This window comes from Thamnophis elegans, chromosome 9 (genome assembly GCF_009769535.1).
Source record: "Thamnophis elegans isolate rThaEle1 chromosome 9, rThaEle1.pri, whole genome shotgun sequence".
Lineage (NCBI taxonomy): Eukaryota > Metazoa > Chordata > Lepidosauria > Squamata > Colubridae > Thamnophis > Thamnophis elegans.
The window spans coordinates 53,332,520-53,397,182 of record NC_045549.1 but is presented as its reverse complement, the minus strand read 5'-3'; the positions used below and the strand labels follow the sequence as shown (position 1 = coordinate 53,397,182).

Below are 64,663 nucleotides of genomic sequence, written 5' to 3'. Positions count from 1 at the left end.
GATGATACTGTAGCTGAAGGCTATCATACATTCCAAATTTTATTTGATCTTTTTGTCAGATGGAAAATGATTTCAATGGAGAATTGCTAGCTTTTGAATCAAGAACATAGTGCTCTGTTGCCTCCCATTATCAGTCAATACAAATGTAAGAATCTCAGCCTACCTATAACTTTAAGAGACCAGAGGTTTGTCCCCTGCCAGCACAGGAGCCTTCCTTCTTTCCTTGTATTAGCATGTGTTGTATGTCTGGGAAGACAACTAAAGGTAATTATTCACCAGTATTTTCAGTGACCAGGTAGTTCCTTATGTTTAGGAATAGACTAAAAGAGACAGCACACTGATGGCAGAAATGTAGTAGAAAAAGAACAGAATACGTCTGTCCTCATAACGTTATAGTATTTGCAAAGATCGGCATAAACGTCTTGTTTTAACCTTGGATGAGCTTTGGATTCAGAAAGATTGGATGATGGAAAGCACCAAGCCCGCTTCATATAACTCTAAATGCATAATTATCTCAATACAACTATATAATATACAATGGCACCCATTTCTTAAGATAGTTATAAAGTGATAATTGATATAAATAATTATCTGACAGTTGCACAAACAAAATATAAACTAATAACAATAATAGAATTGATTCTAGAGTATAGAAGCCAAATGGGAAAACACTTTAAAACTTGCGAGGCAAATTAATATGAGAGAAATAAACTAATTAGCCATGGCTGTATTATTGAACCAAGGAAACGAAACATAATTTACTTTTTTAAGTAACTCAGATAGTGAACACCTGAGATTTAAACTGCTAATATTCCTGAATACCAAACCAATCTGGTGAGCTGTTCAATTGTATTTGCTTCTAGGCAATTCAGTTCTATTCATATTTTTCAATCTAGTATAGCTTCTTTCACTTGTTTTATGTTCTGGCTAGTGTCACCTTTGCTGATGACTAGCTGCTGTGGTTTTTGACAGCCTCATTTCCTTTGCTCTTGACCATTCCAAGCATAAGTGCCTTTTCCAGTGAATTTGATCACATGACATGGCTCAAATAATGTAGAATGTTGTGCTTTTGTCTTCCAGTGATATTCTGGCTTTATGTACTTTAGTGCTTTCTTGTCACCTGCTGTCCAGGAAATGCAGTTTTTCTAACATCACAGCTCCAATTAATCAATTTTCCTTTCTTTCAACTTTTGCAGCTGAGGTTATCTGTGCGTGCACTACATGATAGTGCAGAATGTAGAAATTAATAAAAAAAGAATGGGGATATATTAAAAACAATCTAAGAATACACAAGCTGTACTAGTTTGGACATAAACCTAATGATGAAGTGTACTAAATAAACAATCATGGACTTAAATCTAAATAAAAGCATGTTCACAAATAACTGGAAGGACTAAGAGGACACATTTTCTCTTTAGCAAAAAAAATGTAAAACCTGAGAAAAGGCATGGTGTCTAATGAACCTGGATAAGATAACAAAGTGTCAAATATCACAAATCAGAAGCTCTAAAATCAATAATTGGGGATTTGTTTCAGTCAGCAGCAAATCATTAGCCACAGCCAATTAAGTAAAATTACCCACATGAAACTCTGATTGAAATGGATTAATAAAATCCTGCTTGTGACCTTTTCTGAAAAAAATATATTTTGAGTGCACCATGTTTTATTTTTATATGATAATGCAATATTGTTTGTAAATATTTAAACTGTACATTGGCTAAAAGACAAATAATACCTCAAGAGTTAATAGGTAAGATATCTTACAGATAGATATCTATACATTTTATAAATAGATAATAAATGAATTCCCACTTCAAAATAGCACCTAATATGGTTGAAAATAATTATTCCAGGCACCCAATCTCTATTAGGGGGAAAATAATTTCTACCTATTAGTCTTAACTATTTATAATACCTTTTCCAAACAGAGAACTGAGAACACAGTGAAAGTTAATCTGTAGATTCTGTAATCATAAAATTATGGAAGGTGTCCAGTTTTCATAAATTGAACTTAATCATATCTTAGAGTAATTCACTATGATTTATTAGTTTTTCAGAAAGAGCTATTCTCTTTTGATAAGCCAACTACACCAATATTCAATTTCCAGTATCCTATTAATGCATTTTAGAACCCAGGTCTAAATTGTGTTATATTGGGTAAATAAAGATACAGCTAATGCTGGGGTACTTTGTACTGTTTCATGCCTTTTTTTTTTAATGAGATACATTTTAAAGTTATAGTCCACACAAGAAAAACATTCATATTCACTGAATGTTCAGTAGGGATAAAGTTGTTATTTCCGACTAGAAAAATATTCTTTAATTAAATTCCACTGTTTGTATTACCCAGCATTACAAGTATCAGTGCTGCAAACTTGTATTTGCAACAACACAGAGTAGTGCTAATATATCTTCCAGAGGATCAAACAATACCATTGGATGTTGTTTAATCTCAGTAATGGTCTGGATGACAGATAACAAGCTAAAGCTAAATCCAGGTGCAGCAGAAATATTTTATAGAAGGTAAGTTTCTGCTATGAGGCTTCCTCTGCATGTGCTATACTAATCCAGAAAGAGTACATTACTAGTTTGGGAGAGCTCCTTAATCACTATATACTACTGGATTTGCAAATGGCAGTAAACTAGCCGGATTTAGCAAAGTTATCCACAACTTGGTTACAGCCTGTGTTACATGTGTTAAGCACTGTATCCAATTATACTATCTTCTTTATTATACTTCAATTTTGGATCTCTTAGTTGTTTTGTAGTTCTGAGTCAATTTTCAACAAAGCACTGGAAAACATTGATGCTGGTCTCAAAGTAAATGATACTCAGATGAACAATTTAAGATATGCTGATGATACAGTTCTGCTTGCCAATAAGCATGAAGACCTTCAGCTTCTCATCAAAAGAGTCTCAGAAATATCTGAAAAATACGGCTTGAAGCTTAACACCTCAAAAACCAAGATCATGGCTGTTGTGTATGGCAATTTCCTGGTTCAACTAGGGGGTGCCATACTCGGTTCTGATTGGTTCCTGCTTAACAGCTGGCATATATAAAGAGCTGTCAAGCAGGGTCTCAGTGTTGGCAACCTGTTAGCAATAAACTGTTAGCATTAAGAGATCTGGCTTGCCTCAGTCCTTCCCTCCACCCGAGTTCTCCCAGATAGAACATTGGTGACGAAGGTGGGATCTCGAATTGAGGACAAAGCCCAGAAAAGAGCTGATTAAGTCCCTGCGTCAGAGCACAGTCACTGAGAGCTGATAACTCTCGCTGAGGGAAAATTAGTCACTATGAGCTGATTACCTTCATGAGGGAGACAATTGAAGAAAGGGGGAAATGACTGTGACAGAAGAAGAAAAAGGTTTTGTTTATTTTCTTTTCTTCTTCTCTTCTCCTTAATTATAAAAGGAAGGCTGTTAGATAGGCATGGCTTCTATGAGCACGCTCACTGAATTTAATGCCACCTCAGAAACCTGGGACTCTTATATTAACCGTTTGAGTGTTTTTTAGAGGCAAAGGAGTACACTAATCTGTCAGAAAGTAGGAAAAGGGCATGTTTTTTAAACCTGTGTGGAAGGGAAATGTTTAACATTGTGGGTACTCTAGTGGCACTGCAACCCATTCACACAGTGTCATGGGAGGTTTAGATGACAAAATTAAAACATCATCATGCGCCTACACTGTCCTGTGTGGCCCGCCGTCATGCGTCATGCGTTTCACAGGAAGAACATGTCAATCAATGACTATGTAGCGGCTTTAAGAGCAGCCACCCTATACTGTAATTTCCACAATCTGGATGATGTCATCGTGAATCAACTTATTATAGGTTAAAGACCTCCAAATTCAGCACCGCCTCCTAGCCAAACATGACTTGAATTTACAGACTGCTTTGGATGAGGCTAGAGCAATTGAATTGTCTACCAAATCGGTGGAACAGATGCAGGGAAAGTCCAGTGCTCAACTCGCTGGGAAGTAGTTCGAGGTTCACTACGGGGATGCCAGCCCTGAAGACGCTGTAGGCGACGATGACGATGTCCATCAACTTAAGGCTGGTCCAGCAAGAGGCCAGCAGGGTAATCCCCAGTCAGGACAAGCTAAATGCCCAGGATGTGGGGGGTAAGCATAGCCGAGCTGACTGCTGATTTAAATCCACAGTTTGCCTTAGATGCGGAAAGAGAGGGCATCTGGCTAGGGTTTGCAGGGCTTCCCTGCCTGTTGATAGCTCCCCAGTTATTTCCCCAGTGAGAAGCAATTCTTATGCAAGCAAGCCACCAAAATTCCAGTCTCGGAGGAGGAAAACGTGTTTCTCTGTTCATGACGGTGGTAGGGAAACAAAAGTGATCAAATTGTTCACAAGGCAAATGGAAAGCTGTTTGTCACTATGGCTTAGAGGGATGTCCATGCCTTATGGAAGTTGATACAGGGTCAACTGTCTCCATTGTCTCCTGGAGCACAGCTAAAAGGTGCCTGCCTAAGTTGTCTAAGGCTTAGCTACTGCCTTGTACATTGCGACTCAGTCACAGTGCAATTGAAATTACCTTGATTGTTGGGGAAGATACACCCAGCATTTCAAAGTAGCCTCTTAAAACCTGTGATCGGATCCATTCTGAGACAACTACCCCTGGAGCCCCCGGGCCCTATGGTCATAGGGGGCCAAACCCATTATGAAGTTCAATGAATCCTCAATTCAAGGTGGCACAGGCGACAACTCCAGTACTTAATCAAGTGGAAGGGCTACCCATTATCGGAGGCATCTTGGGTGAAAAGTAGAAATATCCAGGCTGATTGCCTCATAGCAAAATTCCATGCAGAAAATCCAAGCAAGCCTGGGAGAGGGACACATCCCTAAGTTATATACCTGTACTCAAATTGTCTTTGTGTCACACAGGTCGCTTTCGGGAAGTGAGGGGAGCCAGATGTCAACTTCTAAAGCATTGCCAGGACTATTATCAGGCTGGCATGGAAGGGAAAATTGCATGCATGCCTTCGGCCGGAGTCAGATCTCATGTCTATAGCCTAGTTGGAGAATATGAATTATGACGCAGGACAGAAGGGACAGGGGGTAAAGTGCAAACACAATTAAGTGAAAGCAGTTTCGGCTCCACAGGAGTCCACGCCAGAATGTCGATTCTAATAAATGATTGGATTTCTTTTGAACTTTGTCTAGAGGCTCGTAAATTAATTAGGTCGTCTTCTCAGAACTTCACAATGGAAAGATAAGGTGTTGTCCAGGATGTTGGATTGGGTTCAATGAGGGTGGCCAGTGGGGAATTTGGTCTCAGAGTTCCGCCCCTATCTACTCCAAAAAAACAAGTTGTCTTCAAAAAGGGGTGTTTGTTATGGGGTAGCTGGGTGGTGATCCCAGAACCATTGCGGTCCTTGCTACCCTGCACAAGGGGCACCCAGGGGTGGTGCGTATGAAGGCTTTGGCCCGTAGTTACACCTGGTGGTCAAAGATGGACAGCGACATTGCTTGCTGGGTAGCCGTTTGCCAGCCTTGCCAATTATCATGACCCCTCAACCCAAGGGCTCAGGTACAAAGCTGGGAGGTGCCAAGGGCACCATGGTCCAGAATTCACCTAGTTTTTGCTGGCCCTTATAGGGGTCAAACATTCCTAGTGGCAGTTGATGCGTTCTCTAAATGGGTCGAAGTGTCAGTAATGTCATCTACAAATGCGCAGTCTGTCATAGCAGCCCTTAGGCAATTATTCACCACACATGGATACCTGATGTAGTGGTATCTGATAATGGCCCACAGCTAAGGGCTGCACAGTTTGCTGAGTTTCTAGCAGAATTAGGAATCCACCATGCATTTGTAGCCCCATTCAACCCCATGGCTAATGGTGTGGCCAAGTGAGTTGTCCGCACCACTAAAGAGGCCCTGGCTAAGTTGGAAGGGGGAGATTGGCAGGAGAAGATATATAAATATCTCCTCTGGCAGCATGATACCCCATGCCCAACAACAAACCTAAGTCTGGCAGAGTTATTAATGGGCCTGAGGATCAGAATGACCGTGGACCATTTGCATCCCGAGTATGCCCCTGAGAAGCCTCCTGGGTCCTATAGACAGTCTATGGGGGTTGGGTTAGAGGATTGGGTATATGCTAGAAATTATGCTGGCCACCCCTTATGACTACCAGGGAAAGTCATGGGAATCACAGGACTCTGCTCCTATGAGATAATATTAGAGGATGGCAGGGTCTGGAGGAGACATATTAACCAGCTAAGGGCCCGCCACGCCACAACAGATGACAGTACGGAATCATCCAACTGGGAGCCGGAAAGAGTCCAACCACGGGGCACCGAAAACTCCGCTGCAGAAGAGAGTGATAGCCAGGGGACTTACCGGTGATTCCGCAAGTGCCTCCAGTGGCAAGAAGTCCAAGTCTGGGGGGGGGGGCACAAGAGTCAACACAGCTCAGTAATTCTGAAGCTCGGATGACCCTACCTGCATCTTCAATGGCCGCCAGCACACCAAGAAGATCTGGGCGGATCTGGCACCATCCAGCATATTTGGCTGATTACGCATGCGCTGTCTAAGTATGGAGGAGTATTGTGTATGGCAGTTTCCTGGTTCCACTAGGGGGTGCCATACTTGGTTATGATTGGTTTCTGCTTGACAGCCAGCATATATAAAGAGCTGTCAAGCAGGGTCTCAATGTTGCCATTATCAGAGATACGTGCGTAGTGAAATGCCATGTTGGCAACCTGTTAGCAATAAACTGTTAGCATTAAGAGATCTGGCTTGCCTCAGTCCTTCCCTCCACCCGAGTTCTCCCAGATAGAACAGTGGTCATCAGCAAACAACCCATTAATCTTTTACCACTGATAAATTTGGAAGGAATACCGCTAGAAAAAGTTGAAAGGATCACGTACCTCGGTTTCAATTTACATGAAACCTGGGACATGATCAGTGAAGTAAAGACAAGGATAGAGAAAGCTGGAACAGCATTCTTCAAAATGAAAAAGGTCTTCTGCAGTCACGAACATAGGTGATATTCTGCCGGTTCACATCGGTTCAGCCAACTGGCAGTGGTGGTGACGCTGATGTCATCACTGGTTCGGCCGGACCAGTAGTGGCGGCCAAGCTGATGTTATCATGCATGTGAAGAAGGTCCTGCTACCAAAGGTCTTGCTCCTGCTACGGAACTGGTAGCAAAGAAAATAGGATTTCATGCCTGGTTACGACATATGCCTAAGACTGAAAATCAGGCTTGTCAGATATTACATCTTTTCTATCCTGCTCTACAGAATAGACAGTTGGTCTCTGAAAGAAAACCAGATTGAAGAACCAAGAAGCATTTGAAATGTGGATTTACAGACGGCTATTACATATAAGCTGGGTTGACAAAATCACAAATGAGGAGATGCTAAGCTGCCTTAGCAAAAGGAAATCATCACAGCCATTAAAAAGCAAAAGTTAGAATATCTTGTACATGTGATGTGACACCCCCTCAAAATATGGCATGCTTCACCTAATCCTCCAGGAAAAAATTGAAGGCAAACGAGGTCTAGGCAGAAGAACAACATCATGGCTTCAAAAACTAAGGGATTGGTTTGGACTAAACTCAGCTGCACTTTTTCATGCGGCTGTTGACAAAAGTAGGATTTCCAACATGATCGCCAATGTCCGATGACAGATATGGCACAAGAAGTTGTTGTTTCTACAAACATTGAATATTTCAAATATGCTTGAATGTACAGTATCTGTTTCTGTCAGATTCTTTTCCTAACCTTTTGGATGTCCTACACCAGGGATGTCAAACTCAATTTCCTTCAGGGCCGGATCAACATTGTGATTGTCCTCAGGTGGGCTGGTGGGTGAGGGGCATGGCTGGGTGGTTGGGGAAGGAATTCCTCACTTCCAAATAGTTTCATATAATAAGAATTTTACTTCTAGCAGAAATCTGTAGCAAAGCACTGATTCAGCTCACAATTTTGTACAATTTCTTAGTTGCCGCAGCCATTTTATATCTTCATTTGATGCATTTTTCCTTTTGCTATTTCAGTTCTTGAGACCTCTTTGAATTCCAAGCTGGTGCTGGGAGATTTATTTTTGGCACCATGGCTAAATTCACACATTAACGTTAAGATAGATTTTTGATGTACTCTAATCTTACAACATGAAAACTAGATTAATACATCATACAAAGACAGAAAGGGTGGTGCGATGGCTCAGCGGTTCAGATGCTGGGCATGTTGGCTGAAAAGCCAGGAGCCCAGGTTCCAGACCTGAGCACCATGTGATGGGATGAGCTCCCGTCCTCACACCAGTTCCTCCAACCTAGCAGTTTGAAAGCATGCAAATATGAGTAGATAAGTAGGTACACTTTGATGAGATGGCTATGATATCATGCTGGCCACATTACTGAACAAATGTCTTCAGACAGCACTGGCTCAATGATCTTGAAATGGAGATGAGTACCACCCCCTATAATTGCAATGACTAATGGAGTAAAGGGACTCCTTTACCTTTTTTACAAAGACAGTAATAGGTTCTGTTGAGTGGATGCCGGAGCCAAAGACCAGCTGGTGAAGACCAGCCAGATGGCATCCACATGAGCTCCAGAACCTGAAAGAGAGCAGCTGTCCGGTCACATGTGTGCAACAGAACCTGGAAGAGCAGCTGGACGCTGTGCACATGTGCATCAGTCAGCTGCTTTCTTCTGGGTTCTGGCGCTCCAGCGCGCATGCTCATTTTGGCACTTGGTGGCGAAAAGGTTAAACATCACTGCTCTAATCCATGGTTATCCAAACTTTTGGCTGTGCATTGCTGCATTGAATAAGAGGAACTGTCCTGGGCCACATATAAAATATACATTTAATGTATATAAACAATAAACCATTTTTTTATTTTTATTAATTTGTTGGGTCACATTACTAGCTGTCTGGGCCACATGACACCCATGGACCATATGTGGAGACTATGCCCAAACAGTTTCTGATCAGTTAAATAAAATAATCAGAAATCAGGGATTTTACTTAAGCTAGACTCTTAGTTTGGATGCATTCTTGAATTCAGACATGAATATGGATGATGAATTTTCCTGCTGGTTTATAGTATATTACATTCTTGAAGATACCAGTAATTGCTGTCTGAATAAATTACCCTCAAAGCTTAGCAGTTTAGGTGATAGTTTGGCTATCAAGCAGACATTTGCATATTTATGCAGTTCTATAGAAGGAACTCCCTTAATCAGTGGAATAAATATATAAACAATTAGTCTCTCGCCCTTCTACGGCCACTAACGTTTCTCATACTCGACAGCCTTCCTGGAAGACTTCTATGTTGTCTTTTGTTGGATTTTTCAGCCAAGGTGTTAAAATAATAAACATGAAACACAGCAGTATATGTATAATGGAGAAAGAGATAATCTGCAAGTTTTTTAAAGGACTTATTTACAAACAAATGGCACCCTGTATCTCAGCAGCGCCCAATCTTTCTGGCTCTGCAGATTGGCGACTGCAGCGGTGGGTGAGATGGATGGTTTCACATTGTATATGTGTCTGATTCTGATGAGTATTATTGTAATGCATATAGCAATAAAATGCCACTTCTGAATATTAGGCTGAGAGTGATTTTTCCATGGCTGGAAAGTTCTGTGCTGCTGCAATGTCTATAAGAAAAAAATTGGCTACAGAAGTATAGTACCATCATGTACCAATTATCTGGACATACCTTTAACAATCTTTGGACCATTATGTTATTATCCACTTTTAATGTCATTACTTTTTAATTATATTGTAATGTTAGTATTTTTTTAATATAGCGTAAAAACTAATATGTATTGCTGGTCTTTGACCGTAATAAAGATTTTACTTACTTACTTTATGTATTATAAATTAATGTAAATGTGCTCTGTTAAAAACATAATTTTCAAAATATTTTCCAAACTGCTATTGGACCTTATTTCAGAGTTCTTTAGATTTTGTTCAGTATTAATCTGGAATTAATAATGTAAATGTAACAGCCAGTTTGATGTAGTGGTTAATCAGTACATTCTATCAGACTAGAAACTGTGATCAGGAGTAAAAACTAACTTGAAGCCACAAAAATAAGTAAAAATATTTGTAATGTAACATTGTATTCCAAATGATTAAAATTTTGTGTTGAGTTATGAGGAAAACACTCACTCTCACAGAAAAAGCTTTTCTTCGTTTATTTTTCTAGTACAAGTATATTTTGTGACAAATTATGAGTTCTATTTTAATGTAACCAGATAATAAACTTACATTTAGCATAATGATTCAGCAAATATTATTTGGCAGATTCAAACTAAATAACTACAATATCTACTGTTAAATTGTCTGTACAAGGGGGAAAAAGACTTGGAAAAATTAATTACAAAGATAACATTATTTAATTTGAAATGAATGAAATCTTAAATATGCAATCCTGTACTATGAAAATCAGATCCTGAAATTCTGTCACGTTGCTTGGATTAATTTATGAATAACAGATGTTATTTCTCTTAAATCTATAAAAACTCTGAATTGATTAAGTCATCACTTGCTAAGCATCACATTTGTAACTGTACTTTTCACAATTAAAATTATATAATATATTTTACAGCATTTGAAATATTAATTGATGAAAATATAAGTAAATTCTAATATCAAAAATCCTTCACATATTGGCAGAAGTTTTCATATTGAAATGAAGTGTTAACATTACCAAAATATTTCTTGTAACAATTTAGTATTTGTGAGTTTATGGAAGGAAATATTATGAACCATTCCAGGAAAAAATAGTAAAGTTTATTTTTATGGCGTTGTACAATATTCATGAAAAGTAATTCCTTGTTTTGTAATCTTCATAATTTCTCCATTTAATGAATCATCTTCAAGGATTTTTATCAGTCCTTCAGCAATTAGTGATGGGCTACAAATAAATTCATATGACACAAATTAGACAAGGCTGACTATAAATATTAGAAATCACTTCATATTTCCTAAACTATTAAAAGTGAAAAGAAACCAATTCTGTTTTTGCAATGATTAATATACTTGAGGACTAGTCAGTTAAATAACAGTGTAATCTAAGTTATTTCTATTCATTTTCCAATCATAATGATAAAAAGGGTATTTTATATGATAAATAGTACTTTTAATACTGGATAAAATATTCTGATATTTGTCTTTGAGATCTTGCAAGAGTCGAAATAAAAGTCAGTTATTAAGTTTATACATACCTCACTCATTCATCTGAAACAATTACAGGTAGTACTCAACTTACAACCATTTGTTTAGTGACCAAAGTTACAAGAGCACTGAAAAATGTGTATAATGTCCATTTTTCACACTTAACAACCATTGCAGCATCCCATGTTCATGTGATCAAAATTTGCATGTTTGGTAACTGGTTCATATTTATGATGGTTGCATTGTCCTGGGGTCACATGATCACCTTTTGCAACTTTTTGACAAGCAAAGTTAATGGGGAAGCCAGATTCACTTAACAACTGTGGCAACAAAAGTCATAAAATGAGGCAAAACTCACTTAACAAATGTCTTGCTTAGCAACAGAAATTTTGCGCTCAATTTGGGTTGTAAGTCAAGGACCACCTGTATATAACATCCTATTGAAGGTATTGTAGAGACTAGATGATATTGGATATACCAGAAAACTTGTGACTATTTTAAGCTTACACATTTTCCCATCTGAATTTGTATTTACTAGGTGGATAACCATGCTCCGCTATGAAACTATGTGATTAGGCTTGATAAATCAACACTTATAGCTTGAAAATTAATGAGTAGTTATGATCAGCCACTCTTTTTCCCTTCTGTCCCTCAGGCTTGCCACACAGAGGCCTCTCCTCTCCTTGCCTCACATATGCATCTCCTATCTTATCCCCTTCTCTCCCTGAGGCTGGCCCCATTGATCCTCTCCTATCCCCTTTCCTCCCTCAGACGTGCCCCACAGAGGCCTCTCCTATCTTATCCCCTTCTTTCCCTCAGTCTAACTACTTAGCATCAGAACATTTTTCCTAACCGTAACCCTAACCCCCAAGTGGCAATTAGAACAGAGTTCTTTTCATATGGGGAGGGAGAATAGAATGTCTAACTCCTTAGCATCAGAGTGTGATGATGATGGTGATGATGATGATCAATACCTAAAGGGCTTCCTCACAATTTGGAAATTCTAAATTTATCGGACTTGAAGATTCTGACTCTACAAAAAACCACCCTACTTGGAACACCTTATATCCTCCAATGTTACCTTAACAGTTCCTAGGTCCTTGATTAAGACTCGAGCTGTTGAGCTACCAACCAGCCCCAAAGGTTGTGAATCTCACCAAAGATTAACCACAGAATAATAATAATAATAATAATAATAATAATAATAATAATAACAACAACAACAACAACAACAACAACAACAGAGTTAGGAAAATTTTGAAATCTAAATTGAATGGTGGAAATACAATCAAGGCCATAAATACCTGGGCAATACCAGTTATAAGATACACAGCTGGTATAGTTAACTGGACACAAGCTGATTTGGACCTTTTGGACCGAAAAACCAGGAAACTAATGACAATGCACTACAGTTTACATCCACGTGGTGATACTGATAGACTATATCTGCCCCAAAAATCAGGTGGCAGAGGATTATTACAAGTGAAGCAAACAGTTGAAGAAGAAAAACATGCACTGGCTGATTATTTAAAAGAAAGTCAAGAACATCTATTAATCGAAGTAAAGAACAAAAATCTACTGAAGGCCCAACAGACGAAACAAGAATACAGAAAAGATGTGATAAAATCAAGAATGGAGAGTTGGCAGAACAAAGCACTGCATGGCCAATTTCTGGAAAAAATAAAAGATAAAGTGGACAGTGAACAAACTTGGTTATGGTTAACAACAGGTACATTAAAGAAAGAAACAGAGTCACTAATTCTGGCTGCGCAAGAACAAGCTATCTGCACAAATGCCATTAAGGCCAAAATCGAAAAATCCTCTGATGATGCCAAATGCAGACTTTGCAAAGAAGCTGATGAAACTGTTGATCACATACTCAGGTACTGTAAAAAAATCGCGCAGACTGATTATAAATTGCGGCACAATTCAGTAGCACAAATGATCCATTGTAATTTGTGCAAAAATTATAATATTAAAACAGCAACAAACTGGTGGGAACATCAGCCTGAAAAAGTCACCGAAAATCAGATGGTCAAGATCTTGTGGGATTTTCGCATACAAACAGACAAAATACTGGCGCATAATACACCAGACATCACACTGGTTGAGAAAAATAAGGTCACAATCATAGACATTGCAATACCAGGTGATAGCAGGGTAGCTGAGAAGGAACATGAAAAAATTGCAAAATACCAGGACTTAAAAATTGAAATTCAACGACTATGGCACAAACCAGCAGTGGTAATTCCAGTGGTAATTGGCACACTGGGTGCTATTCCAAAAGCACTGGAATTACATTTAAAACAGTTAAAAATTGACAAAATCACCATCAGTCAAATGCAAAAAGCTGCACTGCTTGGATCTGCACGCATATTACGAAAATATGTTACAACATCCTAGGCCCCTGGGTGGGGCCCAACTAGTAACCAATGCCAAATCCGGCGAAACAACTGGCCGCTGTGATACAATTGTATAATAATAATAATAATAATAATAATAATAATAATAATAATAATAATAATAGACTTTGCAAAGAAGCTGATGAAACTGTTGATCACATACTCAGCTGCTGTAAAAAAATTGCGCAGACTGATTATAAATTGTGGCACAATTCAGTAGCACAAATGATCCATTGGAATTTGTGCAAAAATTATAATATTAAAATAGCAACAAACTGGTGGGAACATCAGCCTGAAAAAGTCACCGAAAATCAGATGGTCAAGATCTTGTGGGATTTTCGCATACAAACAGACAAAATACTGGCGCATAATACACCAGACATCACACTGGTTGAGAAAAATAAGGTCACAATCATAGACATCGCAATACCAGGTGATAGCAGGGTTGCTGAGAAGGAACGGGAAAAAATCGCAAAATACCAGGACTTAAAAATCGAAATTCAACGACTATGGCACAAACCAGCAGTGGTAATTCCAGTGGTAATTGGCACACTGGGTGCTATTCCAAAAGCACTGGAATTACATTTAGAACAGTTAAAAATTGACAAAATCACCATCAGTCAAATGCAAAAAGCCGCACTGTTTGGATCTGCACGCATATTACGAAAATAGGTTATGACGTCCTAGGCCCCTGGGTGGGGCCCAACTAGTAACCAATGCCAAATCCGGAGAAAAAACTGGCCGCTGTGATACAATTGTATAATAATAATAAAAGAAAAACTAATGTTCTGGTGGTCATTTTGAAAAATCCTTTCTTAGCGAGCACCTAGAAGCCAAGAGGAATATATGTACCAAATTTCAAATTTGTAGGCTTTATGGTTTTGGACATTTCATGATGCTGCATGGGTGGTATTTCGCTTCAATATATATACAGTAGATTATATGTAGTGAAAGCAATTCATTTTAATAGTGATATGTTTTGTAGATTTCCTAACTTTAGCTAAGCTAGCAAAATACAAGATTGTTATACAAAGTAACCCTATGATAAACAATCTTACATTGCTTAATATGTATTGTTTGCTCCTTGGGCCATTATGGCTATTGGAGTACAGTATTTAAGGGTGAAGCTAATTACACTATTTTTAAGGATTTGTCAAAGATATACCTCCCACCTGTTATATATGAGCATCTGAAGTTGCAATCACTTAATCTAATCTTCAGTTTAAAGATGTATTCCAAGTTTAAGTTCCATATTTCTATTAATTTCCTCTTATTCTTTTAAAGATCATGATACTTTTCAAATGGAGAATTTGAAAAAGTGGAAAACATCATTTGAACCAAGGACATTTCAAGAAAAAGCTAGTGTAGAAAATGCACCACTTGAGTCCACACAAAATACTAAACTAAATAAACAAACAAAATATATACGCTTGGACTATGATTTTATAACTGGCAGATGAATGCAAAGCCCTTTAGTTAAGTTGTGATCTATGCTGTATATTAAACCAGGTGCTGGTTTAGTTGCTTTATAAGAAAACCTGTCATGCATGTAATTACTTTAAGATAGCCAAGCAAAAGTATAAAATAAAAATTCCCTTTCAATCAATGTATCAATTCCCTTTCAACTGCGCATGTGCGGGACCTGGATGACTGCCTGGTTTCTCGCTCGATAGAAGCCAGTGAGGAGAAAGAAGATCTTAGAGGAGCCTCCGGAGTCTATTATAATTCTAACAAAAGGTCCTGAAAGGGCTGAATCTCGCGGATCATGTGAGGATCGGCATTTGAATAACAGCCGCCTCCGGTCGCTTTCCCAGCTGCGGATCTGTGGAGGCCTAGAACTGGAACTGTTTGCACAGCGTGGAGGAGAGATGGCGGTGCCGCGCTGCTGAATGCTGCGTTCTTACCAATTTCTGACACCTGCCTTTTGATTCCATCTGAGTGGCTGCCTCTCCATCTGAAGCCTGCCTTCTGATTCCGTCTGGGCGGTGAGCAGTGAGCTGGAGAGGCCGGGGGACCTGTTCGTTGGTGCCATCTGGAACGGAGTCTTTCGGGATCAGCGGATTCGGCGGCTGGCTGTGTCTGCCGCCGCTGTGGTCGTCCTGGACGCCCCCGCCCCCCGTTGCCCTGCTCGCCTTTTATTGTCTCTCCTCTCGCCCCTGCGCGCCTCTGCGGGTTCCTACGGTCCTGGGTGAAAATCTGCCAGAACTGGCCGCCTAATTGCCTGGTTGCGCTGCTCGGAGCGGAGAAGAAGATGGCGGTGCCATGCTGCTGAGTGCAGCATTAACATCGTTGTTAACATCATCCACTGCTGAGTCTGAGAGAGGCCTGGATGCCCCCCCTTTTTTTCCATCGTACTGGCCTTTTTACCATCGTAGCCTTCTTCTGATATTACTCCTTTGCCCCCCCCCCTCTCCTGCTGCCGCCGAGCCTTACCATCTCCCTACCCAACACTGACTCTCCTCCGCCTTGGCTGGTGACCATCTACTCTGGCCGTAATAACTGTCCTCTCTTTGACCGTCTGCTGCCTGCCATAGCCCCAGATAGTTAGGTAGATTTAGGTAGACATATAGGTATAGGCTTAGGTTTAGATATAGATAGATATAGATAGTGAATTAGATTTATAGTTTAGGTATAGTTTAGGTATAGGTACTGGGGGCAGTGCCAGCTGTGGGTGCTTTCGGCCTTTGGGCAGGGCTGATAGAGACCAGGGTTGGGGTCAGGGCTAGGCTAGGTGGTAGAGTTAGTGTGGGGGTTAGGGCTAGGCAATGCTCGGGTTAGGATTAGGATTGGTGTAGGGTTAGACTGGGTGATGTTAGGTTGGGTTGGTGTTAGATTAGGCCTTAGGTTTAGAATTAGGATTAGAATTAGAATTAGGATTAGAATTAAGATTATAATTAGGATTAGATTAGGACTAAGGCCAGGGTTGGAGCAGGGCTAGGAGTGATAGATGATGGCAGCCGTAGGGGCCAAGACCTGGCTCTGTGGAAATTCGCACCCTTTACCCCGTCTTCTGGAGCAGCTCGGGTCACTCCCAGACATTGGCCCCCCAGACTTTGCCCCTCCCAGATTTTGGACCCTGCTCAATCTTAGGAGAGGGAGAAGAACTACTTTCCGGCACGTGTCCACTAATCTCTTTCTGGACTTGGAGGGCTTAAGACTGGAAAGCTACTGTTTGTCAATACCGGACCCTTATTCCTTGCCCTCTCCGTTTACAGCCACTTTGCACACCATTGACTTTGGTCCTGTGGCCTTGGAAATTTCTCTGGGGCACAGAGGAGGGGAGAAGAGCGGAGCAGCTCACCCTCCATCTGCACATCATTGTCTTACATCGCACTAGCGCAGTGCTCCGTGAATTTTTTTAAGGAATGTAGTGTGAATGGTATGCTTGGCTGATGTTTGTACCCACCTTTTTAACCTCATATTGTTGTATTTTTTGTGTTTAACTAATACTCGTGGGGAATGCATGGGTGAGTGGCTGTGTGTGTATGAGAGGATTGAGAGATTACCTGGACTCCTTTCAGTCGGGTTTCAGGCCTGGCTACAGCACGGAAACTGCTTTGGTTGCGCTGATCGATGATCTCTGGCGGGCCAGGGATAAGGGTCACCCCTCTATCCTTGTGCTCCTTGACCTCTCAGCGGCCTTCGATACCATCGACCATGGTATCCTTCTGCGACGGTTGCGAGAGGTGGGAGTGGGAGGCACCATTCTTCGGTGGTTCTCCTCCTACCTCTCGGACAGGTCGCAGTCAGTGTTGGTCGGAGGGCAGAGATCAACCCCAAGGCCCCTCAACTACGGGGTGATGCAGGGTTCGGTCCTGTCCCCCCTCCTATTTAACATCTACATGAAGCCGCTGGGTGAGATCATACGCCGGCACGGGATTAAGTACCACCAATACGCAGACGATACGCACTTGTATCTGTCTGCCCCGTGCCAACTCAGCAAAGCAGTAGAAGTGATGTGCTAGTGCCTGGAGGCTGTTAGGGTCTGGATGGGAGCAAACAAGTTGGCACTCAATCCAGACAAGACTGAGTGGCTTCTGATGTTCCCTCCCAAAAATTGGCCAATTATTCCATCTCTCAGGCTGGGGGGTGAAATTATACACCCCTCAGAGAGGGTTCGCAATTTGGGAGTCCTCCTGGATCCCCAGCTGACTTTAGAACACCACTTGTCGGCTGTGACCAGGGGGACCTTTGCCCAGGTTCGCCTGGTGCACCAATTGCGACCCTACCTGGATCGGGAGGCCCTTCAGACAGTCACTCACGCCCTTGTGATCTCAAGACTGGATTATTGTAATGCGCTCTACACGGGGCTGTCCTTGAAGAGTGTTTGAAGACTCCAGTTAGTCCAGAACGCAGCCGCACCAGGTACACCCACGTCACACCTATCCTCCGCGAGCTGCACTGGCTACCCATTAGTCTCCGAATCCGCTTTAAGGTGCTGGTTGCTACCTATAAAGCCCTACATGGCATCGGACCTGGGTACCTGAGAGACCGCCTCCTGCTGATTACCTCCCTCAGACCGATTAGATCTCACAGGTTAGGTCTCCTCCGGATTCCATCTGCCAGCCAATGTCGGCTGGCGACCCCCAGGGGGAGAGCCTTCTCTGTTGCAGCTCCAGCCCTCTGGAATGATCTCCCTGTCAAGATCCGGACCCTTACTACCCTCCCAGCCTTCCGCAAAGCCACCAAGTCCTGGCTGCTCCAGCAGGCTGGGGGGCCTGTGAAACATCCAGCTCCACAGAAATTGTGAATGTTGCGGTTTTGTTTTAAAGTGTTGTCTTTGTCTAGTTTTCCCCCTTCCCTTGTCTATTGTGAGCTGCCCGGAGTCCTTCGGGAGTGGGTGGCATACAAGACAAATAAATACAAATACAAATGTAGGTAGCCTGCAACCATATGGACATGTCTACATAGTCTTCTTGGCAGCACTATGGAAGTATATAATTCTCATTGAACTACAGACATGAAGGAAACCTACATAATTTCTACTCACTTCAAAATGCCATAGAATTCCATCTTCTCTTTGATTTCTTCTTTGAATGAATAATATATACCCATATTTTCTTCCTGGAAAGCAGTCTGAAGAATTGGTGTGGCGACAAAACCAGGACAGATAGCATTTATTCGTACACCATAATTTTTTGCTCTAGCAGCCAGCTGCAAAACAGGAAACTATATTATGTACTATTGAGACATGGAAAGAAAACATTCTTTGTATGGAAAAAAAATACCAGGTTCTGTATCTGACATCTTTAATTCAAAGGAACATTAAACTATGCTGTAGTAGGAAATATAAGAATAATAAATAATGTTATATAAAATACAAAACAGTTCCCAAATTTATATTGTCTACTGAATTTACAAATACTGTTTCGTTCAACCAACAATAACATAATATTTTTTATCATTTATATTTTTGTGCTGTTACTGTGTAGTGTTTTAGTCACTCCTGATTCTTTTGAACCAAAGGACTTCATTTCTCCAGGAGTTTCTATTAGTAACGGTTTCTAAGCTCATATTTCTGTCTTCAAAGATTAGTACATAGAACCATATAAACTTCTGTGGCCCTTTCCCAATTTCCCTCAATTTGTACAAGCATAATGTGAATGTAATGCAATTTCCATTGAGCCATGCCTTTACCTTATGCATATAAAATAGGTAAAACGTAGCTTCATTATTCCAGTATGCAGTCTAGTTTTACTTCATCACATACTGAAGATTTTTTTTCTTTGTGATCCAGGATAATACCAAAGATTCAAAGGCATCAGCTTTTCTTTTTTCATTCTGTCTAAGGATCCATCTTTCACAATCACATATTACAACTAGGAAACCATGAGCTTTGTTGTCAGCATGATGTCCTTACACTTTAGTATTTTGTTCAGTACTTTCATTACCTTTCTTCTAAGCAATACACATCTCTTTATTTCATAGCTATTGTACTTGTACTTGTAAATGTTTAGCATAGCAAAATAAACACTGTTTTAATCTTTTTTTTACCTATTTGCAATGGACTATTGCACCAGCACAGACTGTTGACATACTATAAATCCTACATTTGGTGGGATTCTACTGATCCTTATGGTTTTGCACTATTTTTTTTATCTATATGCTGTCTCTCTCACACACACATACAAAACTATCATTTGTGAATTATGTTCCTGCCAAAGGAAAAGCTTTTTTTGACATTGATTTTATTTTAAAGAGAACCTCAGAAAATCTTCAGTTAATCAAATCCGAATTGTGTGTGTGTGCATGTATGTGTGAAGGAAATGGAAATGTGGGGTTTATCAAGAAGAGAACAAGACTTTTTCCCCCACTAGTTATACTCACAGCCACTGAACGTGTAAATCCAATTACTCCATGCTTTGAAGCAGAATACACTGGTTGGTATGCAACCGGCCACAGCCCTTTAATGGTAAAAAGTAAATCAGAAATTTAAAAAGAACTTTAATGTAACTACTTGAAAAAAAATGAAGAAAACTATAAAACTACCGTATATGATTTCTTTATATTATTCCATGAATTGACAATAATTGGGGGTTAAAAGAATAGGATTAAAAATTGTTCATTTTTGTTAAAGCTAGCATTCTTTGGATTAAATCTCAAAAAAAAGTGTTGGAGTGATTGTGACACCTGTTTGTAATATTTTAAAATAGACAGATCTTTTCCAATGCCTTTTGGAAACTAAATCTGAATCTTAAACTCTACAGCCATTTTGCCTACCACTCAAAAGAGCAATTATGAAGAATGTTTCAAAAATATATCATTCATGTAAGAAGTAGAGGAGAAATGTAGCTCTAATGCTATGATTGTACTTTTATTTCACAAGAATTATTTTTCCAAAATCTCATTTATAGATACTTAACACATGACAGTGTTTTCGTCAAATTGTGTAAAGATATCTAACGTTAACTGATTAATTGGTAAAAAAAACAGCCCTAAAAAGTCAATGAGTAGAAGAATAGTATTGCAATATAAAAGTAATCACATTAATATTAACTTTGTAGGATGTGAAATCACAGAAGTAGAAGGAAAAGAAAAGAAAGATAAGGGGAAGTAATGAAAAAGAAAAATACTTTCTCTCTATGTAGATTTTCCCCACTGTAGCGATTAACAATGTATTTGCACAGCTGAGAAGCGTGTTTTGCTGCCTTGATCTAGAAGCATGGACAATTTTAAATCAGTAGCTGTTAGAAAAGAGCTTCCTGCCTTTCCTTGTAAAATATGTCCTGAATTAGTTTGATCCCAGCTACATCTGTACAAAACACATTTTATAAGCTTTGATCCTGATAGATTTTCCACTGTCCATCATTAAATAGAAAATCATTGGTTCATTGAAAATAAAATGAAAACCATTTCAAATTACAATAAGGTAAACTTTTCATTAATTAAACAAAATTAGAGAAACATTTTTATTTTTAATGATGGGTTTGTAATATATGCACTGGTTATAATGAGGAATATTGTCATTTCTCTCTCTGTGTCAGATCTGCCTCTTTGATACATGCAATATAAAAGAGAGCTATTACTTCATATTTTTTTCTAATTGTATCTTGCTCTTCAATATTACACTATGGAAAGCCCTACTCTGAACATTATCTCAAATGGGACTTTGGCCTTGATCGGAAATATGCTTAAGTTAAATTTGCTATGCTATACTATGCCATGCCATGCCATGCCATGCCATGCTAAATTCTATGCTAGCTTTACTATTGTCCATCTTCTCACAATGGCCAAATCAAAAAGGTTTACATAAAGAAAGGAAGGTCTAACAAAAATGTTTAAAAACAATGCTGATCAGATTGTCAAACCATTCAAGTACAGAAAGTATTAACTAGGGAAGAACAAAAATGATGGTATTTGGTAGCAGAAATATTAAACAGAAATAGATTATTCAAGTTTGACTTCCCTGAAGTTTCTAGATTTTACTTTCTGTAAGTCTTTATCCTAGAAGACACACATTTGGAAATGGTTAGTGAACAGTGAATCAACTTAAAAATTATCCTTAAATAAAGGAAAATTGGAAAAAATAATCCCAGTACTTTTTCAGGCGAATATTTATTTTTCTTGTTGATTGTTATTTTCATCTATTATTGCTTGACTAAACCATTTCCTGTTCACTTCTCTGTGGCTAGTATTATTAGTTTTTTTGTATTTATGTACGGTTTTCCTTTCATAGTATAACTTCCCTTGTTTACTTAAACTGGAAATAATAATGTTTAATGGTCCCACATTGTCAAACTTTGAATAATACCTCATTCAAAAGTCAGGAAACATAATAATAAAAAATAAGGTTTTTCAGCCCTCTTTGCACTTCATATCTTAATGTGGAATGTTATTTATGTATACTCAAAATAATACCATTGACCTCAACAGAATTTATTGCAGGTGTATAGGTATTAGTTTGCAGGTGTCTAACTGTATGCCAGGAAGACCAGACAGGAAACATAATTAAGTAAGCTAATTCTACTTTATTGTAAAGCTACTTTACATCAATAGAATCATGCAAATCTGAAAGTACAAGTTTCTCAATGGCTCACTTATAGGAGTTCCTTCGGATCACATTTTCCTGCCCATTTTACAGCTGTGGGTTATTGCTGTTTCTTATCTGGCTGTTCCATATCCAGCATGTCTTACAACCCATCTCCTGAGGGGTTTCACATTACCATGTTCCTCTGTTCCTTTGTTGTAATTTTTTGAGTAAGCTAAACTAGACAGGCCAAGTGAAGCAGTATAATGATGATATGTGCTATTGTCTTAGCTCTCCTCAATTTTAATTCTGAAATGTTGTTGGGCCTCATATTGACCAGGTTTATGGACTACTCTCCAGAATTCCACATTCCTTTTCAGTAGTGATCATGCCCATTGGAGATGGCTGTAGAAATCCCCCAGTCTTATGTTCCTTTGTTATTTTTTCTACACGGGAACATATAGGTCTCATTTTGAAGAAACATCCTGGTAGAGATGTTGGAAGAAATGTCCTTTTGGGTTCTGCTCCAAGTGGGGAAAAAGACACTGGAGACATGGAGGCTGCTTGGAAAGATGGTTTTAATGGTGGATAGGACCACATGGCTTGAGTCCTGAACAGAAAAGGTGATCACATGCTTCAATGTTGGTGGAGAAGAGAAGGAAAGGCAAGGGGAAGCAAGGGAGGAAGAGAAGCCGAGTCCCTGGTTTTATGCCCTTTCTGGCCTTTGATCTTGAGTTTGTAATCTGATTGGTTGTCAGACTCCCATGGGCCCATGCAGGGGCAACTTTCTAGGCTATGTTTTGAATCCAGGTTTGGTTGAGTTCTCAGGTGCCATGTGGCGAGTTGAGTAAAAGGACCAATATTATCATGCTTTAATCCCATCACTCTGGAGCTGAGGGGAGAACTCTTTTTATTAAGTAAAGGGACTAGCTCAGGCTTTAATGGCTCATTGACAAAGGCGGATGGGCAGGAAGCTGCAGGCTGCTATTCTGTCTTTTAAAACATGTTTCTTTTCACATGCCGAGAAATATTCTGCCCTTTCAATATTTCCTAGGATATTTCATTTTTCTGGGAGAGGGCTGGGTGATAACTTCCTACAGAGAGCACAAGGCTTAACTTTCACTGTTTCTGTCCAACCAGGATTCTGACATATATTTCCCACTTTTGCCTGATTTTGTGCTATCATTTCAGTCTATGAATGAAGTTTAGTACAAACGTTGGTGATTGTCACTTTATTATTGTTCCTTTTATTTTATTTTATGTATTTTTATTGCATCTTATGTCTACTTTTTAGTTTGTTAATTATAGGTTTATATCGATATTTTTATTGTAGTGTTTACTGGATTAAATATTATAAAGGTTTTTGATTGGATTTTATTTTAATCATAAACTGGGATATTGCTTTAAAAGCAGTTTCAAAAGAATGCCTCACTTAAAGTCTTATAAACAAATATTGTTTCCTTTGAAACTTTGCATAAACCTTGTATTCAGAAAACTATATTTTCCCACTAAAATCTTTTAATGCTTTGAAATGTTCTACTGTGTCATATCTTTAAGCTCATAATTATTGCTGTAATCTCTTCTTTACAAGCATATTTTCCATAACAATTATCTTTGGATATGTATAAGTAAGCTCTAACAGGAGTCAAAATTCAGAGAAACAAAGAAAGACTAATAAAACAGAAAGAAATGCTTGGGCCAAGAGCAAAAAAAATGTTAATATTAACTGCTGCAGGAGAAGATAAGAGAATAAGATATACGCTATCTGAGAAACCATCTCACTCCGATGGGATTGGTTCACCTTACCATGCTGGCACAAAGGGCATGCTGTGGATGTTGGTCAGGGAATTTTGGTTGATAGGGTCCAAGAGAAAAGCTTTTTCTGCCAAGCCTCCTGCCTTTTGGAACAGTATATATCCGCCCTCCCCCCAAGGTGAGAACTCCCCATCTACTGTAAGGGTCTGAAGACCTGGTTCCACCAGTTGATCTCAGGCCTCAACAGGGATGTAACATTCTGGAAATGCCTATTGGGTTAAGAAAAGACTCCCATCTCTTCCAGTGTACTTGATGCTGTCTTCTCCTCCCCATCTTTCAACTATAAATTATCATTATTATTACTTATTGTTTTATCATTTTAATGCTTATTTTTTAATGCTTGTAAGTTTCCCAGAGCTGCCTATAGCTGAGATCGTTATCGTTTCGTTATCGTTTATTAAACTTGTATGCCGTCCTATTCCCGGAGGGACTCAGGGCGGTTAACAAACCAAAAGGAATGGGGACCATATAAAAAAACCAAACAAGACAAAAAACAAAATACAGAAAATGGATTAAAAACTCAACAGCCACGCAATTCGAGTGGGGCTGGGAACTCATCAGCCCCAGGCCTGCCGGAACAGCCAGGTCTTAACGGCTTTGCGGAAAGCCTGAAGGGTGGTAAGGGTCCGAATCTCCATGGGGAGATCGTTCCAGAGGGCTGGAGCAGCCACAGAGAAGGCCCTCCTCCGGGTGGTCGACAGTCGACATTGACTAGCTGATGGAATCCGGAGGAGGCCTAATCTGTGGGATCTAATTGGTTGTAGGGAGGTAATTGGCAGGAGGCGGTCTCTCAAGTACCCAGGTCCGATACCCTGTAGGGCTTTAAAAGTAATGACTAGCACCTTGAAGCGCATCCGGAGTCCAATAGGCAGCCAGTGCAGCTCATGGAGGATAGGTGTAACGTGGGTGTACCGGGGTGCACCCACAATCTCTCAATCGGCTGCATTCTGGACCAGCTGAAGTCTCCAAATGCTCTTCAAGGGCTGCCCCATGTAGAGCGCATTACAGTAGTCCAGACTTGAGGTCACAAGGGCGTGAGTGACTGTTCTGAGGGCCTCCCGGTTCAGCTAGGGCTGCAATTGGTGCACCAGGCGAACCTGGGCAAATGTCCCCCTAGTCACAGCTGACAAATGGTGTTCTAAAGTCAGCTGTGGATCCAGGAGGACTCCCAGCTTGTGAACCCTGTCTGAGGGGCTTATAATTTCACCCCCCAGCCTGAGAGTTGGAATACAGGGCCAATTATTGGGAGGGAAAAACACAAGCCACTTGGTCTTGTCGGGATTGAGTGCAAGCTTGTTTACACCCATCCAGACCCTAACAGCCTCCAGGCACTGACACATCACGTCAATCACTTCACTGAGTCGGCATGGGGCAGACAGATACAACTGGGTATCGTCCGCATATTGGTGGTATTTTATCCCGTGCCGCCGAATGATCTCACCTAGTGGTTTCATGTAGATGTTAAACAGGAGGGGGACAGGATTGAACCCTGTGGCACCCCATACTTAAGGGGCCTGGGGGTCGACCTCTGCCCTCCAACCAACACTGACTGCGACCTGTCCGAGAGGTAGGAGGAGAACCACCAAAGAATGGTGCCTCCCACCCCCACCTCTTGCAACCATCGCAGAAGGATACCATGGTCGCTGAGAGGTCAAGGAGCACTAGGACGGAGGCATGACCCCCGTCCCTGGCTCTCCAGAGATCATTGATCAGTGCGACCAAAGCAGTTTCCGTGCTGTAGCAGGCCTGAATCCAGACTGAAAGGAGTCTAGATAATCGGTTTCATCCAAGGACTGTCGGAGCTGAGAGGCCACCACTTTCTCAACAACCTTCCCAACGAAGGGGAGGTTGGAGACTGGACGGTAATTACTTAGAATGGCTGGATCCAAAGACGGCTTCTTCAGGAGGGGTCTTACCACTGCTGCCTTTAGAAGGGGCGGGAAGGACCCCTCCCGAAGAGAGGTGGTAACTATCATCTGGATCCAGCCCCGTGTCACCTCCCTGCTGTTCGCGACCAGCCAGGAGGGGCACGAGTCCAGCACACAAGTGGAGGCACTCACCACTCCCATGGCCTTGTCCACTTCCTCAGGTGTAACAAGTTGAAAATCAATCCATAAATTCCGCTCAAGACCCTTCCCCGGTACCTCGGCTGGCTCTGAGCAATTGGAGTCCAGGTCTGTTCGAAGCCAAGCAACTTTATCCGCGAGAAATTGGACAAATTCCTCAGGTCTACCTTGTAAAGGGTTACCCGCAGGGGTGGGTTTCGACTGGTTCGCACCGGTCCCTGCGATCCGGTTGGTCGCCGAACCCAGAAGTAAGTAACTTCCGGGAACGGCGAAGCCCCCCCCGCGCCCGCGCGTGCCCGCACACCCGCACCCGCTCCTTACCCGTTTTTTACGAATTCTGCGCTTCCACGCATGCGCAGAACGCATACAGCGCCTGCGCGATCCTCCAGGAGCAGCTGGAGCATCGCGCAGATGCTAGTACGCATGCGCGCGCTGTGTGCATGCGCGAGGACGCCGCCGGCCTCGTTCCAACCGAACCGGTTGGAACAGGGCGAGAAACCCACCCCTGGTTACCCGCATCCCTTCCTTTCAGGAGGGAGCGGGTTATTCTGAACAAGGCGGCTGGGCGCGACTCAGCGGATGCAATCAGAGCGGCAAAGTATGCATTTTTTGATGTCCGAATTGCCAGGAGATAGGCTCTGATGCAGGCTTTCAACAGTGCTCGGTCTGACTCGGACTTACTGGACCTCCAGCAGTGCTCTAGGCATCTCTTTTGGCGTTTCATCTCCCGGAGTTCCTTGGTGAGCCAAGGAGCCCGCCTGGATCTGCTACCTCGGAGAGGCCATAAAGGCGCAATCCGGTTTAGAGCCTCCTCCGCCACTTAGTTCCAAGCAGCAACCAAGGCCTCCACCAGACTGTGGACAAGAGTATCAGGTATAACACCAAGTGCTGTCTGAAAGCCCAGAGGGTCCATAAGGTGCCTGGGGTGGAACCACCTAATCGGTTCCTCCTCCCTACAGTGGGGGATTGGCCTCCGAAAGTCAAGCCTCAGTAGGCAGTGGTCCGACCATGACAGGGGCAAGATCTCAATACCCCTTAAACCAAGGTCACAACTCCACTGCTCCGAGAGAAATACGAGGTTGAGCGTGTGACCCACTTAGTGAGTTGGGCCCCGAATTACTTGGGTAAAGCCCATGGCTGTCATGGAAGCCATGAACTCCTGCGCTCCATCAGAGTGCTCGTCGAGCGAAGGCAAATTGAAATCCCCCAGCACCATAAGCCTGGGGAACTCAACTGCCAGCTTGGCTACTGACTCGAGGAGCGAGGGTTGTAACGCTGTTGGGAGGCAGGTACTTTAACAACAAGCCCACTTGACCCTCAAGGTCCAACTTCACCAGTAAGGACTCACACCCGACAAGCTCCGGAGCAGGGATCCTACGAGGAACTAGAGACCCTCGGATAACAATGGCCACTCCCCACCCCTTTCCTGGGGTTGCGGCTGAGATGATCAACACACAAATGAAATCAAATCAATAAATGCAAAGTCACACAGTCTGAAATACTGGGCATGTAGACCAAATAATATTGTTTTTCCGTCTTTCATAATTTCACAAATAAAGGCCAGCTATAATGGCTGGTGATGGAACATACCAGCCTGCCTAGACAATATAGAAAAAGCATCAGAAAAGGGGCTGAAATAGAGCTCCCCCATTCCAAATCTTAATTATTGCTGGTTTTAATGCTCCTGTAGATCATGACAATGGTTTGGATGTAGATTGTGTTTAGAAATGAAATGTTATGGAAAAACTCATGTCTTAAAAATGAGGTATAACGTATATTTTACCTGCTATTGAGGCTGTATTAATAATAGCCCCTCCACTTCCACCATTTTCAATTTTCATGTACTCTAGTCCAATGTATGTTCCTCTAATCACTGAAATCTGATATAGAAAATACAAATGAGTTATCAGGTATATTTCATTCTTATAGCTGTTTTTAAAAATAATGTTTCACTGTGCATCTTGAATAATTTTAAGAATGGTTTTCCAATGCTTCTTTTGTCTTTTGTGACATGTTTAACATCATTTTTCATTCTATGGAATCTTTCTTTTGATCTGCTTCCAATCTTGTAATATATTTTTCTTTATATTTATATTTATATATTTATATATTTATATTTATATATATATGTGTGTGTGTGTGTGTGTGTGTGTGTGTGTGTGTGTGTGATTCTGAGTGTTCTTTGATTGATTAATTGATGCCAGAGGCATTTTCTATATCTGCCAGCTAGCTATAGATGAGCTCCACACCTTTCAAAATGCCAAGGCACTTGTAGCTATCATGTAGAAGTTTCAAGCTTTTTATCTGTTTCCCCCATGTCCCCACACTATCTGTTAACCACATGTTGTTCTTTCTTTTAAAGCAATAGTTCCTTGTAATGAGTAACTAAAATAGTCTTGAAGACTATTATCACTTTTAAGCTATAATATTTGTTTCAGTCAAAACTGAATGGTTTTATGATTGGCGAGATCACACAATAAATTTTTTTAACATGGATAGGCAGCTGAAACCAAGCATCTATTGAAGAAGTTATTTTGAAAGTGTCAGTGAGTCAATGTATCACATTTTGTATATTATTCTATTAATTAATTATTTAATTCATCAGACTTTTTATTCCCTCTGCTGATATTCCTGAGCCAGCAGCATAATGACTACTTCTGGGACAGTTTGTTCTTAACAATAGACATGGAAGAACGCTTTGTAGTTAGTCACCAAACAGTATAATACTCTCTCACCAATAATTTTGGATGGATTGGATAATCCTTCTGATGCAAATATAATTTGTCATAACAACAGCAATAACAGGCAAGCAAAAGCAAGTATGTATTGGGAGGAGCACACACATATATGTCAACTGTTAGCACTGTAAATAATTAACCTGAAAATGAATATCTTTTAAAAATTGTCTTCGTGGGACAACAGATTAATAGAGTTGGACGACACCTTGTAGGTCATCTAGTCCAATCCCTGCCCAAGCAGGAGACCCTACACCATTTCTGACAGATGGTAGTCAAGTCTCTTCTTGAAAGCTTCCAGTAATGAAGCTCCCACAACTTCTGAAGGCAACTTCTGTTCCATGGGTTGATTGTTCTCACTGTCAGGAAATTCCTCCTTATTTCCAGGTTGAATCTCACCTTGGTCAGTTTCCATCCATTATTCCCTGTCTTATCTTCAGGTACTGTGGAAAATAGCTTGACCCCCCTTCTCCTCTCTGTGGCAGCCCCTCAAATATCGTGTCTCCCCTGGTCCTTCTCTTCACTAGACTAGCTAGGCCCAGTTCCTTCAACTGTTCATCGTATGTTTTAGCCTCCAGTCCCCTCATCCCTCTCACAGTTACTGCTATTAAGCCTGGTTTCACCCAAACTATATATGTACTTTTGGTTTTTCTTGCACTTAGGCTATATATATAGACACACACACACACACACACACACACACACACACACACATATATATGTACACACACACATACACACACACAAAATCACTTCTACATAATCATAAACCTAAATATGTGTCTGTATATGCATTTTTATAACTATTCAGGAGAGAAATAATAAATAATTAATTATTAATACTAATAATTATTAAGTTTGATTACAGTTTAGTATAATCTCTCTCTCTCTCTGCCCCCCTCCCTCTCTCTCGCCACACACACACATACACATATACACACACTTCATTAAAATTACATTCAGCATAACATGATTCAGAAATATGGATTTAGGACAATTGCAAACTTATCCTGGTCAGGTTCAGAAATGAGAAGAAAAGGTATACTTGGCTTTACTCATTCAGAAATCCAATCTTTTCTAGTTCTAACAAAAAAGGACAAAAGAAAAAAAATAGAAAATACACAGGAGCTAGGTGAGCTTGTTGGTTTAGAGTCAGAAGCCAAGATGACCTGAACATATTTCTTAAATTGTTTTTCCTAGTGAAATAAGGTCAAATTGATTTACCAGCACCTTAATTTAATATTAATAAAAAGTGATCAGATTTGTTAATCCAACTCTAGAATAGTTTTCAATAGGTTTCTACATGAAAACGAAGAGTTTAGGAAGCTTGGATAATATAATCATATTCACCAGTTCTTAAGACATTCAAATTCAAAAGTTGTTTAAGAAACATATGCTTGCAGAAAAATTAATCTAATTATTATTAGTTTTATATATACTTGGAAGTAAAAAAAATTACCCACAAAAATGTAACATTTTCCCCTAGATTTTTAATTACACCTCTTTTTTATTTTAAATATATAGTATGTATTAGACTTACCAAGTTGATTTGAACTGTGTTTTCCCAGTTCATTTCATCATTCACTCCAGCATTATTTACCAGAATATCCAGATTTCCAAAATGTTGAATTGTTTTCTTAAATGCATCTGTAAGGAAATTTGATATTTATTTCCATAGAATAATGATTGATGACAATACCATCAGAACTGTGATTGTGCTTTAACAAAGTGAATCCATAGTGATATAGTTACAAGTATGACTTTTCAAATCATTCATCATATACATTGATTTAACTTTTATCAATGAAATGCAGACCCTATTTATCCATATTGGTGAGAGGACAAAGCAAAAATGGTTTGCAAAGATAGAAAGTTATGAACAAACTGTAGCGAATGATATTTAGATGTAAAGTAAGGAATAGAGTTTATTTTATTTTCTCATATCACTTACTTTTAGTTACCTTAGGGTACTACTTCCCACTCTTTTTCTATAGTTCTGTTGATTAGCCTCAAAAGAAATAGAATGATGGGTATATGTCATGTGTTTGGTGTGTGTGTTTGTATCTCTACATATAAGTCCCAGTTCACACAATTGAGCTAAACTCAAACTACTTCAGTATGGCAAAGATATGTCCTAGATAGCCTATAAGGATTCGAGTGAAAAACGAATACATCCAAAACTAGTGGAAAGTAGAGTATAAAAAATGAAACTTGGAAGAAAGAAGTGAAAGAAGCTGTAGGAACTGAAATGAGGGAATGCTAGCAAGATTTTAGAAATACTAGTTAGATATTTGGTGAATGAAATAGATGTTATAAATATTAGTATTCAAGAAAGATGTCAATGAGAAAGGTGTCATAAATATGAAAATGTTGAAAAATACTAATGCTGCATGTCTAACAATGCAGCTGAAGAAATGCCAAAATGTAGAGGTGGTTTGCTTAAGGAGCAAACTGAAGGTTTGCTTAAGGATCTTAAACTTGTGCAAACTCCTTAAGTGTGAAGATTGCACCTACATCTGATGACAGAAGATTGCTGTATGTTATAGTAGCAAAAGGTAAAATGCAAGAATGAATGCAGGGGTTACAAGGGATTAGTTGAAGAGTGTTTGGAAACTGTGGCAAGATTAAAATGCTATCTATTAGATATTAGGAAGTTTGATCTAATACTTAACACACCATGCTAGAAAGTGAGAGACCGTGAATTCTAGCCTTAGCTACGATCTTGGGCCAATCACTCTCTCAGCCCTACTCACTTCACAGGGTTGTTGTTGGGAAAATAGGTGGAGAAAGATATGCTGGATATGTTCACCATCTTGAGTTATTTGTAAAAATAATAAATGCCAGGTATAAATAAATATTGTACTATTTAATATAATAAATATTAAATATTACCTTGCTGAATTCAGTTGAGACAAAAACTTGTGTCTTTTATAATAGTGGAAGAGAAGTATTTTATTTATGCCCCAGGTTTGGTTTAAAGGTTGAAAAGGAAGAAGTAAAAGAAGTTCCTATATAGATTCAGAAAGGGTATTGAAATAACATTGTAGACTTTCAGGGAGAAAGTCTAATGTTCATGGATTAACTGTTTGTGTCTAACCAGAAGAGGGAGTTGGGACAGTAGTAAAAGCTCAGAGAAAATATTGGTTCATTGTGTAACTACTGGGGAAGACAAATCCCAGAGAGAAAGTCATGAAAAAAAGGTTAACAAATACGACTACCAAAATGTTTTCACACAATGAATATTCTTGGAATATTGCTAGCAATTTTGAGTCTTCTTAAGGTATCGCAGAATGGTTTGAAATAAGTTATAATTCAGTTATAGAAAATATCCACAGGAGTACACTGCTTTTTTTTAAAAAAAAGAAATGTATAAAGATTTAGATATTAGAGGAAGTATGAAAAATGCTTCTGAGTACTTCAACAGCAAAAATGAAAATGAAGAAAACTTGGCTTGATAGATTGACCTAGTTCCTAGTTTGCAATATATTTAAAATTTAGGTGAAAAGGATCAGAAAATGAACCAAAATGATTAAGAATTGAAAGAAACAACATAGTGGATATTTGACTTAGAAAACTGTAAGAGAGATATAGTAAAGCATTATTAAAGTATGGATTGTGTGAGAAAATGAACATCATTTTTTTCTCCATACATCACAAAACTGACATTTGAAGACAAGTGGTAATAAACTCGAGACTTAATTTTAAGGGCTCATTGTCTCTATTGAGAAACCTTTTAAAATGTTTGTCCATTTTCACAAATACTTTTATAAATCAATAAAAATAAACTATTGTCCTCCTACTACAAATTACTACAAAGAGTGTTCCTTGTTTTTTCTCCACAAGATTAACAGTTGTTCTTCTGGAAACTGTTCACAAAAGTGTCTCAGAAAGATAAGAAATACAAATGATTAGAGTTGTAACTTTTGAAAAGAAGATTCTGACTAAATTGTTCAAGGAAAGCTTCTTGGCTAAATGTATTACAACTATTGTCCTATTTTATCTTTGCTTTAAATAGTTTTTCATGAGAATACATTGTTCTTATACATTAGGATATTAAAAAACTCATTGAAGCCAGTGGGCATTCCTAAGTTTAATAGGTTTAAAATCACACCAAGCCACACAGTTGTCAGCAAAGCTGATTCCTCCCCTCCTCTGCAATTTACAGAGCTGCCTAAATTATGCTTTGAACCATTTTTAAAACTTGAAGAAGTTCAAATGTAGTTTGTGAAATATGGACAAAGGAATATGTAAAAGGGAAAATACAATGTTTATGTTATAGCTACCAAATCCTAAAAAAACTTTTTTGAAAGAAATGGTCTCTTCTTTATGAATAAATATAATACATCAATAACATTTAAATGTCAATTATCAGAGTATACTACATTTGGAAAATATTGTATTTGAACAGTTTTAAATATCACATACAAACTTTGATCCAAAATTCAGAAATAACACATATTTGTTATTTAATATGTCAATATTGCTTATATTTCACAATTTGCATTTATAAACCCTGGTTAGATGCAAACTTCTTTTTAGAAACTATAATTGCATATTGACATAGAAGACATAGTTTCAATTTATGATCAGTAAGTAATAAAATATGTCTGTGTTTTAGTGAAGTTTCATATGTTCATGATTAAAAAAAACATACCATTTTATCTCTACTGCCTACTGGTGCAGATATATATCCACATTAGTTTACATATTATTACAAGAACAAAATAGCAATAGCAATAGCAGTTAGACTTATATACCGCTTCATAGGGCATTCAGCCCTCTCTAAGCGGTTTACAGAGTCAGCATATTGCCCCCAACAATCCGGGTCCTCATTTTACCCACCTCGGAAGGATGGAAGGCTGAGTCAACCCTGAGCCGGTGAGATTTGAACAGCCGAACTGCAGAACTGCAGTCAGCTGAAGTAGCCTGCAGTGCTGCATTTAACCACTGCGCCACCTCGGCTTATCACAAAGGCTATTTTCTTTGCTTCACAGGCTTTTATAAAACTTTTACTTCCTGGAAGCCTGACTAACAGGAATAATAGTCATCTCTAAAATTTGAATGGTCCAGTAGATTGATTACCCATTTCAAACTTATCACTTTCACATAGAAGTCCACAACACTGATCCAAATAGTGTGTGCTCCTTTTAATTTTTCATACTTGCAGGACCGACAAGAAACTGATATTGGGGTTAACTGGAAGCGCTAACCTATTCATGAGAAGATTCTGAGTAAGACTGCTGACAGATATCAAATACTTCCAAAAGCCATTTGTAAATTTACCCAGCAATCTGAGGCAGAGTTCTATAGAATGCCTTGTTAGATTCAGAATATAATGTTGACTAGGTTGCTTGATACAGTTGCTCCTGAGCAGTCTTCTCGCATCCGTTGCTTCTGAATAATTCATTACTTCTCTGAGGAATTTTAGGAAATCAAGTGTGTGAAGACATGCAACACTGGAAATCACTTCTATTTATATTTGATTGTCCTTGACCCTTTTAAGGAGGAATGGGCTGGAATAACAATTGAATATAAATTCCAGTTGTCTGTCCAAACATTTCATGAAGAAAATTATTTGCTTTCATTCCAAGATGGAACTAGAGTGGATGGAATTCGTTAAGATGACAGGAGATACATCTTGTAGTCACATCTATAGTAGGAGATTCTTAAGCATGGAGATCCCAATGGGTTGTACAACATTATGAACTTAATTCTGTCACTTGTGCATGGAATCCTGGCCCATCGGCCTAGAAAAAGAGCCAATGAGAGTCCGATGCAATGGATCCATCCTGTACAAAAACTTGCTTGAGAGACAATGAAATGCTAGCATTTCTGCAAATGTCCAGCTATGGAAGTGGAATAACTTTAGTTATATCTATATTCTACTTCTTGGCAAGATTGCTGAGAAAGTGGTAAACTATCTTTCAGAGGGCTTTGGAGATTATAAATGATCTAGATGTAGGACAATCTGGATTCAACTTTAGAATGAAGTTTCAAAATGCACTGGTATCTGTTAGTTGAACTCCAATAGGAATTCGATTGAAGAGGGCACACAACTCTCTTCTTTCTAGATCTCTTAGCAAATTTTGATACTGTTCATTATAGTATCCCTTTGAATGGATTGCAATGATTGAAAGTTGGAAGCATCATTTTAGCACATGTTTCTTCTCTGTCCTAAGTAGGCAGTCCAGTCAGTAGTGATAGTGGGGGGAAGGGGTTGGGCCTTTGGTCTAATTGTTATGGGATTTCATCGAGCTTCATCCTTTTTCTTTTTCATTTGGTAAGGTCATTTATTAGGTTCAGAGTGGTGCATTGTCAGCTTCACTTGGTAAACCAGACTAGGAATCAACCTCAACTTTAAACTATGAACTAGATTTCTTGAGATTGGCTTTAAGACAATCCTGCAAGCCTCATTAGCCTGTACATCCTTCTCTTCCACTTCCTCTAAATACAGACTTCCTTCTGGATTCATGGATCCTGAATAGGTAGGAGCCATGGCCAGGGTCTTTGCTTTAGTGTTTTTGTCTGTTATAGTCAAATCTGGATCAGGAGGCAATTAAAACAAACCTGTCATATTTGCAAAGACTACTGCCATTTGCAGTATAAGGGTTTGCCTTTCAGAATCATCAATAAGCTTTAACTGATCTAAAATCACTGCATTTTTGAATGCAATTCAGATGCAGATCATCATGTTTAAAACTACATGGCTCAATATCTGGCTATATAAAGGACCATCTTTCACAGATAACTCTGTCTAACTAATCAGACCACCAGATCATGGGTAGACCTCCCACCTACCAAATATGTACATGTAAGACTCTGTAACATTTTGTACAACAACATATCCATGGAATGAAGATGACCCCAATTTTTGTAGCCTTCTAGAAAGTTGCAAAGACTTGAGTTTTCCACAGAGACTTTTGGAACCAATTCTAAAGCCATTGATCCTGGAAACAGCTCTACAATACTGTTCTATATTATTTTATACCATTTACTATATTAGTGTATTACTCTTTAGTACATGTACTTTAAATTTACTAAGTTCAATAGATTATAGACAGCATAAAAAAATTCTATCATGAATCTCTGCCTAGGATCAGAAAAAATACTCTTGTATGACTGTGAGTCTCACATCATTTGAATACCGCTATTTCTAATTCATTCTTTAATTACTTTATTCAGTGTGGTAATAGCCACTAAATCATTGATGGCGAACCTTTTGGGCTCAGCGTGTCAAAATTTAAAAAAATGCCTGATTCTGTTGACATGAAAGCAGAAGAAAGCAGCCAAAATAACTTGAATGACTATAGACCCATTGCTCTGATGTCTATAGTGATGAAGTGCTTTCAGAGACTGGTCCTACAACACCTCAGGTCCTGTCTTCCACCAAATTTTGATCAACACCAGTTTGCTTATAGAAGCAACAGGTCAACAGGGGACGCCATCACCACTGCTCTACATATTGCACTGAGCCACCTTGAGAAATCTGGGAATTATGCCAGAATGCTTTTTATAGACTATAACTCGGCCTTTAACACCATCTTATCAGGAATTCTCATTGAAAAGTTGACTGACCTGAATTTGCCTCCCCTCACTTGTGAATGGAAAGACTTCCTGACGGATCGTCCACAAACAATAAAGGTTGGGTCCTTTACATCTTCCATGCTGAAGCTCAGCACAGGCTCCCCTCAGGGTTGTGTGCTCAGCCCATACCTGTACTTGCTGTATACGTATGACTGCATATACTCTGATCCATCCAGCATCATAATAAAGTTTGCAGACGACACAATGGTGCTGGGTCTCATAACTGAGGGGACGAATTAGCATACAGGAAAGAAGTCCAAAAGGTATCTGCATGGTGCTCAAGAAACTACTTACAACTAAATACTAGTAAGACAAAGGAGATGGTGCTAGATTCCCGGAAGCACAGAGAGGAACCTGCCCCACTGTATATCGAGGGGGCTGTGTGGAGAAGGTTTCCTCTTTTAAATTATTGGGAGTGCTTATTAGTCAAGATCTCACCTGGAAAAACAATACACCTCTGGTGATTGGAAAGGCCCAACAGAGACTTCATTTTTTTAGAGTCCTGCGAAAAAATCAGGTGGAACAATGGCTGATGACTTCTTTCTATCGGTCCACCATAGATGTCCATCTTGTATTACAGTATGGTATGCTGGTTTAACAGCTGTGGACAGGAAGGCACTACAGAGAGTGATCAATTTGGTACAAGAAACCATTGGTTGCCCTCTGACACCACTGGATGACATCGCCAGATCTGGCTGCTTTAGCAGAGTAAGGAAGATACTCAGAGATGATTCACACCCTGGTCAGTGTCTCTTTGCACTTCTACCATCAGACAGAAGACATCAAAGTATAGCCAGCCTAATAAACAGGTTTAAAGATAGTTTCTATCCTTGGGCTGTGAGACTTTTAAATACAACTACAATCACTCCATGCACACGCTAGTTTTTTTTTTCCTTTTTTTTTCCTTTTTTCGTTTCTGGTATAATTTTGCACCAGTGAGGTTAAAACCAATTTCGTTATATTTAATTACAATGACAATAAAGATTATACTTTATTACTGTACTGTACTGTACTGTACTATACTATATACTATATACTATACTATACTATACTATACTATACTATACTATACTATACTATACTAGTCACCTTCCCCCCTTTCCCAGACAAAAGCAAAACAATTCATAACAAAGAGTTGCTTTGGATAATGAAATTAAATAAATAAATACATACGTAATTGTAAATATATTTTTTTTTATTTGTCTTCGTCTCTGAGACTAAAATGCATATCCAAGTCAGCTCTGGGTCTCATGAGGCCAGGAACTTTGGAAAATGGTCTTGCTTTTTGGATGCTTCAGAGAGCACAATATAGTGTAGCCTCTGGGGACTCCAAAAATTGTTTGAGAATTTAACATGCTTTTTGGAGCCTGCAGAGCTTTCTCAAGGATGTAATGTGCTCTTTGTGGCCTCCAAAGCCACTGGAAATCACACAAGAAGGCACTGTTCCCACACACCTCTAAAATTTGCACAGCTTCTGGCCATGTCATCAAAAATAACATGGCATGTCACTTGTGATGTGCGTCAAAGATTCATCATGGCTGCACTAGAGTAAAACCAAACCAGTGGAGTTCGCTCCGTTAGTTTGTTCCAGGAAAATTAGTAATTATACCAAAATATTGTACGAGGACAGTACAAATACTACTATCAAACAGTAATTTTAGTCATCCATTTCTTTTTTTTTAATAATTTTTTTTAATTTTTTTGTTACATAAACAACACATGCCCACAACAGTGGGGGGGGGGGGAATCAAAACAAAAAAGAACAAAAAACAAGACAGAGAGAAAGAAAAAAACACACAACAAGTATATGTTATAAAAAAGTATATCAGCTGGTTACAACAAGTTTTTGTGCATCTCTTCCATTAATTCATATTAATTCAAATATCTTAATTCAAATGTTTACCATATTAACGTCATCATACCTCCACTTTTAGTTGACTACAGTTGTTTAAACATCCTTCATCCTTAACTATGCCAAAGATAGTCATCCATTTCAATAACGTAGTACTGGGTTTTGCTTCTTCTGTTTCCTGGCTCATTTTGGTGGTTCTTTTTTAAAAAAATGCATTTACATTTGCACTGGGAATATCCTTAAAATATTGTTTAGAATTTAGATTGCACTCATTATAATAGTTTGAAATTCTAACACCCCAGTCCCAGTCCTTATCTCTTTCTCCTCTCCCCTCGGTTTTTTTTTTTAATAAAATATATCTAAGGCTGCAAATCTATATGATTTTCTTACTGTACAGAATTTTAATGCTGCCATGGGGCAAATTCTGTAACATGGTCTAATGTCACCTCCATGTATACTGGACATAAAACCATACTGCTAAGTATTTCAAAGTCCTAATCTGTTCAATTTGATTATCATCTATCAGCTGTGTAGCAATAGCAATAGCAGTTAGACTTATATACCGCTTCCTAGGGCTTTCAGCCCTCTCTAAGCAGTTTACAGAGTCAGCATATCGCCCTCACAGTCTGGGTCCTCATTTCACCCACCTCGGAAGGATGGAAGGCTGAGTCAACCTTGAGCCAGTGAGATTAGAACCGCTGAACTGCAGATAACAGTCAGCTGAAATGGCCTGCAGTGCTGCACCCCTAGCCACTGCGCCACCTCGGCTCTTTTGTATATAAAGTTTGGTACTTTTAGCAAAAATTATTTATCATAAATAAGTTTTCCATGTATAATAAATGGCAGGAGATTTCAGCATTTTTCCCAGGCTTATTAAGGTAGCAGACTGTACTTGCATACTGAAGTAACAACACATTCTAAATGGAGATATACTTGTTATTATTTCAGCTGCATGACATTTAAAATAGGGCATTTAAAAACTTCTAACCTGGAAAAAATATCAATATAAATTAAATGAAAAGTTACCCATGTGGGCAATTCCTAGACATGCAATTGAAAATATGAATATAGCACAAAAACAGGATAGAACCACCTACAGACAACTTCTCACTTTGGAAAGGGGGGTTCTACAATTAAAATCTTTAGAGGTATTGAAAGAGGAGAAGGTAGTTCAAACATGGTTCCAGTATGGCCAATTACAGGCCAGGTGGAAAATAGACTAAAAAACTGGTTTTATCCAAGTTGAGGATAATTTGTTTAAACAAATAAAAGATCAAAGTTTAATGCATATAAAGAGGATATATAATGTACTAATACAGATGGATTCGGAAACGGAATTGGTTAAAGATTGTATGATAAAGTGGGCTCAGAATATTGAAGAACCAATAAGGTTGGACATGTGGGAAAGAATATGGGTAAGAAATGTGAAATTTACACAAGCACAAACCCTGAGAGAAAATTTTTATAAGACTTTTTATAGATGGCATTTAGATCCTAAAAAGCTGGCTTCTATGTATCCGAATGTACAGCCTAAATGTTGGAGATGTGGTTCTCTCGATGCTACATATTTTCATATATGGTGGACTTGTCAAAAGGTTAAGGCATTTTGGATAAAAATGTGGTGGATCATGCAAAATATCTTTAAAAGAAGGATAAAGTTTACTCCTCAGTTATTTTTACTAGGTATATGTACTGACTTCACAGCGGTAGAGACCAACTTGGTTCTGCACCTAATAACGGCAGCAAGACTGTTGGTGGTGCAATATTGGAAGAAGGAAGACTTGCCTACAACTCAAGAATGGACATTGAAAGTTACAAACCTAGCCGAGATAGCTAAAATATCGGCATATCTTAAAGACCATTCAAATGAGAGATATAAACGAGACTGGAAAAAATGGATTGACTATACACAAAACAAATACGGGACTAAGAAATTCCAGATAGCCTTTGCTTAAGATTAGGAATAATCTAAACTGCTCAAAGTTAGTGCAACAGGAAGAAGCTGAGTTCAACGCAGAGATATTATTGACTTCTTTTTTTTTATTTTCTTTGTCTTAATATATTTTAGACTGTGTTTGTTAAAAATCTATACCGTGTACGGGCTCTGGGAAGTCGGGGGGGGAAGGGAGGTGGGGTCTTAGGGGGGGAGGGGGATATATAGTATGTGTCAGATTTCAAAGTAACGCGATTGCACTTGTATACTGTTGCTCTTTAATTCCAGTGTAAAAATAGGACAAGCTGAATATATTAATAGATTGTAGAAATACACCGAAGGGAGGAGTAGAGGGCTAGAAGAAAGAGGGGTAGAGAGGGTGGGAGAGAGGATTGGAGGGAGGGTGAGAAGGAAGAGAGGGAGTGTATCGGGAGAGAGGAGTGGTAGAGGGGGAGGGGAAGTAGGGTAGAGGGGAATGATGGAGGGAAGATGGAAAGTTGGAGGGGGGCGAAAGAAAGGGTGTATGGAGGGTCGAAGAGGTATATCGGGTTTCTATCTTTGACAAGAGGAATGGCTGTGTTTATTGTTTAATGTTATATGGCCCCGGTTGTGCACAGTATATATGTGACTGTACGAAAATGAAAATGGAAAAATAAAAAACACATTAACATGAAAAAAAACTTCTAACCTTTAAGTTTTTCTTCATTTGAAACATCACAAGGAATGAAGATAGTCCTCTGTGGATCATACTGCTTATCAAAGGCATCTTTGCTGACTTTGCCTACATCTGCATTCAGATCCACAAGTGCCACCTAGGAAAAAGGAAACAGTGTTCCACACAGACCTACGAAATTAGGTTCACATTCTGACATAGAAGACATAAAAATTAGTTATATCATTAATGGAAAGAAAGAAGGGCTGTTTTAGAGAGTAGTGATTAGCTGATATAACATCTACATTTGTACAAATATGTACCTTTACATGAAACAAATGTGGTAGAAATTGGAAGCATATTACCTAACCCTTTTGCATTATATAACTTATTTGTGGACATTGATCCTAGGCGTTTCAAAGGGAGGCTAAGTACGTTTCAACTGTTTGAAATGTGTCACTCCCTAGAAGTTCTAGATTTTACAACGTAACAAATGAAGGAATATAAAATTTCCTGAAAGCAAGCCAGTTGAATTTCGCATGACATTAAGTACACATGGAATACATTATCAGCCTATCTATATGGAACAGTAGTGTTTTCAGAGATTTGGACAAAACAGGCACGCCTATTTTTAATCAGTGCATGTTATAATACTTTTAAAATTAGAAACCGTGAATACAAACACCAAATCCCACTTCAGATGGACCTAGGAAAGTACAGTAATGTGTTTTCTATTGACCGATCTTGAAAGAGAATTAAAGGAAGATTGTACCATTATCCGTACATATCAACTACTAGGCTGCACTTTGAAACTAGTACCATCCATTCGGTCGCTTCTAACCCGCTCCACCTCCCTCCCGCCCTCCCCTCGTCGTCGTCCCCCCCCCCCCACACACAAGACAGCAGCTGCGGAACTCGCAGTGCTGGAGAGACAAAGCCAATAGCTCCGAGGTACTTGCATGTTCAAGAAAAAGGAGGAGCCAGTTTGATCCTACGCGGGCGAGAAGACAAGCAACGCAGGAGTGATCTGCCTGCCAGTGATAGCTAGGCTTTTCTGCCTCCCCCCCCCCCACGTCACTCCCCACCCCCCGTGCTTGAGCAGCGCGCAGTTGGCGCCCTTACCTTACAACCCTTTTCCAGCAGAGCTTCGACGAAGGCTTTGCCTATGCCCTGAGCTGCCCCAGTGACCAGAGCCACTTTGTCCTTCAGGTGCATTTTGCTTCTCTTTGCGCTTTCGTCCGCGAGGGTCGTCACGGGCTCCCTGTCGCTTAGAGCTGCGCGGCCGCTCCGGCGATTTCCTTCGGCTGCTGGTATTCACCTCCCCACGGCCTCCAGGCTCGGACTTCTGAAGGAAAACTGAATCCGACCCGTGCAAGCCGAAGTTGGTGTCACCTGCACTGAAGTTGCCTCCCTTTGTCCCTCCCTTCCTCCACCTCCACTCGCGGCTTCCCCTTCTGGTGATTGTCCGGCTGTCTGTCCCCAGGCTGAATTTCGAGTGTCAGGCTCGGCGTTTTCTTTCTTTCCGGAGATAAAGAAGCAGCTTATCTTTGTCGTCCCGTCCCCTTCCCATTTCATCTCGCTCTTCCAAAACCTCATTTTGATGAGCCAACAAAAGCCTCAGGCTATTCCTGCCCTCCAGTAAGGAATGATCGGTCTGGTTAGGACAAAGCTTTGAAAGAAGGCTATATAACCCTTCGTATAAGACGAAGAGCCCTAAAAATGAAAGAGCACGCGGAAGGGTCATTGACCTGTCCGGGACCATCCCCAATTGTTATAAAATGTATGGTAAATAAAACAAGGAATAGATTATATGAAAAAAATTAAATAGCCCTGAAGAAAATCAGAGTCAGCTCCTTGGAGTTTAAAATTCATGCTGATATCAGTCCATTAGGAATTATGTGGCTGACCATGGAAAGTGACCTCTGAATCAAATTCTGGCCACTAGAAGTAAAGTTATGCTACTGATTGATAGCGGTAGTATAGCTCTACAACAGCATTATGGCCACTAGCAAAATTTATACATATTCAGGATGCCACTTTTCAGGAATCTTATTTTGATCCTAAAAGAAGAGAAGGCTGCTTGGATCATTCAAATGAAAATGTAAGATTTCCTTATTTGATGATTTTGCCTCCTTTCTCTGTTCATTTTAAACCTTAACCTAGGAAGGAAATAGGTCTATCTGTCATCATGTTCCACTGCAAATATGAAGTGATGTTATTCAGGTAATCAAGTTAAAACTTAATTTCTCAAATTTTATTTTAACTGAGGTCACTGATAAATTCATAAATGTCTCAGTGTTACTTCTAGGTAACAGCATGCCTCCAAGTAGTACAACACACCTAATTAGCATTCTAAGAATGCTAAGCTAAGATGGGCCTTAGTTACCTTAAGCAGGGCTGGTTTTAGATTCACATACCCATATGCATATTTTTTTTCAAAAGAGCTGATCTCTTTCTGATCTCTTGAAAGAAAAAAGAGATTTGGGGGAAAAGAGCTGTTCATTAAGTCTCCCATATTCAGTTTCAAACAGAATATTTTAAAGGTGACAAATGCCCAATTTTGGAATATTTCCTGTAGAAGTTATAAAGTAACACAACTGTCTTAAAATAGAAATAAAAATAATGAAATGGAATAAAATGGAAAATGCCTTGGTTTTAAGTCTCTCATCTCTACTGGAAACACTAGAAGAGTCAAGTTTAGTGTCATAAAAAGGAAGCTGGAGAAAAACGATAACTTCACAGGATAGTAAAAAAAAAAATCAGCATATAGAGGTAATCCTGGATATTCAAATATGCTACTCAAAATCTTTTCCTAGGGTTCAACTAAAGTATTGCTTAAATTCTTTGGGTCTGTTGCTGTTCACTTTTCTGAACATGAACTGGTGGGAAATACACTGCTACAGTTTTAGCACACCATCAATACTATGTTTCTCCAAGCCTATTGATCAGTATGATGAAGGAGAAGAGCAAATGTCTGATGAAACCAGGCAGGTATAACATTCTGTCAAAAAGGCACAAAATCTACTACCCATCAATCCTACTATAGGGCTGAATATAGGATAAGCTGAGCTGCATATAAAGAAGTGCTGCATTAATTATTCTGTAGATCAGCTGTCCAGCACATAAAATTTTAAAACAGCTCTTAATCTGCAGTCAAAACAAAGCTACCAATAGGTGATCAGCAGAGCCGAGGTGGCACAGTGGTTAGAGTGCAGCACTGCAGGCTACTTCAGCTGACTGCAGTTCTGCAGTTCTGCAGTTCAGCTGTTCAAATCTCACCGGCTCAAGGTTGACTCAGCCTTCCATCCTTCCAAGGTGGGTAAAATGAGGACCCGGATTGTTGGGGGCAATATGCTGACTCTGTAAACCGCTTAGAGAGGGCTGAAAGCCCTATGAAGAGGTATATAAGTCTAACTGCTATTGCTATTGCTAATTAGGCAAATAGTATAGTAAAGTGCACAGCTTTCTAAATCTAACTATTATATTTTTAAGCATTATTCACAGATCTGGGTGACAAAATAATAAATAGTAAATAGTAAATTTCTCCTTTAAATAATTGTTTGAGGTGGGGGCAGGTTTATTACTTAGAGCCACTTCTTTGGAGTAAATATAGAATTTATATATTTCTTATTTTTTTATTTCACAAAACATTTACTTTGAGGAATGAATTAAAGAATTGAAGGAAGGGCTTGTTTCCATTATCAGAATCTCTGGATTTTACTAAATAGCAATCATATTATTGAAATTATTATATTATAATTTTTGGATTATCTGACAATCACAAGAGTTTTTAAATTGCTTTAATGGTGTATATTGCTTTATACACTTATACATCTTAGCTGAATGGTTACTAGGGAAATCAACTCTTATAACATCAAAGAGTTATCTTCTTCAAATTCAGCAATATTTCCTCTAGTATAAACAGGATCTTCCTATCTTAATGAATAAATTGTACTTAGGATGTATTATTGTAAATAGTAGGGTAAAGTTCCATAACAACTACAGAATTAAAGTGTATTAATGGTGTAGGAATATTCAGAAAATAAAAACAAACAAATTGTGTCTTAGTTTAGAACATCACAGCTCCACTTAAATTTTCTGTTGGAATGTTTCAAGTTGATTGTGTTATAATGGAAGAAAACTTCAAATATTTCTAATGATCTACTATAGGGAAGAATGGGAATTTTAATAATTTCTTTGTCTTTTCATTTTTCATTCCAAAGCTACAAAAATAGCTGACATAGCTGTCAAGAATATAATTAACAATGATGCTTTGAAGTGCCAATAGCAAATGTAGGAAAAACAGTTACCAGTATATTTTTATAGTTTTCAAAAACAACCAAAACGTGAGTTCAGCAAAGTACCATTAGCAATTGATTTTAACAAAATCTGTAACAAAATAAACTTTTCTGATATTTTTCCTCAATGGTGGATTAATAGAGAAGTTGTCACCTTCGTACCATCTTTGCCTTTGATTTTTAAGTTGTGTATTTGTTCTTAGTATTTTTATATTTGTGTTTTACTATTTGTGTTTTAATTGTAAACCACTCAGTTGCTTTGCAGAATGAGATGGGAGGCATATAAATTTCACACATACATACATATATATATGGCTTGAAATTATGCACAGACACTAATGCATAATTTGAATTCTGTTTTAAAACTGGATAAGCAAAACTGCATAATATTTAGATTCTGCAATGTAGAAATTAAGTAGATACTAACTAAATTTAACTTACTGTATTAGTATTCTTAGAGCAGACAACACCAGCATGATGGTTGGTCATTCTGAATTGCTTCTAATGCAGTATCTTGTGGCCTTATAGTAATATATAGACAATAATTAACTTGTCAAAGAGGTTATTAGGTTCTAAGTGGATTTCAGATGTATGAAAAGTAGGAGACAACATTCAATTTATCTCTGGTGATAATTCTAGCCAACACACAATATGTATGATTGTCTAGGACAAGGCAGTCTTATTTGGTGGGCGGACAGATAGAAATTCAAATAACTTTAAGGATAATATGAAGCAGAGATGGAAATCTCACTACTTACTACTAGTTAAGTAATCATTTAAAAATACAGATTAATTATTGTAGAAAATTAGATGAAGGAAGGGCTGCCTTGGTAGGCAGAAATTGTCTCATCAAGAAATTTCAGCCTCCAAGCTTATTTTTGATTCCAACCAATGTCACTTCATAGTGGACCCTTATGTTCAACCTCTGAACATGCTTGCCTCACCTTTATTCTAGCCTCCTTCAACAAGGGACTCAAACCATTTGTAACAGAGATAGAAGGGTCTAAATGTTCTTAACTAATGTTAATGTCTCAAGTCTAATGGCTGGCAGGAGAAATCATCAGTAACAAAAAAAAAAAAACAATTGCAAAATACCAGAATTTGAAGCAATATGCAACAAAACCCTCCTTTTCTCCAGACCTTCATGAAGACTAGTCTAATATCAGAATGGCACCTTATCTTTCAATTAATTTCAGTATGTAACAGTATACTTTATGCTCAGAATGAGTTGAAACCACTTTAGAGTTGAAACATCTCTAAATTCACTATTAAGTTACTTATTCTTTATATCTCTGATCAGGAGATAAGCAAGTGAGTGGATTTATACTCTGCTGGATTTTCTTTCTTCTCTTTTGCTTTGCTTTGCTTTGTTTTCTTGCCAACTTGGCCAAAAGTGTGAAGTACTGAAGCAGCAGAGCTGCAGAAAGCAATGTTGGATGTTTTGAATCATTGCAGAACTGTTATGAGTTCCCAGTTCCAGAGATGAAGAAACAGATGAGACAGTGAAGCCAAGGATCCTACTAAAAACATAATTGTGTCATGCTTCCTAACATCCTCTTTCACCACAAGACCAGAAATAAAATTTAAGCTGTTCCAGCACAGATTCTGTAGTCAAGATAAACAGTTTCTATTTGTGAAGTCAAAGCTTTTGAGCTCGAATTTCCAGATCGATGGTGTAAACAAACAGAAAATTACATTCCCTTCTTTACAAGCCTTCCTGTGCTAATTTCCAGAGCATGTAGGATTATGGGAATTTAGAAGAGGAAGTTAATCCAGAATAACATTTTTGATAGGAGCCAAAATTAATTTCCTTGCCAGAAGCAAACTTCTCACTATACTTTTCTCCGCTCTCCCTTGCAATCTTGGAAATGTTTATTGCATATATGTTGAAATCATTAAGTTTTTAAATTTTTCTCCTATAATACATTAAAACTCAGCTCTCAAAGCGCTGTGGAAGATTATGGCTTTTAGCTACTTTCTAAAATATAAAAGAGTGAGGGCTAGCCTGATCTCAAACAGTTAGCTGCTACAAGGTGAGGGATTGCTGCTGCAAATGCAATTTTTCTTCCCTTGTTCTAAGAGTGGGTATCTGCAGGATCATTTGGCCCACCACTTTTGTCTTGCCCTCCAAGGCACTAGCCTTAGAGAATAAGTCAATCCCCTCTTCTCTGTGACAGCTGCTCAAGTACTGGAATATTCCTCAAGTAGTTATCATGTCCTACTAATCCTTCTCTTCTATAGGCTAGACATATCCACCTCCAGACCTTTCGTCATCTTTCTTGCTCTTCATTGCACCCAATATTTGTAAAAATAACACAGGGTCTGAAAGCAAAATGAACCACACTTTATTTCTTTTGGAATTTGCTTCTTTTCACCAGTATGTAATAGGATAGGGGAGTTTAATCTGTATTCCGCAAAAGCTAAACCTAGAAGATATGTCTTTTATTGAGGTACAAGGATTAACTGCAGAAGGTATGATCTAGATAACAGACATATAAAAGCTATCACAGTTTACAGAAGGATTTTCTCTCTCTCTCCCTCAATCTTGCAAGATTCTGTTATGTAACTTCACAATGAAGTACACACAGTTGAGCTTCTTGTCTGGACATGGGACTATTGGAACAATCATAATTAAAAACATTCTCATACAGATTACTTAATACTGTAATTAAATAATTAAAAATTGCCACAACAAAAATAATAATGACACAAGGGCTAATCAATAAAGCAAATTAAACTAATAATAATTAATAAACTATTATTTTAAATAATATTAAATTTACTAAGCATCTCTCAGTTGGCTTCCAATCAAAGCAAGGATGTCTCAGAGGATTATTATCCTCTCTGTGTTACTTAGGAGTTGTTGGTGTTGAAACACCTGAAACCTGCAAGGCAAATTTCATGCCATATTTCTGCCTCTCCCAATCAGGTTTAGGAAATACATTCCAGATCACCTTGCTCATCCATGGCCAACTCATGGATGAGTATTGTCTCTCTAAAATCAATCACTAACACAAATTGAGGCCTCCTAGACTCAGAAGAGAGACAATTGGGCTAAATTTACAATCAAACGACTAAGACTATTTGTCTATTTGTCCTAGAAAAACCATAGCTGCTTCTTACTGTCGTATTCACAATTCATTCTACACCTTCTGCCTGTTCCCCAAGGCAGATAAAAGCCTTGCCTTGTCTCAGTGCCACTACCACAAGCAACTTCCTACCTGGATAGATTTCTTCTTTTCCTTCTAATATATCTTAAGGTGGCCTAGGAATCTGGTGAATGCCATTCCTACTAGCTACCCCTGATACTATATAACCTGGCATTCCAACTTTATCCCTTTTAGTCATCCTACTCATCACCATAAAACACAGTTGCGTGCAGATATCTATACAACTTCATCAAAAAGTGCCTGACCATCATTCAGCCAAATATAGCGCAACCAACACAAGCCATAAAAAGAATAGCAGTGCCATACATCAAAAACATCTCAGAAACCAATAGACATTTACAACCACATAGAATCCTCATAGCACACAATCAATTAAAGCTCCCCAAAATATCCTTAGCAAACAAAAAGACTGAGCCGCCCCAGAAGAAAACAGAGTCATCAGTGTAATGACTGTAGCATCCATTCCGTAGGAAAAATAGATTAGCACAACGTATTCATGAACACCAACTAGTAGCACAGAAGACATGATAAAAACTCTTGAATCTCACAACATATGGACAGACTCAAACTATAGTTTCAACTGGGAAAATGTGACTATACTAGACCAAGCTAAGTCCAAAAATTATAGTGAATTTCTAGAAGCCTGGAACTCTGACAAATTAGCCATCAATAGACATAGACATGAACAATATCTACATCCTGTGCAAAAAAAAGACAGTCAACAAGGCAAAAGGTAACAAAAAGATCAAAACACCTTCCCAACAGCAATCAACATTCAGAAGAGCATAGATTAAGTCCAAGTTTAACATCAGACCAACAATCAAGAAATAAACAATATTCTAATCAAGGAACTGCCAAACAAGCTAACAATAAATATCCTAACCAAAGAAATAACCAAAGAAGCCTAATTAAAGAAACAAAACTACCCCCACAAACACTGATAGGGCAAACCACTAGAACAGGGGTTCCCAACAATGATTATTTATGGAGAAAACTAATCCTACTTTCAGACTATACAGTATTGTATTATATTGTATTGTATTGCATTGCATTGCATTGCATTGCATTGCACTCTACTCTACTCTACTCTTGGTTGTTATTTCATGAACAGGGCGCATAATATCAGAAGAATTCATACATTATCTTGCTTTAGGTCATTTATCTCTGATAAACATTCTTGAAGTGGTTTACCAGCATGAAATATTGAAACCAAATCAGAAGATAAGTGTCAAAGGATTATGTAAAGCTCTGCCATAATTAAATAACTGGCTTAAATATTCTCATTTACACACGAGGGCACAGTATTTGGTGCTTGAAACTGAAGGGCAATTTTTCTCTGATGATATATTAGTTTATACTCCATTCAGGGCTTCATCTATAACCAGACAACAATAATTTGATAGCATTAGGGACGGGTCTATGACAATTTGCCATAGCCAACTCACCATGGCCAACTTGCTGCAGACAAGTCACTATGGGACAACTCACCACAACCAATTTGCCATGGAATAACTCATTGTAGATCTTATTAGTTGAAGAGTTACACTAATGCCAAAGAAATGGTGGGATAGAATCATTAAAGAAAGGATACAAAACTAGGGACAGAATGAAATGTGAATGATAAAAATTAAAATATTTTTTAAATTTAATTTACATGATTAAATTCAATTGTTAAATTGTCCCATGGCAATGTCCATGGTGAGTTGTCTGCAGTGAGTTGTCTGTGGTGAGTTGTCCCATTCGATGTGGACACTACTTTGTTTGCCTTCGCCAAATCATTGAGACCATATATTGTTTGTATGTATATGTGTATATGCGTATATATGTATGTGTGTGTATGTATGTATGTATGTATGTATGTGTATGAGTCTTGTTTGCAAGCAAGCATCACCAAAAACATTGAGAGTAGATTCTTGATTTGTAAAATTAAAGTTTTAAAAACAAGTTATAGTATTAAAGTACATATTTGATACATTGATCTAAAAGAATACTTTAATGATTAATTAGTGTAAGCAGGAAAAATTCCTACCTGAAATCCGTAGCTTGCTTTTTACTTAAAGAGAACATTATTTTCTCACCTTACAGAGAAAAAAATAATATGGAAAAACGTTATAAGGAAAGCTTGTATTATCATTTATTTATGGAATATTTTTTGTAAATATAAAAACATTTTCTCCTTATAGGAGAAGGAAGTTTATCATAAATCAGGAAGGATAAAATGGAGAAGGACCAAACTAACCCTTCTGAACTTCCTTCCACATTGCTGTGTTATTTCAGCTGCTACTATTCTTTTACAGGCTCCTTTGAGTAATCCTTGCTAAAATATATTCCTGATATTCTACCTTCTGAAATGTTTGGGGGAATATGAGACATGTTTTCCAACCCACTACTAATATGAGAATTATTTGTAAAATGGTCCTTGTAAGCTCTCAAATAATAATTTAACAGTATAGCTATCTGGAAGTTTCTATATTTTATATATTTATTCCCACCTCCATCCCCTGTCTTATGATTCCTTTATATTTCCTTTCCATATTTATACAATTTCCAGGCTCTAAATAAAAAACAGAAAATTCCATTCCATGTCGATTTCTAAATCCAAAGTACCACAGGTCCAATTAATCCACATTCTGCAATATTCTCTATACTTTTTTGCCTACTGCCTTTTCAGTTACCTTCCCAAGAACTGGAAATTAGAAATATGCCAGTAGTTGCCTAGTAACATTGGATCCAGAAGTAGCCTTTTGAGGAATAGGCAGCCAACACCTGTTTCAAGGCAATCAGAATTCTCCCTCCTTTATGTACATACTGATTACTACCTGAATCCCCTTTCCCATCTCATTCCTCATTCTGGGAGTAACATTATAGAGAACTGTCAGCTTTTTGCAATTTCTGAGATGAACTATTGTATCTTAAATGGTTCCAACTCTCTGAAATAAATTCCATTGGCAGAAATAACTGTTCAGTCGATGACAAAGTTTGATGGGGGAAAAAAATGCAAGTATCCATTCACATCTCTTCTCCTCTAAGACCAAGACAGTTATGGAGTCATGAATTTCCAAACTGTATCCAGCCCCAGAGTTAGGATATTAAAATTGCCTAGAATCAGTAGCTAAACCAACCAGTAGATAAATCAATTTCAATCTTACAATGAGATAAAGTAGCAATGGAAGGGCCCTTTTAAGAGGTATAATATATAGCAGTAGTTCTAGTTCTTTTTCCGGACTAACCTCACTGATAAGACTCGGTGTGGGTAAGCCTCCTCACAACAACCAAGAACAAAACTGCCAAGGTCATGGGTTGATGTAACATACAAAACCCATTTAGCCAAATCTCATGAGAAGGATTTCCCCCTTTTCCTTCCAGATGGCCTGGGTAGTCTTAAAAGATTAAGACTAGCTGGTTAGCTTGAAAGTAGATAAACTAAAACAGTTAAACCCTTCTGCTCCAGCAAATAGTGTGCACAGTAGTTTTCATATGTGGCTATTGTTAACTGATACATGTTTTTTTAGAATGAGATATGAACTGAACCAAGACATTTGCTTAATGAAAATGTAGAATGACACTTGGGCCTACAAAGCCCAACAGTCTTGCCACAAACCAGAATGACCCTAGCCCTAGACCAATCTTATTTTTAAAACCTACAGAAATAAAAATATTTCTTTCTGTCTTAGTTTGCTCTTACTTAAAAACAAATGCACAAACTGTATAGCAGTTTTGTAACTACTTGTTCTGCTGTACAAAGTTCAACTAATATCCAAAGTTTACTTGTTAAAGCCAACATTCTGATTTGATATTGTTTGCTGTAGGAATAAGGTGTGATAATTTTGATCTAAAATAACATTATGTCTTATGGGCAAAAAAGGATTGGACTGATTTTTCACAAGCTGATGAATTAAACTTAAAGAACAACCTTATGATTATAAAGTATTTGAAACTGTATGCAATAGAATTACATAAATTTAATTTTTACCTTTATAATAATACTAGAAAATATATTTTATATACATACAGTACATCCATACATGAAAACAGATGTTTCAACTCAAACTATAAGTAGTAACATAGAAATGATTCAGAACATTCAAAACAAATAAACATGCACATTTATGTTAATAGAAATCATAATGAACTAAAGTTAATAATAACAATTGTTCTTGAACATGTAAGAGTAAACCTTTTTTTTCCTAAGCACTGAACAGAATACGTTTACACTCCTATATTAAACAAAACCAAGCTTATTAATATATGAACGTAGTAAGAAATATTGACAGGATTTGGTTTTTTGATTTGGCTTATTGTTCTGATCCAGAGTTTAGATAATTCCTTAGAGATGGGATGGAATTCCACTGGAATACTTCAGAATAAAGAAAATAAAGGATTCCTCTAAGCAAACATAAAAACAGAGGAATACCATTGAATCAGGCCAAAGTTTATTTCATATAACATTTTGTTTCCAAGTAACAAAAAAGGCCTCTGAATTTCTATGTCCTGTAGAAAATATGTATGGAACAATGCACTGTTATTATTTTGTCCTGAAGGACAATTTCTGTAAACACATTTTCTCTCTCTCTTTCCCTCTCTCTTTCTCTCTCCCTCCCTCCCTCACACATACACACATAGAGAGAAATTGTTATACAAGAAATACAAAAACATTCAAATTTAACAACTTTAACTCCTTATTTTGGTCACTATACTATGAAAAAGATGTTGAGACTTTGGAAAAAGTTCAGAGAAGTGCATCTAAGAGGATCAAAGGCCTGGAGATTAAAACATATGAAAAATGGCTATGGGATCTGGGTTTGGCTAGTCTAAAGAAAAGAAGAATTAGGGGTGACATATTAGCAGTATTCCAGTATTTGAGGTAAAGAGGGGGGGGTGTTGAAATTATTTTTGAAAGCACCAGAGGACAAAACAAGAAACAATGAATCAAAACTACCGGTAATCAAAGAGAGAAGCAACCTGAAATTAAGGAGAAACTTCTTAATAGCGAGGACAATTATCCAGTGGAACAGCTTGCCTTCAGAAATTGTGGGTGTTCTATTAGTTGAGGTTTTTAAGAAGAAACTAGACAATCACTTATCTGAAATAGTATAGGTTTTCCTGCTTGAGCAGGGGGCTGGATTAGAAAACCTCCAAACCTTCCTTTCAACTCTATTTTATTCACAGCATTATTTTAATTACTTCTGAAATCTTGAGTGCATAGTCCTTGAAGACAAAGGTGTGTGTGTGTGTGTGTGTGTGTGTGTGTGTGTGTAAATTGATATTGTGCAGAACCTCTTCATTTCCATTGTTGGTCTATGCTGCAGTTATTCACTTAAGAACTGTGGCAAGAAAGGTGGTATAGTGACCAAAGTTACAGTGGCATTGAAAAAAGTGACTGATGACCATTTTTCACACTTAGCGACCATTTTCACACTTAGCGATCGTTGCAGCATCCTCATGGTCACACGATCAAAATTTTGATATTTGGCAACAGATTCGTATTTATGATGGTTTTAGTGTCCTGGAGTCATGTAATTGCCTTTTGTGACCTTTTGACAAAGTCAAATGGGGAAACCAGATTCACTTATGTTACTAACTTACCAGCTGCAGTTATTCACTTAAGAACTGTGGCAAGAAAGGTGGTATAGTGACCAAAGTTACAATGGCATTGAAAAAAGTGACTGATGACCATTTTTAACACTTAGCGACTATTTTCACACTTAGCGACCATTGCAGCATCCTCATGGTCACATGATCAAAATTTTGATGTTTGGTAACAGTTACAATTTATATTTATAAATTGTAGTTATGTTGAAATAAAAAAATATTGCAATACTATTTTTGCGTTGTATGAAAACTTTTGTTGCTCTGTATAAATTTTTTTAATCAAGCCCCCCCCCCTCAAAACCTACTTGGAAATCTGACAGTTTATCAAACCTCAGCTGAGAATAGTTCTAAAAGTAGTCTAACAACTGTACATTTTGCAAAAGAACCATAATTAAGGAAAGCCAGTGAAAGGCCATCTCACCTCAATTGAACTGATTAGAGCTATTCAAGAAAAACAGGATCTAAATTCCAAATAGTTTTTTTTCATACCTGCATGGAGTCTTTTTCCCCCTCTACCATCTGCCTTTCATTTGAGACATGTTGCCACATGCTATTGGAAAGTAATCTCATGGAAAGGAAGCCACAGTGGTGACTTATAATCTCAACCTACGTTTGTTAATTAAAATTAATAGAAGCAATATGTAAATCTATTGTTCCATATTTCCTTGCTTGCCTCTTTTATTCTAAGTGAAAGCAGCCTTTAGGCAGAATGCTGTATAAGATTAGCTTTCCTCAATCAAGAGCCTTCAGATGTGTTGAAGTTCAGCTGCCACAATTCTTAATTGACTTGAAATTGGTTTACCACATAATGAAAATTCAGGAAGCAGCTTTTTCTATCATACCTTTGCATTGGATGGAATGAACAGTTTATCTAGAGATATTTACAGTATCAAGGGAAAGCAAATGAACCATAAACTTTTGTCCCTTTTGTAGAGCACAGCTTATAAAGTGCCCTTGATTTTTATCATTTTGCTCAAAGCAATGCATCAGATTTTAAAAGGCTTTATGTTCCTCCTAATTAATATTTAGTGAAAAAATAATAGTAAAATTAAACCCAGAAAAAGAGAAATGAGAGAATAGAAAGAGTAGGAAGGAAGAAAAAGAATAAAGAAATATTTTTAAAAATGGTTTCCAATTCTATAAACTGCAACTACATTGCAACTACCAACAAATTTAGTAGTCCTTCATCCCATATAAGATTATATGCAAATATCTTTCTATATCCCATCTCTTATTTGTATGTAAATTCATAAATAATAAACTTTTTAGTTCTGATGTCAGCAAAGAAATCCATAAAAGGTTACTGGAACTTTATAAAAATATGTCTTATTTTAATTTTGGCCAAACAAACCAATTTTAAACTCCTTACTTTTTCTTCTAACAGTCCTGGTCTTTCATTCATTCAGATGTTGTAGGATTCAATCTCTTTTCTTGTAAATCCAGTAAGGAGTCATAATCTTAGTTATTCTCTTGGCTTTGCATTTCTATTTCTATTTTAAGTGTCATCTCTGTTTTCTAATCCCTACTTTTTATTTTCCGGTGTTTCAACAATTTCTTAGTGTTAATAATAATTTTATTATAATCTTATTATTCACAATAAGGTTATTATGATTAGGGGAGGTAGATAGAGGTGGGTGTCACATAATGTTACAACCAGTTTGCTCAGAACCAAAAATGTGAGTGTGCGTGCATGCTCACTTTGCTCACTTGCATGCCTTTCGCACATACAAACAGCTGCAAACACAGGGCGATTATAGGATGGGATAGCGTTGGGACAGGTGGGTGGGCCCAGCTGCTGGTCAGAACTACCAATTCATCCGAACCGGTCTGAACCGGCAGCAGCCCACCTCTGGGGCTAGAAACTAAAACATATGAAGAATGGTTATGGGAATTGGGTATGTCCAGTCTAGTGAAAAAAAGGACTAGGGGGAGACATGTCAGCAGTGTTCAACATTTGAGGGCTGCCACAAAGATGGAGTCAAACTTTTTTCCAAAGGACCAGAAGACAAGACAAGAAACAATGGATAGAAACTAATTAAGGAGAGAAGCAATCTAGAACTAAGGAGAAATTTCCTAACAGTGAGAACAATTAACTAGTGGAATGGCTTGACTTCAGAAGTTATGGGTGCCCCTTAACTGGAGGCTTTTAAGAAGAGACTGGACAACCACTTGTCTAAAATGGTATAGGGCCTCCGACTCATGCTGGAGGTTGGACTGGATGACCTCCAAGGTTCATTCCAACTCTGTTATTCTGTGTTGTTATATTCTTTATATTCTAATATTTTTGCATCAGATGAGGGTGGTTTCAGCTCTTTATTCTGTAGTTCTTTCATTGTATTCTCTTTTATCTGTCATATCTTCTTAAAAATATTTTGGAAATAGTCTGTCCATAGACACAGGATTCATTGCAGATATTACAGCTGCTATTTTCTGACACCACTCATGAAATATCTCAAGTATTTTGTAAAATCATTTTGTGCCATTGCTGACCAAAAATAAAAGGCAAGTTTTTCTCTCTTTTTCTCTTTCTCTTTTCCCTTTTCTGCCTGGAATCTTTATTTCCCTCTAGTAACCAACTTCTGAAATCAAAATGTCTTGAATTTCTGTTACGACTTAAGGTAGATGTAAGAGTTTATTTGCCACAAAGGTACTATTTATTTATATAATTATTTCCAAAACCTAGCAGCAAAAGTCCTATATTCCAATAATGTCTGGGATGTTAATTTATAACTTTTTTAAATGAAAGTCTTATTTATCTTTTTGCTGTTTATTTCATATTCTAGAAATCCTTAAGTAGTGGTGAGATTCAGCCAGTTTGCACCACTTCGGTTGCTAACATTCTGAGCAGTTTGGTGAACTGGTTGTGGGAAGAAATCATTAGGCAGAGAACCTCTTGTTAAATTATTTGAATCCCACCATTGTCCTTAAGCTTACAGTTGATTTTTCTTGTATTCTGTAATGAAGGCATACTCATCAGATGGCTCTGTAAGCTTGCCATTTTGAAGACAGACTTAAGGTAGATAAATAACTAATTAATTAATTAATTTATGAAGCGATTAGAAAATGAGTTTAATGAACCTGGTGTTCTTATAGAAGCTCCACCGTGGTTGAGAGCTTGATGACTTTCAAACTTGTGGGAAACAGCTGTTCTGAAGTCTGTTGATAGCTGTGCTGAGCAGCTATCTAGAGAACAAGTGAATGATATCCCATATTCTCCTTTTCTGACTTCTTAGTCTAATAAATAAATTTTCCTAAATTTTTTCATGGCAATTGTCTGGTTGTCTAGCTGAGAGTTGAGCTATGATATCAATTTGTCTAAGATAGTAAGATTTTATGTTAGAAATAAAATATTTATTTCAAGTTGGTTGAAGATGAATAAGCATACTTCCTGTTCTACTGATTGTCAGGCATTTACATTGTATACATCTGAACCAATTCACATTAAATTATTGCAATGCCTCTTAAAATTGTTAATGCAGTTTCAACTAAAAGGCTAATCTTAAAAAATGCAGATCCATACTTTGTAAGGTCATTTAAAGTCTACAGCAATACTGATCTTTTAAGAAGATTTTTAGCACTTGAACGTATAGAGTTGAGTATTCAATTTTTTTACTAGTATACAAAACAGTAAAAATACTATATTTAACTTTGCTGACAATTAAATATAAGAATTAACAAACAATGAATAAAGACCCTGTTAGAAAAAATATTGTTAAAAGTTGTGTTTCTCTTTTGGAGCAAAAATAATTAACGTATACTATAATGTTATTATAATAAGCAGCACCAACATTAATGCTATACATTACTACTACTACATTAGTACTATAAGCAGAATTGTACATTACTACTATAAACAAAAAGAAACTTTATGTTAAAGACTGCTTAGTAAATTCCACAGTGTTTTGTTGTAGTCAACTCATTGTGGAACAGCTGAGGACAGTCATTTTGATGATTTGCTCCTGAGACTACCATATTTTTCAGAGTATAAAATGCACTGGATTATAAGACGCACCTTAGTTTTTGGGGAGAAGAATAGGGGGTGATTCTCCCTACCAGGCATTCATTTGGCTAGTCCTTAGCCTGGTCAGCTTCAACACATTAGTTGTTTTGCTGGTTTTGAGGTTGGGAATGGTGGGGCATAAACTTCAGCACATTAGTTCATTTGCTGGTTTTGAGGTTGGGATGGTGGAAACATCTACCTACCTACCTACCTACTCTCTCTCTCCCTACCCACCTACTGCATTTCTCTCTCTCTCTCTCCCCCTACTCACTCTCTCCCCCTACCTACCTACTATATTTCTCTCTCTCCCCCTTCCCCTACTCTCTCTCTCCCTACCTACCTACTGTATTTCTATCTCCCCCCTCTCCCCCTACTCTCTCTCCCTCCCTATCTACCTACTACATTTCTCTCTCTCTCTCCCCCTCTCCCCTACTCTCTCTCTCTCCCTACCTACCTACTGTATTTCTCTCTCACCCTACTCTCTTTCTTTCCCTATCGACCTATTGTATTTCTACCTACTCTCCCCCTCTTCCTACCTACCTACTGTATTTCTCTCTCCCTCTCCCTCTATCTACCTACCTACTCTCTCTCTCCCCTAGCTACCTACTGTAATTCTCTTTCTCCCTCTACCTACCTACTCTCTCTCTCTACCTACCTACTGTATTTCTCTCTCCCTCTATCTACCTACCTACTCTCTCTCCCTACCTACCTACTGTATTTCTATCTCCCCCCTCTCCCCCTACTCTCTCTCCCTCCCTATCTACCCACTGCATTTCTCTCTCTCTCTCTCTCTCTCTCCTCCTCTCCCCTACTCTCTCTCTCTCCCTACCTACCTACTGTATTTCTCTCTCTCTCTCCCTCTACCTATCTACCTACTCTCTCTCGCTACCTACCCACTGTATTTCTCTCTCTCCTTCTCTCCTCCTCTATCTACCTACCTACCTACTCTCTCTCTCTCCCTACCTATCTACTGTATTTTTCTCTCTCTATCCCTCTAACTACCTACTTTTTAAAAAATTGCCTCTTCAAAACCTTGGTGCGTCTTATACTCTGCACCATACACTCTGAAAAATACGGTACACATGTCACCATTGATTGATTAATTCTTTTTGCTCCATTATTTATATAGGTAGGACTATGTTTTTCACAGTTTTCCTTTGGTATGGGTTGGCAACATCCTATATAGTATATTTGGTTTCTATTGACAAAGTCACTGTAAACACATTTGTCTTGCTTAGTAAGTCGAAAGCATAACAGAGGCTCTTAAATAGCAAATGTTTATACGGTTATATTACGAGATGCTGGGCAACACCCTTATATACTCGGTTAGAGCTTTTTAAAAGATTTGGACAGCATAAAGCACAATGTATGCCCTTTGGTAAACAACACTGAATTTGTGTTGCCATAAAAACATTGGATCAGGCTAGAGACAAATTCACGAATCCATCCACAAAGCCCAAAAGCAAGACATGAGATACCTTTTTTCGAAACATAATTCAAGCAGAAACCTGGTACAGGCTTAGAATCAATATCATTCACTTCTTTATTTGCATACATACTTATTTACCTATTTAAACTTTTACCTAGTTTCTCATTAGATACGGTATGTCAAAGCAGATTGTAACAGGGATTGTGCCCTGGAATTATGTATTATGAATATAATTACATTTTAAATATTTCTAAAAATATTATTTGTTTCCTTATCCAAGTAAGGAAGCAGATAAAGAAGTATTGTAAATATTTGAAATATGAATAAATGATTGCTGAGCTTCTACTAAATATCATTAATCATATGATACACCTAAAGAGCACAAAAGATTGTTTCCTTTTATCAAAAACTGACTTGTTTACAATTGTCCATAGTTTACCTTTTGATGAAAGAGAAGTCCATGTCAGAAAAACGCAGCTAGAAACCTTATTCTTGGTGCAGACCATTGGGGGGAGGGATGCTGTGAATGAATTTGAAGTAATTTGTATTCTTTCTTTTAAAAAAATGCAGAAATGAAACTAATAGAATTTTCACTTCATGGAAAGGTCATGGGCAGGAACTCAAAAAACCCATACTCTGCAGAAGTTAAGGTTTATCATAACACAAGGCTGTATTTTCTGCTATTAACAAACATGTTTCTTAAGATCTACATAAGGAAGAAGAAAAAGTGTGGGGGAAGAAATGTCACTTGCTTGGTCCTTCTTTTAATAGTCGTTTCTGTTAGATCAGGTAATGGAAAGGCACACACAGGCTAAAGGCAACAACAGCTCTTTATTTTAAAGGAAGAAGTATGTACAATCCAGCGAAGGTTCAGTCTGACAGCAGCCCTTTTATAGGAAGCTGTCAGACCCTTCGACCACTGAGATTAAACGCTGGAACAGAGGACCTTGGTGGAAACCATTATAACTGTAGTTAGTATCTAACAGTTTCCTATAACACCAAGTAAATGATAATATTTTTGCTTTCTACAGAAATAAAAAGTCATGGGAGAAAGTAATTTATACTCTTACGCTGCATACTTAAAGTATACATATGAGGCTGATTTTGAAGACGACTTGGTCAGTTAGGGGTAATATGTAGTGCAGCAGCCAGAGTGCTGGCAAGTAGATCCAGCCATTACAAAATAACATTATTTGGTTGTTTTCAGTTGGCTGCCAGGGTTCCACCACAAATGCGCGAACGACAAAAGCGTGCCTGACTAAACCGCGGTGACAAAACCGCGCCGACAAAACCGCGCTGACGAATGAGCGCTGAAGCGCGCCGACAACAGCACGCCAACAGAAGCGCGCTGTAACATAACCCTAAACCTAACCCTAAACCTAACCCTAAACCTAACCCTAAACCTAACCCTAACCCTAACCCTAAACCTTACCTTAACTTAAATCGCGCTTCTGTCGGCGCGCTGTTGTCGGCGCGCTGTTGTCGGCGTGCTGTTGTCGGCACGCTTTTGACATCGCGGTTTTAGCGCTGCGGTTTTGTCAGCGCACTTTTGACATTCGCGCTTTTGTCGGGTCACGGGCTGCCAGATCCATTTCAAAATGTTGGATTTTAACTGATCAGTTCTATACGTTTCTATGGATCAAGCACCACCTGATTCACAATCAGTCTATCTGTCCAACAGGAATATCCACAGAGTATAGTTAAAACAGTCAAGACCATGATCATGATGATGCAATGGCTGATGGGCCTTTTTATACATAAAAGCCAGGCAGAGCTTCAGTTCCACCACTGTGGATGCCACCTGATCTTTGACCACATGATGAAGTCTGCTGTCTAGTTTAGGAACCAACAGAGGTCTTCTCCAGGTACCATGTGACATGAGGAGGATATGGGCCAGTCTTCTTCCATTGTGATCCTAATTCTATAGAACAAGCTACTGTTGGGGTTATGTTTGTTCACTTCATAGCTTTTAGGTGCAGTTTGGTTTTTTTTTTTCTTTTCAAGTAGATTTTAATATCTTTAAGACCTAACTGGAAGGGAGGATAGCCATCTTTTTTATTTTATTGATATCAAGGTTCATATGGTATGGTTAATTTCACAGTTACAAGATCTGATATTCTTGGACATTACCACGAGATTGAGGATAAATAAACAGATAAACAAACAAACAAATAAATAAATGCAAGGATGATAGTTTTTAGTAGAAAATAGTCTTTCCTTCATTTAAATGTATATTTCAGTGTTGCTGCCATAAAAAATGTTTTCACCCTTATTTTAAGTATAGTAAGTTACTGAAATAAGTTACTGAAAGCAAATTATTATTATTATTATTATTATTATTATTATTATTATTATTATTATTATACAATTGTATCACAGCGGCCAGTTGTTTCGTCGGATTTGGCATTGGTTACTAGTTGGGACCCCCCCAGGGGCCTAGGATGTCATAACGTATTTTCGTAATATGCGTGCAGATCCAAGCAGTGCGGCTTTTTGCATTTGACTGATGGTGATCTTGTCAATTTTTAACTGTTTTAAATGTAATTCCAGTGCTTTTGGAATAGTACCCAGTGTGCCGATTACCACTGGAATTACCACTGCTGGTTTGTGCCATAGTCGTTGAATTTCGATTTTTAAGTCCTGCTATTTTGCGATTTTTGCATGTTCCTTCTCGGCGACCCTGCTATCACCTGGTATTGCGATGTCTATGATTGTGACCTTATTTTTCTCAACCAGTGTGATGTCTGGTGTATTATGCGCCAGTATTTTGTCTGTTTGTATGCGAAAATCCCACAAGATCTTGACCATCTGATCTTCAGTGACTTTTTCCAGTATTATTATTATTATTATTATTATTATACAATTGTATCACAGCGGCCAGTTGTTTCGCCGGATTTGGCATTGGTTACTATTATTATTATTATTATTATTGGTTGCAATCCAACAATTTTATTGCTCTTATGAGATCTAGATGAGCAATTACGCTGAGAAGAGCTTTTGTGCTTCTGATAGACATGAATAAAAGCCTCTTCTAGCACTTCCACCAGTTATTTGGAGAAATCAGGAGAGACTTTTGTTCATGCGCTTATTCCTCTTTGCTGCAAGAAATATTGTATAAGCAAAGAGGTCAAGGAAAGAAGTAAAGCTTCTAGTATTATTTTTAGAAAGAATGGGAGGTTTTGTTGTCTGATTCTATAAGTCATTTTAAAGTTTTACACAGCCTTGGGATTTAATAAGAAAGAAAAAAGGGTGGCTATGTCAACACTCTAATGAGAGTTCATTAGTAAAATAGCATGAGAAAGTGATATGAGTCTGGCTCCCAGCTTCAACTACTGTTATCAGTGTTCTCATTTGCAAGATCTCCAAAATAAACTGAAGTTAGGAACAAGCAAAAGTACAAACATACACACCAGAACATAATGAAAAAGCAATTTATCAAGTTAATATTTTTTTCTAGGAACTGATAGTGCATGTTTTGAAATAAACTGTCTGATAAAGAAAATTGCATAATTTAGTCATTATTAGAATTGCATTTTTTGGACTTCAATACAACGGTTAGGTCAATAGCATCCCTAAGAAATATTCCAATATTATAGGCATCAGGAAGTCAACATTTAAGAAAATTTATTTTTGCTTTAATGAAATACATGACAGAGAAGGTAAATTATGCTTTAGGATAAAGCCATTATAATAATTTACAAGTTACTGATCAGGATATGTTAATACCTGTAGAAGTAAGAGATCTAGATGCTATTTGGTAGAAACAGAGATTTGCCTATGCAATTTAAATGATTGTCCAAGAAGAAATTTATAGAATCTTTCATTTATTCATGTCTTCACCATAATTTAAAGCTCCATTTGACAAGTCATTCTTTAAAATATTATAATGCTATCAAGAAATCACTGAATTTAAAATGTTTAATTGTAACATTTGATCCTTGATGCTTTTCAGAAATAATATATTTCTCTTCCTGTAGTATTATTGATAAAGCTAGTTCTCATTCAAGACTTGATTCAATAGTCTTTTAGCACAGAACTGAATGCTAAATCATAAACTTTACCAATTTTCCCAAATAGTCATAATTATATAGTATTATCTACTTTCTATTCTGCATGAAATTCTAAAACTCCTAAATTCATGATATTTTTGTAATAATCCAGACTTCTCCTAGAGATGCTGGTTTCAGGTTTTAACTTGGGAACACACTTCTAGAGCTTATCATTTTTTGTTGTGCATTCACAACAAAAATCTGGGATCTAAGTACAGGAACAATTTTCTTTTTCTATATGTGATTTGATAGCACAGGCAGCAGGAAGTAGGAAAGGTTGTAAAAATTTATAAGATAGATTTTACATTTTAGCTAAGCCTAATCAGCCGAGTACTATGTTTGATATTCTTTATTTGCTGAACTGCCATTTGTATTTTTTTTTTAAATGACTATACTAAAAATACTATAATATTTCACATGCAAAAGCAGGAGTTACTTTTTAATTTTATAACCACTGTGGTTACATATAGCTTTGTTGTACCAAACAACTGCCCACATTTTGATGAACTTTAGAAGATTTAGATTTAAGCCATATTGAAATGATATTTCAAAATAAACATGCACAAGACTGCAGCATTATTACTAACTGTAAACTTAGAAATCAATGCTGCATTTAAATTATGTTCCATGTAAAACTAGCTGCAGAGAAACAGTTTTTAAAGAATTTATTCGGGTAGGAACAGTCCCAATAGCTTATGTTAGTAGCTTAATATGAAGAGTATTTGTTTTACTTATTATGTTTTAAATTTGTTTTTCATATAGGTCACAAAGAATCACAAGGAATAGGCAGCAGACAATTGTTGATAAATAAATATTTCATTTATCATTATGTATAGTGATATGGGAAACAACACATTATACAATTTTATTATTGTATTTCTGCATTCTCATGCTTTTTATTATTTTTTGTTTTATTTTCCATTTATTTATTACCATCACTTTTCTTAGATTTATAAAGCCAATGTTGTAAAACAAAGTTTGTGTTTCTTAGCTACAAGATGATTATAAGGGGACATATTCTCACATAATGGCATTGATTGAATAGGAACATTCAGCAGAAACCATGCACTGAGCTCCCCAAAATCTGACTCTGTTCCTGAAGTTTCATTTTCCCCTAGTACTGCAACAGTACTTGGCAACCTTAGTTTGTGAATCTCTCATCTGAACAAATATGAATAAGAGCATGTGTTGGATCTCACACCTGTATTTTGTTCATTAATGAAAACAGCAGAGAAAGTGAAATATTACTTTTCATAAATGTTATTGGGAAGGAAGTTGTTTTGGCTCAAACAATATAATCACTAATTCTGGCACATTTAACACAGAGCTGGTTTGAACATGTCAGCAGTTCCAAATGACCTTGTAACTGTGATATCTAAATACAGTTGGAAACATATGGTATCTATCACCATTGAAATGTCAACAGAAAGTTTCCATTAGTGTCATTCCTGGAGATAGGGTTAGGACAACCTC

General features: G+C 38.0%; 1 protein-coding gene across 2 annotated transcripts; it reads right to left on the bottom strand.

Moving 5' to 3' along the window:
- Positions 1–10,145: 10,145 nt before the first annotated feature.
- HPGD (15-hydroxyprostaglandin dehydrogenase) lies at positions 10,146–43,845 on the bottom strand. Of its 2 annotated transcripts, none has more exons than XM_032224035.1 (7): positions 41,775–43,845; positions 40,689–40,812; positions 30,172–30,278; positions 27,680–27,776; positions 19,876–19,952; positions 18,539–18,702; positions 10,146–10,886 (listed from the first exon to the last, which is right to left on the bottom strand). In XM_032224035.1, exons 1-7 carry the CDS (start codon positions 41,865–41,867, stop codon positions 10,769–10,771), a joined length of 780 nt encoding a protein of 259 aa, XP_032079926.1. In that variant the 5' UTR covers positions 41,868–43,845; the 3' UTR covers positions 10,146–10,768. The 2 variants fall into 2 exon arrangements, with proteins under 2 accessions (XP_032079926.1, XP_032079927.1); XM_032224036.1 differs by lacking the exon at positions 41,775–43,845 and adding an exon at positions 41,612–41,712.
- Between the last annotated feature and the right edge of the window lie 20,818 nt (positions 43,846–64,663).

Coding starts and splice junctions, on each gene's coding strand:
- HPGD (XM_032224035.1), bottom strand. CDS start 41,867: ATGCACCTGAAGGACAAAGTGGCTCTGGTCACTGGGGCAGCTCAGGGC. Junction 19,953..27,679: donor TAATACAGCCTCAATAGCAG/GTAAAATATACG, acceptor TTACCATTAAAG/GGCTGTGGCCGGTTGCATAC. Junction 10,887..18,538: donor GAATTCTATGGCATTTTGAA/GTGAGTAGAAAT, acceptor ATTTATTTGTAG/CCCATCACTAATTGCTGAAG.